The sequence below is a fragment of the Hyla sarda genome, chromosome 9 (genome assembly GCF_029499605.1).
Source record: "Hyla sarda isolate aHylSar1 chromosome 9, aHylSar1.hap1, whole genome shotgun sequence".
In the NCBI taxonomy this organism is placed as follows: domain Eukaryota; kingdom Metazoa; phylum Chordata; class Amphibia; order Anura; family Hylidae; genus Hyla; species Hyla sarda.
Window position 1 is genome coordinate 165,128,867 of NC_079197.1, and position 72,089 is coordinate 165,200,955.

The 72,089-nt window shown below is 42.7% G+C and overlaps 3 protein-coding genes across 3 annotated transcripts; all 3 read left to right on the forward strand.

Annotated features, from left to right (window-relative positions):
- Positions 1 to 3,182: 3,182 nt before the first annotated feature.
- LOC130291990 (mucin-19-like) lies at positions 3,183 to 24,590 on the forward strand. The gene is made up of 6 exons (XM_056541421.1): positions 3,183 to 3,211; positions 4,852 to 4,858; positions 6,235 to 6,293; positions 8,926 to 9,014; positions 10,178 to 24,499; positions 24,583 to 24,590. Exons 1-6 carry the CDS (start codon positions 3,183 to 3,185, stop codon positions 24,588 to 24,590), a joined length of 14,514 nt encoding a protein of 4,837 aa, XP_056397396.1.
- A 6-nt stretch (positions 24,591 to 24,596) lies between these two features.
- LOC130291118 (mucin-2-like) lies at positions 24,597 to 41,856 on the forward strand. The gene is made up of 6 exons (XM_056539556.1): positions 24,597 to 27,901; positions 27,996 to 28,027; positions 29,175 to 29,199; positions 31,556 to 37,297; positions 39,877 to 39,974; positions 40,487 to 41,856. Exons 1-6 carry the CDS (start codon positions 24,652 to 24,654, stop codon positions 40,544 to 40,546), a joined length of 9,207 nt encoding a protein of 3,068 aa, XP_056395531.1. The 5' UTR covers positions 24,597 to 24,651; the 3' UTR covers positions 40,547 to 41,856.
- Positions 41,857 to 54,078: 12,222 nt separating this feature from the next.
- On the forward strand, positions 54,079 to 63,321 carry LOC130291991 (serine-rich adhesin for platelets-like). Its single transcript, XM_056541422.1, has 3 exons — positions 54,079 to 55,993; positions 60,696 to 60,796; positions 63,209 to 63,321. Exons 1-3 carry the CDS (start codon positions 54,079 to 54,081, stop codon positions 63,269 to 63,271), a joined length of 2,079 nt encoding a protein of 692 aa, XP_056397397.1. The 3' UTR covers positions 63,272 to 63,321.
- The last annotated feature ends 8,768 nt before the right edge of the window (positions 63,322 to 72,089 follow it).

Sequence of the window (72,089 nt, forward strand, 5' to 3'; positions counted from 1 at the left end):
CATGGCAAAACCAGGCCTTTTTTTTATTTTTTTATTTTGTGTTAATGCTTCATTGAAAAAAATGGGCATTTTTTAAATAAATATTTTTTGATAAACCTTTCATTTTTATCATGTATTTTATACCTGTTATACTATACTGCAGTACAATCTATTAGGCTAGGATTCCATTAAGGTTTTTGTTTTTTTTAGGCTTAAAAATGCCAGAAAAACTGCCATTGTTTTATCTTTTTTTTCTGGCGTTTTTTCAAGTATTTTTGCCTTTGAGTGGAAATTGAATTTTTGGCCCCTTTGGCATTTTTTTCTAAATTTGTTGGGTAACAAAAAAGAAAAAAGAAAGATGCAGTAGGGATTGAAAAAAATATATTTAATAGAATTTTTATTTTTTATAACAAAATTTTTATTAATTTTTAAACAGGGACCAATTTATGTGGGTGGGCAGGGACTTAAAAATGTAGCCGACAATAATAAAAATGTAGAAAGGGGCCATTTAAATGTAAAATAATATATTTTTTAATTCTTTTTTGTAGTTTTTATTAGTAATGTATTTTAATAATGTGTTTAATAAAGTGTGTATTTCACTTATATTTCTCAATTTTTTTAAAACATTTTTCAGATAGTACTACTAATCCCAGCATGGAACAGACTAATAAGCATTTCACCACGGGTGTCACTCCTGACACCCGATGCAATCGTCCTATCCATTGCAGAGATGCGGAGAGGCTCTATACAGCGCTCACATCTCTGCACTATACTCCGGCCAGTGGTATGAATAGAACATCACTCATTCATATTTTCCGCCCAGAGTGGGGATTGGCCGGATGGTTGCAGCCAATCACAGCTCTCAGAGGAAAATATGAATGAATGATTTCTATTCATATCACTGGCCACTTTCTACATTTTTATTATTCTCTGCGACATTTTTAGGTCCCTGCCCGCCCACATAAATTGATCCCTGTTTAAAAATTTATGAAAATGTAATTATAAAAAAAGATGCATTTTGTTAAATACAATTTTTATTGTAATTTTTAACCCCTTAAGGACCCGGGGTTTTTCCGCTTTAGCATTTTTGTTTTTTCCTCCTTATCTTAAAAAAAATCATAACTCTTTAAATTTTGCTCCTAAAAATCCATATGATTGCTTTTTTTTTGCGCCACCAATTCTACTTTGCAGTGACATCAGTAATTTTACCCAAAAATCTACGGCGAAACAGAAACAAAATTCAATGTGAGACAAAATTGAAAAAGAAAAACGCAATTTTGTAAATTTTGGGGGCTTCCGTTTCTACACAGTACGTTTTTCAGTAAAAATGACACCTTATCTTTATTCTGTAGGTCCATATGGTTAAAATGATCCCCTACTTAAATAGGTTTGATTTTGTCGCACTTCTGGAAAAAATCATAACTACATGCAGGAAAATGTATATGTTTAAAATTGTCATCTTCTGACCCCTATAACTTTTTTATTTTTCCGTGTATGGGGCGGTATGAGGGCTCATTTTTTGTGCCGTGATCTGAAGTTTATAGCGGTACAATTTTTGATCGCTTTTTATTCATTTTTTCATGATATAAAAAGTGACCAAAAATGCACTACTTTGGACTTTGGAATTTTTTTTGCGCATACGCCATTGACCGTGCAGTTTAATTAATGATATATTTTTATAATTTGGACATTTCCACACGCGGCGATACCACATATGTTTATTTTTATTTATACTGGGTTTTTTTATATGGGAAAAGGGGGGAAACTATGCTACGCTACCTAATGTGGGGAAACTATGCTACCTAATGTGGGGGAACTGCTGCCTACCTAATGCAGATTAATTTGAGTTGCAGTGCAATTTTATGTCATAGAACGTTTTTTTGGGGAGGGCACAGGCACATTCTTTGCACAGGGGCCCTCTGCTGTCTGTGTCCGCCCCTGGCGCCAGGCATAGGGGGTGCACCTCCATATGGGGTGCAGCTCCATCCCCTGAAAGAAATCTCTCCCCCTGCCAGGCTGATTTATCACCCCCCCATCCTTTTGCCCGCTCGCCGCTTCAAAAAGAAAAAAATGAAAGAGCGCAGTTCACACGGCGCTTCCTTCAGCACTGCTCCTGCCCGGCAGCACTGTGTGCGCCTTTATGATGCACACAGCATTCAATATGTGCCGGTGGCTGGATTGACAGGAAGGAGCCAGCAGCTTCACCCTGTCACTCCAGCCTGGGCTTCCTGTGTGGCAGCGGCTTAGCAAGAGGAAACAGGAAGCAGAGAGAAGAGGAGCGACAGCAGCTACAGGGGAACGAAGGAGAGGTGAGCAATATGAGGGGAAAACTATACAATGGGGGCAATATGAGGGGGATAATATACGATGGGGGCAATATGAGAGGGATAATATATAAAGGGGAGCAATATGATAATATACATTGAGGGCAAAATATGAGGGGGAGAAGGGGGGCCAAGACTAAAAGCTGCGTAAGGGGCCCCAAAATTTCTGATGGCAGCCCTGCCGGTATACAGTATACAGCAAAGGCTGTATATTGTATACAGACCCCCCCCCCCCAGTGCTAGCAGTGCTAACTAACTCTTTCCTTGCTGAGCTGGCGATCTCTCTGCTGGCCAGGGTGCTGAGCACAATGCTATCCACTTCCCCGGCCTGTTATTAATGATCGCAGTGGGTTTCAGATGTGAGATCAGCTGCGATCCTTGAGCTGTGCTCATAGCTGTCTAGCTGCAGGCACAGCTCAGACCCTACATTTCCAGGAGAGTTGAGTGAGCTTGCATAAATTTCAAACATTGACAGGTTCAGCTCGGCAAACAACAACTGCATGATATAAGATAAATAAAATACTGTGTTTCACACTACTAGGTATGATCTATACTATATAAAAATGATTCCCTCACTAGTCTAGAAAATTCAGTCAATCAATCTAAATATGTAACATAACATACATTTATAACACATGAAGAAGATGCACAAAAGAGCTTGTTATAAGGCAGATGCAGCTCCCCACTATAGAAAAGTAAAATAAATACAAATAGGTAAAAAGTGGTAAATAAAAATATATACAATAAGATAACATCTGCAAATGTAATGTAAACATGATGAAGCATATATAAGCTTCACACTTATCTCACTGGGTACTACCAATATGCAATCCCATACAGGTAAAGAGCTTGTAAAATATGGTGCTGAGCGGCAGCTAAATGGAGCAGTCAAGTCAAAATAAGTCAAAGTAAGTCATTACGGTGGAGGAGCGCTGTATCTGGCAAACAACATATCCTGTTACATGAGCAGATAATTTATCCTGTTAGTTAAATATGGCAGAATGCTCCTGATTTTTCCTGTGGAATAAGATGAATACATACATTGGCACTATGTGTCGTTCAATGATCCTCTATGGAGATGTATGTCAGTGACTGTGGAATGAAAACACACTGCAGCGTTTTCCCTATGTGCCGTTCAATGGTCATCTATGATGATATATGCCAGTTCCTAGCTCCTTCTATGAAGATATATGCCAGTTCCTAGTTCCTTCTATGAAGAAATGTGCCATTTTCCTTTTTCTGGGTGTCCCGCGGGGCTCTCGCAATTATCCTGTTAGCTCGAGCAGAAACATCAATCCACTATGGAGTTAGCGGGTTGCTAACGTCTGTGAGCGCAGGGAGGGAGAGTTGTAGAACTGATGTGATGCCGGCAGCATTCTCCTCATAGCCCATTACTTCCAAGACTAGTATGTCTTCGAAAGTGGCGCCTAAAGCACTCAGGTGTAAGGGATGAATCCCCCTGAGTGCTTTAGGCCCTAGTGCTCAGATCCACCCCCACCCCCTTCCCATCAGACACACATCTCTTATCTTGCGGATAGGGGATACATTTTTCTTAATTGAAGTCCCCCTTTTAAAGCTAAACAATTAAAGGAGATATATCATGGGGAAAAATGTATCCCCTATCCATTGGATAGGGGATAAGTTTTAGATCGGCAGTCGACACGCCCTCTCGGCTATCTTTGGCTCTCCCATAGAGATATACGGAGGGGACGTGACGGCCTGCGGGGGCTGTCATGGGCCACTCCTGTATAGGAGATTGGGCCCCGTATAGGAGATTGCGGGGGGTCCCTGTGGTCAGACCCTCCCGCGATCTAAAACTTATCCCCTATCCTTTGGATAGGGGATAATTTTTTTTCTCATGAAACTTCTCCTTTACTGGAGATTACCCCCTTCTACCATTTTTTCTGCGCACAGTCATAATATTTATGGAAGGTTCACCTGCCGTCCTAAAAACACACCTGAAAAACCCCACACATGCTGAATGACACCTCTGTATGATGGATACGCATACTAGTATGACATCTCCCTTCCTGCAGGCTATGGGCTTCACTCTGGACTTTATGAACTCTATCTGTCTTTGCTGCCCTGTTGTTATAGGATATCATATAGTTTAGTTATTGGTTATCCATCATACAGGGTAACATTAGTGAATATACAGATAGTAATCACTGTTTGCATCGTTTACAGTCAATAAAATCTAAGTAAAAGTATAACTGATACTTAACATTTTCTTATGTTTCAACTTGTCCCAGTGAATCTATAGATACTTGTATGTTGGCCTCAGGCAGTCTCTTCATTCCATACGTTATATGGCACAATGTAACGTGACATATTGTACTACAAATATATAGCACTGGGGATGTAGAGATATGGACACTTACCCTCATGTAACTCTAGAGGAGGTTCTGCACTGCTCAGCAAGAAGGATTTATATCCCGACGTCTCCACTATGGGATTCTGTAATGGTGTCTGTACCCAGGCCCTCAATGACGTCCATTTTAATTACCCTTTATGGAAATGTACTGTTATTCTCCTGCTTTACCTACAGTATTCAGGTAAGAATGTAATGTGTGTCTGTAATTTCATAGATTTCCTCTTGAACAGATAATGGACTCCGCCGCAGCCATTGCAGTAATTGTGACCTCAGTGTTCCCCCTATATGCATTTGACTTGTGACAATTTAACCAATACTAAAGTCAGCTTTGGTAGCAATGACTGCTTTACCTGTTGGGACCTTGCAGTTTTCTTCCATTTATTTTATGCAAACTGTTTAAGATCTGTGAGTAGCATAGGTGCTGAGAATGAGCAGTGAAGTTCCTGTATAACCACAAATTCTCAGTTGAGGTGAGGACTTGACCACCTCAGCTTATTATGAGAGAACTTTTCAAAGGATTGTTTCTGCCGGTTTGCTTAACTTTGGCAAAAAAGTTCTGGTTCCGTCCAAACTAGTTCTCTCTGAACCTGTAATTGCTTAGAGGGGTACTCCTCCCCAAGACATCTTATCCCCTATCCAAAGGATAGGGGATAAGATGGCTGATCGCGGGGGTCCCATCCCTGCTGCACCCGGCAAGTGCAGCGCCGGAGGCTCGTAAAGTCATGTCCATGCTTCTCTCGGAACGTCACTGCCACACCCCCACCCTTAGACTTGCATTGAGGGGGCCTGGCCATGACATCACGAGCAGGGCATCGAGTGCAGCACCGGAGGCTTGTGACGTCACACCCACGCCCCGCTCATGACATCATGGCCACGCCCCCTCAATGCAAGTCTACATTTTGGGGAGTAGCAACAGGATTCGCCTCCTAGAAAGTGCACAAAAGTGACATAAAACCCTCTGTTACATTTAACGTCCAATAAAAACAGATTTTGCACTGACAGAACAGATGCAGAACTGTCGCTGCTGCTTTACAACACTTTTTATTTATGTGGCTCCTATCTATGTTGGTCAATGCTTAATGTCCCTCACAGAGATCTTCACCTAATATCTGCTGTCTCTAAAATGGCTGCTAAAGCTATGTGCATAGGTTTTTTTTTTAGTGGCTTTGACATCTCCCCTATACTGCCTCCTGATTGGCTAGGAGAGCTGTTTGAACAGGATTATGGGATTTCCTGAGGTCATGTGATTCTTCCTCCTACTACTTTCTCTTTTGCCATGTGACTGATTTTATATTAGCAGGTTTTGCTGAACTGAATTGCCAAAAGTTCAAGTTCTAGCTGAACCGGACTTTAAGCCATGTTCTGACTGAACTCTAGTTTTACAGGTTCAGTTCGCTCATCTCTATTTAAGTTCTGTCAAGTAGCATAAGTGCTGAGAATGAGCAGTGAAGTTCAACCACAAATTCTCAGTTGAGGTGTAGACTTGACAACCCACGTTCATTACCATCACTTCATGTTTGGAAATTTCTGTGCTTTTTTCGGTTTTTATATTTGTAGGTATCGTTGTGCTGTCAGGTTTCAGTTCTTTTGCAAACTGAAGAATATTTTCCTCTAAGGTATCTTTATTATCTTTTTTATGAGAACAGCCTAGATATGTGTTGGGATGACGGCATAATCCAATTCCTTGAAATTATGCTGCTTTAATAAAAGCATGGTGGCTCAGTGGTTAGCACCGTTGCTTTATAGTGTTAGGGTCCTAGTGTTTGTGTGGGTTTGCTTCAGGTGCTTCCGTTTCTCCCACCCTCCAAAACATATTGATTGTGAGCCCCAATGGGGTTGAGGACTAATGTGAGTAATGGCTATCTGTGTACAGCCTTGCAGAATATATAGGTGCTATAAAAATAAAGAAAAAGACAGAAAAACTGCAACCTTCTTGCTTTTTTAAGCAGAGTCCCTTTGGTTGGACTGTCCCCCGAATCATATGCAGCTGACCTATATACTGTACCACCAATGCTTATGTCAGCTTCAATAGTTCAGCTTTTCAAGGTGCAGGCTATAAGGATTCCACACAAACCATCTAACAACATTTTGTGAAACGTGATACAGACTCAACTTCTTTATACACCAATGATAATTGTCCCGTTTTTAGTTCAGTAGTGACACTTAGTGGTTACTTATGTTACTACCTCAGGGTGAAGGTTTTAAAGAGTAGAAGTCTCTTTACAGCCTTTTCATATATAAAAAAAATCTTAATTCTTCCAGTACTTATCAGCTGATATATGCTCCAGAGGAAGTTGTGTAGTTCTTTCTAGTCTGGTCACAGTGCTCTCTGCTGACACCACTGTCCATCTCAGTCCAGAGCAGGAGAGGTTTGCTGTGGGTATATGCCTCTGCTCTGGACAGTTCCTGACATGGACAGATGTGTCAGCAGAGAGCACTGTGGTCAGAGAGAAAAGAACTACACAACTTCCTCCAGAGCATACAGCAGCTGATATATATTGGAAGGGTTAAGATTTTTTTAATAGAAGTAATTTACAAATCTGTATAACTTCTGGCACTAGTTTATAAAAAAAAAAAAAAAGTACATCTTTAATGCCCTACTGGGAACTCAAAAAAAAGCATGTGCAAAGCAGCTCTCTCCTGCCACATTTTCCAATTTTCCAGGTAGTTTTCCCTTAAAGGGGTACTCCGGTGGAAAACTTAAATCAAGTTAAAAAGATTTGCTAATTACTTCTATTAAAAAATCTGAATCCTTCCTGTACTTATTAGTGGCTGTCTACTACAGAGGAAGTTCTTTTCTTTTGGGATTTATTTTCTGTCATGACCACAGTGCTCTTTGCTGACACCTCTGTCCATTTTAGGAACTGTCCAGAGCAGCATATGTTTGCTATGGGGATTTTCTCCTACTCTGGACAGTTCCTGACATGGACAGAAGTGTCAGCAGAGAAATCCAAAAAGAAAAGAATTTCCTCTGTAGTATACAGCTGCTAATAACTACTGGAAGGATTAAGATTTTTTTTAATAGAAGTCATTTACAAATATGTTTGACTTTCTGGCATCAGTTGATTTAAAAAGAAAAAAAAGTTTTCTACTGGAGTACCCCTTTAAAGTCAATGTTTCACTCTAACCAAGAGTCCTAAAAACTGACTGGGAATGTATGCCAAGCCAGAGATCTCTCCAGAAGGAAAATATCCATTTGCATAAAGCTGTTTTAGGGTTATATTCCAAAAGAAAAAGAGCTGAAAGATTCCTTGACTTGAAAAGTTAAAAACACATGAATTTATTATAAACCATTATTTATTATAAACCAGTGGAAAAAAGCAGACTGCAAGCATAGAAGAAGGGCAAAGTGCCAGGCTGAAACTCTTATATAATCACCTACTATGGCTGCGCAGATCATAGACATATCATAATGATACAGGTAAAGAAAAAAGCGTAGTGGCACTCACCAATTTGGTTACTTCATAGATTGCTTTATTCCATAAGAAGGTGCATTCACAAGGGCGGCATCAGATCCAGCCGGACCGGGACGCCAGTGCGTTCGCTTGCTGGGTTACAATTGTTTCACGCTTGCGCGCTTCAACGGGTCCGTTGAAGCGCGCAAGCGTGAAACAATTGTAACCCAGCAAGCGAACGCACTGGCGTCCCGGTCCGGCTGGATCTGATGCCGCCCTTGTGAATGCACCTTCTTATGGAATAAAGCAATCTATGAAGTAACCAAATTGGTGAGTGCCACTACGCTTTTTTCTTTACCTGTATCATTTTGGACAGTCTGCATCTTCAAGTAGTTGAGCACCTCCACACGCAGTCCCCCTTGCGAATCACTTCCGACTCATACAGAGAGAGATAGAGCAGTGCCGGTCAGCCGTTTCTACCTACCAGGACATAGACATATCATACATACACATATCATTTGCACAATCCATATCACATACATTTTGGGTCAAAAAAGAACTTACCTGAATCCATGCACAAATGAAAAAGATACAATAATCTCTATTAATACTGCTTTAAATATCTCTTGCCGCTCCAGCAGTTAGACCATAGTTTACTAAGTTGAAGTCTCACCCATATTGGAAATATAAGGGTGATTGAAGCGGAAAAGAGGTCTAGGAGGCGCTGCTAAAGCAGCGCCTCCTAGACCTCTTTTCCGCTTCAATCACCCTTATATTGCCTATCCGCTCCTTCTGGGTGTAGGGTCAGGTCGGAGTGAAACAGTTTAGTCCATACCATCATTTGCCTCACTAGCCGACCATTTGCCGACTCGTTTGCCGACTCATTTGCCGACCACAAGCACAACTCCATAAGGTCAGTATATCATGGTGGTGCGGTGGAGGGTTAGTTAACGACTGATATACTACACAAGGGAGTACCCCCTGTTTTCCTTTTCTCTCCAATTATCACCCGTATTGGAAAGATCATTCCGCACTGCCTCCACCCCCTATGCCACTTCAGAACCTCTATTCCTTTCTCAAGGGGGCTGCATAGATTCAGAGATTGTGTAATATGGATTGTGCAATGATATGTGTATGTATGATATGTATATGATCTGGGCAGTCATAATATGTGATTATATGATATAGGAGTTTCAGCCCTGAAGGTTGCTGCCTTAGGGTGTTGCCCCATGTCACAGATCACTTGTCAAAAGTCTTGACCGGTCTGGGTCTCGGTGCCGAAACCCCCACTGATCAGGAGAATGATCCCAGAGAAGTGCAGGGCTAGACTTAGACTTATAACGGAGCAGCAAGACAGAGAGCGCTATGAGTGGCGGAGTGAACAGCAATGTCGCGCACTTCTCTTGACTTGTACTCCAGAATGGTGGTGTGAGATGCCCACTAATCAAAGTTTTGACAGTTTCCTCTTAGGAATTCTCATTATTTTGAGAAAAAAAGTTAATAAATATGTGTCAATTTAAAAATATACCCTTTTGGTGGGGATTCTGGTGGATTTGTCCGGATGTTTGGGGTTTTCTGGTGCACCAAGGAGCACAATGTTGCATAAAGGTTACAATAATGTAGCAATAATTTGTGCACCATAAAATCCCATGAAAATAGGTCACATTCAGTTTAGTAAATGAGGCCCTCTGTTTTAGGCTACTTTCACACTGCCGTTAGCCCACGGCAGTGTGACGGGCATCAGGGGAGCCAGGGAGAATAGCGGGAGAAAAATTACTGCAAGAGCCGTCTTTTTCTCCCGCTATTCATGTCAAATAAAAACGGGTCCCGGCGGCCCCAATAATAGTAAATGGGAGCTGCCGGGACCCGTTGTTGACCATTGCTCCACATCACAAGAACTGCTGATAAAGTGACAAAAAAAAAGATTTTAACGGGCATTCTCAACGGGGAGCAACGACAGTGTGAAAGGGGCCATAGATTGTTGTTTTCTAATGCTATCAACTTATATCACTATCATGTCCTTGATTTTTCCACTTCCAAGTTTCCTTTTCTTTGTCAGTAAATGTATTTCTAATTTTTTCAACAATATTTACATTATTTTACAGAAAGTATAACAACAGCACCAACTAAGTCAAGTTTTACAACACAATTTACATCTACAAACCCTGATAAAAGTATTTCAGAAATAAGAGGAACGGGCCATTCGGCGTCCCATAGGCCTACTTGGATTTCTACTCTAGGAGACTCCAGCACAAGTGCTCTATACATCATTGAAGGAACACCAAGAAAGACTGATGCAGAGGACACATCAATGATAACTGCAAAAGGTGAATCACCAGCACTCTTAGCATCAACTACAGAGATGACCGGTGGAATAACATCCCCAAGTGTGAAAACTACAGCCATATCACTCACAACAATAGAAGGTTTAACAACACTGGCCACGACACTATCAACTATAGGACCATCAATAGGTGGCACTAAGAATAACGCACCTATGTCAGCAGAACATTCTACAGTATCAGCCATTCAAAGCTCAACAATTGTATCTGCACAAGTCACCACATCTTCAACTACAACAACTGCAGAGGTCGCACCAGATGGAACACCAAAAATAACTACAAAATCTCCATCAACCCTAGAAAGTACAATGGCAACAAGCCAGACATTTAGTATAGCATCAACAACTACAACTGGAAGTGACACAGCTACAACTACACAAGGTACAACTGAGTTTATCAACAGAGGGACAACTATCTTCACAACTGAAGCTCCAAATGAAGTGACTTCAAAAAGACCAGCAGAAGAAATTATGACACATGCAACAGGAACAAGTTCAAATTCCTCACCAACAAAGACCACCTTAATATTTACAGAACAGACTACTGATGCACCATCAACAGGAACTACCTCCAAAGGTACAGAAGTGGAGACTACAAAAGTTATGACATCAGTGTTGCCCTCTGAGAGCACCACATTCACAACAGAAGGGACAACATTATTAGTGGCTTATTCCAAGGGTACAGATACAACAATCCAAGCCAAGACCAAAAGTGAAACAGTATCCACTACAGATGGTACAACTTTTATACCAATGACTTCAAGAACTACAAGAGCAGGCACAACTGAAATTAAAACTCTAATAAGTACACTATCAGGAACCACAATCTCATCCATAGAAGATACAACACCAGTTATTGCAGAAGGATCCACAACAAGAACAAAAGAAGGTATAACCACATCTACTGCAGTTACAAAGAGTGTATCATTGAGCACATCTGTAGAAGAAACAACAGCAACAGCTTCACAAGACAGAACACAGACAACTGTTAAAGGTACAACAGAACCAGATTCACAAGAAACAATACAGGCAACTGTAGATAGAAAAACATCACCAGCTACACAAGACACAACACGGACAAATATTGAAGGTACAACAACACAAGCTGTACAAGACATAAAACAGACAACTGTAGAAGGAACAACAACACCAGATTCACAAGACACAACAAAGAAAACTGTAAAAGGAACAACAACACAAATTACACCAGACACAACACCTACAATTGTAGAAGGAAAAATAACACCAGCGTTACAAGATACATCACAGACAAATGTAGAAGGAACAATAACACCAGCTTCACAAGATACAACACAGACAATTGTAGAAGGAAGAATAACTCCAGCTTCACAAGATACAGAGCAGACAAATGTAGAAGGTACAACAGCACCAGCATCAAAATACACAGCACAGACAACTCTAGGTGGTAAAACAGCACAAGCTTCACAAGACAAAACACAGACAACTGTAAAAGGAACAACGACTTCAAAAGACACCACACATACAACTATAGAAGGAACAACAACACCAGCTTCACAAGACACAACACAGACAACTGTAGAAGGTACAACAGCACCAGCATCAAAAGACAAAACACAGACAACTACAGAAGGAACAACAGCACCAGCTTCACAAGATACAACACGTACAACTGTAGAAGGAAAAACAACACCAGCTTCACAAGACACAGCGCAGACAACTGGAGAAGGTACATCAGCACAAACTTCACAAGACACAACAAAGACAACTGTAGAAGGTACAACAGTACCAATTTCACAAGACACAACACCTACAGCTGTTGAAGGAACAACAACACCAGCTTCACAAGATTCAACACAGACAACTGTAGAAGGTACAACAGCACAAGCTTCACAAGACACAACACAGACAACTGTAGAAGATACAACAGCATTAGCTTCACAAAACACAGCAAAGACAAATGTTGGTGGTACAACAGCACAATCTTCACAAGACACAACACAGACAACTGTAGAAGGATCAACAGCACCAACTTCACAAGACACAACACGTACAACTGTAGAAGGGACAACTACACCTACATCAAAAGACACAACACATACAACTGTAGAAGTTACAACAGCACCTGCTTCACAAGACACAACAAGGACAACTGTAGAAGGTACAACAGCACCAGCTTCACAAGACACAACACAGACGACTGTAGGAGAAACAACAACACTAACTTCACAAGACACAACACCTACAACAGTAGAAGGAACAATAAGAACAGCTTCACAAGACACAGCACTGATAACTGTTGAAGGAACAAAAGCACCAGCTTCAAAAGACACAAAACAGACAACTGTAGAAGGAAAAACAAAACCAACTTCACAAGACACAACTCACACAAGTGTAGAAGGCACAACATTGCCAGCTTCAACAGACACAACATCTACAACTGTAGAAGGAACAATAACACCAGCTTCACAAGATACAACACAAACAACTGTAGAGGGAACAGCAACACCAGCTTCACAAGTCACAGCGCAGACAACTGTAGAAGGAATAATGACACCAACGTTATCAGATGCAACACCTACAACTGTAGAAGTAACAATAACACCAGCTTCACAAGATACAACAGAGAAAACTGTAGAAGGAACAAAAACACGAGCTTCACAAAACACAACACAGACAACTGTAGAAGTTACAACAGCACAAGCTTTACAAGACACAACAAAGACAACTGTAGAAGCTACAATAACACAAGATTTACAAGACACAACAAAGACAACCGTAGAAGATACAACAGCACAAGCTTTACAAGACACAACAAAGACAACTGTAGAAGGTACAAAAGCACCAGCTTCACAAGACATAACACAGACGACTGTAGAAGGAAAAACAACATCAACTTCACAAGACACCACACGTACAACTGTAGAAGAAACAACAACACCAGCTTCACAAGACACAACACAGACAACTGTAGAAGGAAGAACAACACCAGCTTCACAAGACACAACACAGACAACTGTAGAAGGTACAACAGCACCAGCTTCACAAGACATAACACAGACGACTGTAGAAGGTACAACAGCACCAGCTTCACAAAACTCAACGCAGAAAACTGTAGAAGGAAGAACAACACAAGCTTCACAAGATACAACACAGACAACTGTAGAACTGGCAACAGCACAAGCTTCACAATACATAACAAGGACAACTGTAGAACTTACTACAGCACAAGCTTCACAAGATACAACAAGGGCAACTGTAAAAGATACAACAGCACCAGCTTCACAAGACACAACACAGACGACTGTAGAAGAAACAACAGCACCAGCTTCACAAGAAACAGCGCAGGCAACTGTAGAAGTTACAACAACACTAACTTCACAATACACAACACAGTCAACTGTAGAAGGAACAACACCATCTTCACAAGACACCACAAGTACAACTGTAGAAGGAACAACAACATCAGCATCACAAGACATAACACATACAATTGTGGAAGGTACAACAGCACAAGCTTCACTAGACACAGCGCAGACAACTGTAGAAGTTACAACAGCACAAACTTCACAAGACACAACAAAGATAATGGTAGAAGGTACAACAGCACAAGCTTCACATGACATAACACAGACGATTATAGAAGGAACAACCACACTTACTTCACAAGACTCAATGCAGACAACTGTAGAAGGAAGGACAACACTAGCTTCACAAGACACAACACATACAACTGTAAAAGGTACAACAGCACAGGCTTCACAAGACACGATACAGACAACTGTAGAATTTACAACAGCACAAGCTTCAAAATACACAACAAGGACAACTGTTGAACTTACTACAGCACAAGCTTCACAAGATACAACAAGGACAACTGTAGAAGATACAGCAGCACCAGCTTCCCAAGACACAACACAGACGACTGTAGAAGAATCAACAGTACCAGCTTCACAATCTACAGCGCAGACAACTGTAGAAGTTACAAGAACACTAGCTTCACAATACACAACACAGTCAACTGTAGAAGGAACAACACCATCTTCACAAGACACCACAAGTACAACTGTAGAAGGAACAACAACACCAGCTTCACAAGACACAACACACACAATTGTAGAAGGTACAACAGCACCAGCTTCACAAGAAACAGTGCAGACAACTGTAGAAGTTACAAGAACACTTGCTTCACAATACACAACACAGTCAACTGTAGAAGGAACAACAACACCGTCTTCACAAGACACCAAAAGTACGACTGTAGAAGGAACAACAACACCAGCTTCACAAGACACAACACGTACAACTGTAGAAGGTACAACAGCACAAGCTTCACAAGACACAACAAAGACAATGGTAGAAGTTACGACAGCACCAGCTTCCCATGACATAACACAGATGATTATAAAAGGAACAACCACACTAACTTCACAAGACTCAATGCAGACAACTGTAGAAGGAAGGACATCACTAGCTTCACAAGACACAACACGTACAACTGTAAAAGGTACAACAGCACAAGCTTCACTGGACACAGTGAAGACAACTGTAGAAGTTACAACAGAACAAACTTTACAAGACACAACAAAGACAAAGGTAGAAGGTACAGCTTCACAAGACATAACACAGACGATTATAGAAGGAACAACCACACTAACTTCACAAGATACCACACGTACAACTGTAAAAGGTACAACAGCACAAGCTTCAGAAGACACAACAAAGTCAACTGTAGGTGGTACAACTGCAGGAGCTTCACAAGACACAATACAGACAACTGTAGAACTTTCAACAGCACCAGCTTCACAAGACACAACACATACGACTGTAGAAGAAACAACGCCAACTTCACAAGACACAACACCTACAAATGTAGAAGGAACAATAAGAACAGCTTCACAAGACACAACACAGATAATTGTAGAAGGAACAAAAGCACCCGCTTCAAAAGACACAACACAGGCAACTGTAGAAGGAACAACAACACCAACTTCACAAGACAAAACTCGTACAAGCGTAGAAGGAACAATAACACCAGCTTCACAAGACACAATACAGACAACTGTAGAGGGAACAACAACACCAACCTTACCAAACACAACACCTACAACTGTAGAAGTAACAATAACACCAGCTACAAAAGATACAACAGAGACAAATGAAGATGGAACAAAAACACCAGCTTCACAAGACACAAAACAGACAACTGTAGAAGTTACAACAGAACAAGCTTTACAAGACCCAACAAAGACAACTGTAGAAGGTACAACAGCACCAGCTTCACAAGACATAACACAGACGACTGTAGAAGGAATAACAACATCAACTTCACAAGACACCACACGTACAACTGTAGAAGAAACAACAACACCAGCTTCACAAGACATAACGCAGACAACTGTAGAAGGAAGAACAACACCAGCTTTACAAGACACAACACATACAACGGTAGAAGGTACAACAGCACAAGCTTCACTAGACACAGCGCAGACAACTGTAGAAGTTACAACAGCACAAGGTTTACAAGACACAACAAAGACAACGGTAGAAGGTACAACAGTACCAGCTTCACAAGACATAACACAGACGACTGTGGAAGGAACAACACCAACTTTACAAGACACCACACGTACAAATGTGGAAAAAACAACACCTACTTCACAAGACTCAACGCAGACAACTTTAGAAGGAATAACAACACCAACTTCACAAGACACAACACGTACAACTGTAGAAGGTACAACAGCGCAAGCTTCTCAAGACACAACACGTACAACTGTAGTAGGAACAACAGCACTAGCTTCACAAGACACAGCGGAGACAACTGTAGAAGTTACAACAGCACCAGCTTCACAATACACAACACAGACAACTGTAGAAGGAACAACTACACCAACTTCACAAGACACCACAAGTACAACTGTAGAGGGAACAACACCAGCTTCACAAAATACAATGAAGACAACTGTAAAAGGAAGAACAAAATCAGCTTCTCAAGACACAACACGTACAACTGTAGAAGGTACAACAGCACAAGCTTCACAAGACACAACACAGACAACTGTAGAACTTACAACAGCACAAGCTTCACAAAACACAAAAAGGACAACTGTAGAAGGTACAACAGCACCAGCTTCACAATACATAGCACAGACGACTGTAGAAGGAACAACAACTCCAACTTTACAAGACACCACACGTACAACCGGGGAAAAAACAACAACACCAACTTCACAAGATTCAACGCAGACAACTGTAGAAGGAAGAACAACACCAGCTTTACAAGACACAACACGTACAACTGTAAAAGGTACAACAGCACAAGCTTCACAAGACACAACACGTACAACTGTAGAAGGTACAACAGCCCAAGCTTTACAAGACACAACACAGACAACTGTAGAACTTACAACAGCACAAGCTTCACAAGATACAACAAGGACAACTGTAGAAGATACAACAGCACCAGCTTCACAAGACACATCACAGATGATTGTAGAAGAAACAACAACAACTTCACAAGACGCAACACCTACAACAGTAGAAGGAACAATAACAAGAGCTTCACAAGACACAACTCAGATAACTGTAGAAGGAACAAAAGCACCAGCTTCAAAATACACAACACACACAACTGTAGAAGGAACAACAACACCAACTTCACAAGACACAACTCGTACAAGTGTAGAAGGCACAACAATGCAAACCTCCCCAGACACAGCACCCACAACTGTAGAAGGAACAATAACAAGAGCTTCACAAGATGCAATACAGACAGCAGGGGAGAGAACAACAACACAAGCTTCACAAAACACAGCGCTGACTACTGTAGAAGTTACAACAGCACAAGCTTTACAAGACACAACAAAGACAACGGTAGAAGGTACAACAGCGCCAGCTTCTCAAGACACAACACGTACAACTGTAGTAGGAACAACAGCACCTGCTTCACAAGACACAGCGGAGACAACTGTAGAAGGAATAACAACACCAACTTCACAAGACACAACACGTACAACTGTAGAAGGTACAACAGCGCAAGCTTCTCAAGACACAACACGTACAACTGTAGTAGGAACAACAGCACTAGCTTCACAAGACACAGCGGAGACAACTGTAGAAGTTACAACAGCACCAGCTTCACAATACACAACACAGACAACTGTAGAAGGAACAACTACACCAACTTCACAAGACACCACAAGTACAACTGTAGAGGGAACAACACCAGCTTCACAAAATACAATGAAGACAACTGTAAAAGGAAGAACAAAATCAGCTTCTCAAGACACAACACGTACAACTGTAGAAGGTACAACAGCACAAGCTTCACAAGACACAACACGTACAACTGTAGAAGGTACAACAGCCCAAGCTTTACAAGACACAACACAGACAACTGTAGAACTTACAACAGCACAAGCTTCACAAGATACAACAAGGACAACTGTAGAAGATACAACAGCACCAGCTTCACAAGACACATCACAGATGATTGTAGAAGAAACAACAACAACAACTTCACAAGACGCAACACCTACAACAGTAGAAGGAACAATAAGAAGAGCTTCACAAGACACAACTCAGATAACTGTAGAAGGAACAAAAGCACCAGCTTCAAAATACACAACACACACAACTGTAGAAGGAACAACAACACCAACTTCACAAGACACAACTCGTACAAGTGTAGAAGGCACAACAATGCAAACCTCCCCAGACACAGCACCCACAACTGTAGAAGGAACAATAACAAGAGCTTCACAAGATGCAATACAGACAGCAGGGGAGAGAACAACAACACAAGCTTCACAAAACACAGCGCTGACTACTGTAGAAGTTACAACAGCACAAGCTTTACAAGACACAACAAAGACAACGGTAGAAGGTACAACAGCGCCAGCTTCACAAGACATAACACAGATGACTGTAGAAGGAACAACACCAACTTCACAAGAAACCACACGTACAAATAAGGAAAAAACAACAACACCAACTTCACAAGACTCAACGCAGGCAACTTTAGAAGGAAGAACAACCTCAACTTCACAAGACACATCACGTAAAACTTTAGAAGGTACAACAGCACAAGCTTCACAAGACACAACACGTACAACTGTAGTAGGAGCAACAGCACTAGCTTCACAAGACACAGCGGAGACAACTGTAGAAGTTACAACAGAACCAGCTTCCCAATACATAACACAGACAACTGTAGAAGGAACAACTACATCAAATTCACAAGACACCACAAGTACAACTGTAGAGGGAACAACACCAGCTTTACAAGACACAATGAAGACAACTGTAGAAGGAAGAACAAAATCAGCTTCACAAGACACAACACGTACAACTGTAGAAGGTACAACAGCACGAGCTTCACAAGACACAACACAGACAACTGTAGAACTTACATCAGCACAAGCTTCACAAAACACAAAAAGGACAACTGTAGAAGGTACAACAGCACCAGCTTCCCAAGACATAGCACAGACGACTGTAGAAGGAACAACAACTCCAACTTTACAAGACACCACACGTACAACCGGGGAAAAAACAACAACACCAACTTCACAAGACTCAACGCAGACAACTGTAGAAGGAAGAACAACACCAGCTTCACAAGACACAACATGTACAACTGTAAAAGGTACAACAGCACAATCTTCACAAGACACAATACCTACAACTGTAGAAGGTACAACAGCCCAAGCTTTACAAGACACAACACAGACAACTGTAGAACTTACAACAGCACAAGCTTCACAAGATACAACAAGGACAACTGTAGAAGATACAACAGCACCAGCTTCACAAGACACAACACAGATGATTGTAGAAGAAACAACAACAACTTCACAAGACACAACACCTACAACAGTAGAAGGAACAATAACAAGAGCTTCACAAGACACAACTCAGATAACTGTAGAAGGAACAAAAGCACCAGCTTCAAAATACACAACACAGACAACTGTAGAAGGAACAACAACACCAACTTCCCAAGACACAACTCGTACAAGTGTAGAAGGCACAACAATGCAAACCTCACCAGACACAGCACCTACAACTGTAGAAGGAACAATAACAAGAGCTTCACAAGATACAATACAGACAGCTGTGGAGGGAACAACAACACAAGCTCCACAAAACACAGCGCTGACAACTGTAGAAGTTACAACAGCACAAGCTTTACAAGACACAACAAAGACAACGGTAGAAGGTACAACAGCACCAGCTTCACAAGACATAACACAGATGACTGTAGAAGGAACAACACCAACTTTACAAGACACCACACGTACATATAAGGAAAAAACAACAACACCAACTTCACAAGACTCAACGCAGGCAACTTTAGAAGGAAGAACAACCTCAACTTCACAAGACACATCACGTAAAACTTTAGAAGGTACAACAGCACAAGCTTCACAAGACACAACACGTACAACTGTAGTAGGAGCAACAGCACTAGCTTCACAAGACACAGCGGAGACAACTGTAGAAGTTACAACAGAACCAGCTTCCCAATACATAACCCAGACAACTGTAGAAGGAACAACTACATCAAATTCACAAGACACCACAAGTACAACTGTAGAGGGAACAACACCAGCTTTACAAGACACAATGAAGACAACTGTAGAAGGAAGAACAAAATCAGCTTCACAAGACACAACACATACAACTGTAGAAGGTACAACAGCACGAGCTTCACAAGACACAACACAGACAACTGTAGAACTTACAACAGCACAAGCTTCACAAAACACAACGAGGACAAATGTAGAAGAAACAACAACACCAACTTCACAAGACACAACACCTACAACAGTAGAAGGAACAATAACAACAGCTTCACAAGACACAACCCAGATAACTGTAGAAGGAACAAAAGCACCAGCTTCAAAATACACAACACAGACAACGTTAGAAGGAACAACAACACCAACTTCACAAGACACAACTCGTACAAGTGTAGAAGGCACAATAATGCCAACCTCACAAGACACAGCACCTACAATTCTAGAAGGAACAATAACAAGAGCTTCACAAGATACAATACAGACAACTGTAGAGGGAACAACAACACAAGCTTCACAAGACACAGCGCAGACAACCATAGAAGGTAAAACAGCACAAGCTTCACACGACACAACACAAACAACTGTAGAAGGAACAACAACACCAGCTTCACAAGATACAACAACACCAGCTTCGCAAGACACATCGCAGATAACTGTAGAAGGAAGAACAACACCAGCTTCACAATACACAACAAAGACAACTGTAGGTGGTACAACAGCAGGAGCTACACAAGACACAACACAGATAAGCATAGAACTTACAACAGCACAAGCTTCACAAGACACAACAAAGATAACTGTAGAAGGTACAACAGCACCAGCTTCACAAGACACAACACGGACGACTGTAGAAGAAACAACACCAACTTCACAAGACACAACACCTACAACAGTAGAAGGAACAATAACAACAGCTTCACAAGACACAACACAGATAACTGGAGAAGGAACAAAAGCACCAGCTTCAAAAGACGCAACACAGACAACTGTAAAAGGAACGACAACACCAGCTTTACAAGACACAACTCATACAAGTGTAGAAGGTACAACAATGCCAACTTCACCAGACAAAACAACTAAAACTGTAGAAGGAACAATAACACCAGCTTCGCAAGATACAACACAGAAAACAATAGAGGGAACAACAATACCAGCTTCACAAGACACAGCACAGACAACTGTAGAAGGAACAACAGCGCCAACCTTACCAGACACAACACCTACAACTGTAGTAGTAACAATAATTTCAACGTCACAAGATACAACAGAGATAACTGCAGAAGGAACAACAACACCAGATTCACAAGACACAACGCAGACAACTGTAGAAGTTACAACAGCACAAGCTTTACAAGACACAACAAAGACAACTGTAGAAGGAACAACAAAACCAACTTCACAAGACACAACACGTACAATGGTAGAAGAAACAACAGCACCAGCTTCACAAGAAACAACGCAGACAACTGTAGAAGGAAGAACAACACCAGCTTCACAAGACACAACACCTACAACAGTAGAAGGAACAATAACAACAGCTTCACAAGACACAACTCAGATAATTGTTGAAGGAACAAAAGCACCAGCTTCAAAATACACAACACCTACAACAGTAGAAGGAGCAACAATGCCAACTTCACAGGACACAACTCGTACAAGTGTAGAAGGCACAACAATGCAAACCTCACCAGACACAGCACCTACAACTCTAGAAGGAACAATAACAAGAGCTTCACAAGATACAATACAGACAACTGTAGAGGGAACAACAACACAAGCTTCACAAGACACAGCGGAGACAATCATAGAAGGTAAAACAGCACAAGCTTCACGCGACACAACACAAACAACTGTAGAAGGAAAAACAACACCAGTTTCAGAAGACACAACACAAATAACTGTACAAGAAACACCAGCTTCACAAAATACAACGACACCAGCTTCACAAGACACAACACAGACAACTGTAGAAGTTACAACAGCACAAGCTTTACAAGACACAACAAAGACAACTGTAGAAGGAACAACAAAACCAACTTCACAAGACACAAAACGTACAATGGTAGAAAAAACAACAGCACCAGCTTCACAAGAAACAACGCAGACAACTGTAGAAGGAAGAACAATACCAGCTTCACAAGACTCAACACAGACAACTGTAGAAGAAACAACAACACAAGCTTCACAAGACACAGCGCAGACAACCATAGAAGGTAAAACAGCACAAGCTTCACACGACACAACACAAACAACTGTAGAAGGAAAAACAACACCAGTTTCACAAGACACAACACAAATAACTGTACAAGAAACAACAACACCAGCTTCACAAGATACAACAACACCAGCTTCACAAGACACAACGCAGATAACTGTAGAAGGAAGAACAACACCAGCTTCACAAGACACAACAAAGACAACTGTAGGTGGTACAACAGCAGGAGCTACACAAGACACAACACAGACAAGCATAGAACTTACAACAGCACAAGCTTCACAAGACACAACAAAGATAACTGTAGAAGGTACAACAGCACCAGCTTCACAAGACACAACACAGACGACTTTAGAAGAAACAACACCAACTTCACAAGACACAACACCTACAACAGTAGAAGGAACAATAACAATAGCTTCACAAGACACAACACAGATAACTGGAGAAGGAACGAAAGCACCAGCTTCAAAAGACACAACACAGACAACTGTAAAAGGAACGACAACACCAACTTTACAAGACACAACACCTACAACTGTAGAAGGAACAATAACACCAGCTTCACAAGATACAACACAGAAAACAATAGAGGGAACAACAATGCCAGCTTCACAAGACACAGCACAGACAACTGTAGAAGGAACAACAGCGCCAACCTTACCAGACACAACACCTACAACTGTAGTAGTGACAATAACTTCAACGTCACAAGATACAACAGAGATAACTGCAGAAGGAACAACAACACTAGATTCACAAGACACAGCACAGACAACTGTAGAAGTTACAACAGCACAGGCTTTACAAGACGCAACAAAGACAACTGTAGAAGGAACAAAAAAACCAACTTCACAAGACACAACACGTGCAATTGTAGAAGAAACAACAGCACCAGCTTCACAAGAAACAACGCACACAACTGTAGAAGGAAGAACAACACCAGCTTCACAAGACACAACATGTACAACTGTGGAAGGTACAACAGCACAAGCTTCACTAGACACAGCACAGATAAATGTAGAACTTACAACAGCACAAGCTTCACAAGATACAAAAAGGACAACTGTAGAAGGTACAACAGCACAAGTTTCACAAGACATAACACAGACAACTGTAGAAGAAACAACAACACCAACTTCACAGGACACAACAACTACAACTGTAGAAGGAACAATAACAACAGCTTTACAAGATACAACACAGACAACTGTAGAAGGAACAACAGCACCATCTTCACAAGACACAGCGCAGACAACTGTAGAAGTTACAGCAGCACTAGATTCACAATACACAACACAGACAACTGTAGAAGGAACGATAACACCAACTTCACAAGACTCCACAAGTACAACTTTAGAAGGAACAACAACACCAGCTTCACAAGACACAATGCAGACAACTGTAGAAGGAAGAACAACACCAGCTTCACAAGACACAACAAAGACAACTGTAGAAGGAACAACATCACCAGTTTCACAAATCACAACACAGATAACTGTAGAAGGAACAACATCACCAGCATCAAAAGACACAACATCTACAACCGTGGAAGAAACAACACCAGCTTCACAAGATACAACACAGAAAACTGTAGAAGGAACAACCACACTAACTTCACAAGACACAAGACATACAACTGTAGAAGGAACAACAGCACCAGCTTTACAAGACACAGCGCAGACAACTGTGGAAGTTACAATAGCAATAGCTTCACAATACACAACACAGACAACTGTAGAAGGAACAACACCAGCTTCACAAGATACAACACAGACAACTGTAGAAGGAAGAACAACACCAGCTTCACAAGACACAACAAGGATAACTGTAGGTGGGACAACAGCAGGAGCTTCACAAGACACAACACAGACAACTTTAGAATTAACAACAGCACAAGCTTCACAAGACACAACAAGGACAACTGTAGAAGGTACAACAGCACCAGCTTCACAAGACACATCACAGACAACTGTAACAATAACACCAGATTCACAAGACACAACAAAGACAACCATACGTGGTACAACAGCAGGAGCATCACGAGACACAACACAGACAACTGTAGAATTTACAACAGCACAAGCTTCACAAGACACAACACATACGACTGTAGAAGGTGCAACAGCACCAGCTTCACAAGACATACCACAGACAACTGTAACAATAACACCAGCTTCACAAGACACAACAAAGACAACTGTACGTGGTAAAACGTCAGGAGCTTCACGAGACACAACACAGACAACTGTAGAATTTACAACAGCACAAGCTTCACAAGACACAACACAGACGACTGTAGACGGTACAACAGCACCTGCTTCACAAGACATAGCACAGACGACTGTAGAAGGAACAAAAGCACCAGTTTCAAAATACACAACACAGACAACTGAAGAAGGAACAACAACTCCAACTTCACAAGACACAACTCATACAAGTGTAGAAGGCACAACAATGCCAACTTCCCCAGACACAACACCTACAACTGTAGAAGGAACAATAACACCAGCTTCACAAGATACAACACAGAAAACTGTAGAGGGAACAACAACACAAGCTTCACAAGACACAGCGCAGGCAACTGTAGAAGGAACAACAAGACCAACTTCACAAGACACAACTCATACAAGTGTAGAAGGCACAACAATGCCAACTTCACCAGACACAACACCTACAACTGTAGAAGGAACAATAACACCAGCTTTACAAGATACAACAGAGACAACTGTAGAAGGAACAACAACACCAACCTTACCAGACACAAGTACAAGTGTAGAAGGTACAACAACACAAGCTTCACTAGACACATCACAGACAACTGTAGAAGATACAACAGCACAAGCTTCACAAGATACAACAAGGACAGCTGTAGGAGGTACAACAGCACAAGCTTCACAAGACACAACACAGACAACTGTAGAAGTTACAACAGCACAAGCTTCACAAGACACAACACAGACGATTGTAGAAGAAACAACAACACCAACTTCCCAAGACACAACACATACAACAGTAGAAGGAACAATAACAACAGTTTTACAAGACACAACACAGACAACTGTAGAAGGAACAACAACACCAACTTCACAAGACACAACTCGTACAAGTATAGAAGGCAGAACAATGTCAACTTCACCAGACACAACAGCTACAACTGTAGAAGGATCAATAACACCAGCTTCACAATATACAATACAGACAAATGTAGAGGGAGCAACAACACAAGCTGCACAAGACACAGCGCTGACAACTATAGAAGGTAAAACAGCACAAGCTTCACAAGACACAAGGCAAACAACTGTAGAAGGAACAACAGCACCAGTTTCACAAGACACAACACGGATAACTGTAGAAGGAACAACAACACCAACTTCACAAGACACAACTCGTACAAGTATAGAAGGCACAACAATGTCAACTTCACCAGACACAACACCTACAACCGTAGAAGAAGCAACAACACCAGCTTCACAAGATACAACACAGACAACTGTAGAGGGAACAACAACACCAGCTTCACAAGACACAACGCAGACAACCTTTAAAGGAACAACAACACCAGCTTCACAAGACACAACACGTACAACTGTAGAAGGTACAACAGCACGAGCTTCACAAGATACAATACAGACAACTGTAGAACTCACAACAGCACAAGCTTCACAATACACAACAAGGACAACTGTAGAAGGTACAAAAGCCCCAGCTTCACAAGACACAACACAGACGACTGTAGAAGAAACAACAGCACCAGCTTCACAAGACACAACACAGATGACTGTAGAAGAAACAATACAAACTTTACAAGACACAACACCTACAACAGTAGAAGGAACAATAAGAACAGCGTCACAAGACACAACACAGATAACTTTAGAAGGAACAAAAGCACTAGCTTCAAAAGACACAACACAGACAACTGTAGAAGGAACAACAACACCAACTTCACAAGACACAACTCGTACAAGTATAGAAGGCACAACAATGTCAACTTCACCAGACACAACAGCTACAACTGTGGAAGGATCAATAACACCAGCTTCACAATATACAATACAGACAACTGTAAAGGGAGCAACAACAAAAGCTGCACAAGACACATCGCAGACAACTATAGAAGGTAAAACAGCACAAGCTTCACAAGACACAAGGCAAACAACTGTGGAAGGCACAACAATGTCAACTTCACCAGACACAACACCTACAACTGTAGAAGGAACAATAACACCAGCTTCACAAGATACAACACAGACAACTGTAGAGGGAACAACAACACAAGCTTCACGAGACACAGTGCAGACAACTGCAAAAGTTACTACAGCACCAGCTTTGCAAGACACAACACAAACATCTGCAGTAGGAACAACAGCACCTGCTTCATCAAACACAACACAGATAACTGTAGAAGAAACAACAGCACCAGCTTTGCAAGACAGAACACAAACAATTTTGGAAGGAATAACAGCACCAGCTTTAAAAGACACAACACAGCCAACTGTAAAGGGTACAACAGCACGTTTACAAGACACAACACAGACAATTGTAGAAGTTTCAACAGCACCAGATACACAATACACAACATCAGTAACTGCAGGCATCACAGCAATGACAACTAAAGTTGTTTCCAATTTTACAACAGCTGCTGAAAATACTGAAGAATCAACATCAGGTGGCACTTCATCTCAAGTTACAGAAGCCACCACTAACATAATTACAGATAAAGTAGAAGCAACAACGGAGGGCACTACAGCAGGAACAACAGCCTTAAGTCCACCAGTATTGACCTTACATAACACAACAGCATTATCTATAGAAGGAACAACAACAACAAAAATAGAAAGTGTAACAAGTCAAAGTGCAAAAGTGTCAACAAAAGATGCAACAACCTCATCTACACAAGATGCAACATCTATATCGACAGTGATGACAGGAATGACAACAAACATAGCTTCAGATACAAGAACAGCTACAGAAAATATAAAAGGATCAACTCAAGGTGGCGCTACATCTCCAGTTCCAGAAGCTAGTACCACAAATAATATGAATGATATGAAAACATCAAGTTATAAAAATACTGAAAGTACAGAAGTGTCAACAAGAGATTCGGCAACCTCATCTACACAAGATACAACATCAGTTACTACAGGTATTGCATCAATGACGACAAAAGTGGCTTTAGCTATTACAACAGCTACAGAAAACATAATAGTATCAACAATAGGAGGCACTATATATCCAATAGAATCTCCAGTGGCTACAACGGGAACAACTGACAGCCAAGGAACATCTTCAGGTGATAGAACTGACAAGACTTCTGAAGGTCCTAAGTCAACAGTTATAGCAATAGATACAACGGTAACACAAAAAGATGATAGTTTACCATTTACAATTGTGCCTTCAAGTCCAGTTACATTAGGTCAATCAGAATCGGTAATTACAAGAAAAATAAACACCGAATCTATGGTAACAACATCAGGGGAAGTTTTTACAAGAGGAGTAACTACTATGGTCGTGTCAACCCCTGAGGCCCAAGATAAAGATACAACACCTACAACAAAATCACCAACATCTACAACAATAGAGGCTTCATTATCTCCATACGTAACAACTACATTCACATTCACAGACCTTGGACCAGTAAGCAAAACCTCAAAAACTGAATTAACAAGATCTACTACATCAACAACCAAAGCAATTACAAAAGGTACATTCACAACTTATTTACCTTGGTTTTCTTGTGTCGCACCCTCAATTTTTTTCAGAATAACACATGTATTTTTTTCTTTTACCTTTTGCAGATATTGACTTAGGACGAGTGGAAGGTGTACAGGTAACAGTCCTTCAGGGCATGTTTCTCATCTTATACAGTGGTCCCTCAAGTTACAATATTAATTGGTTCAAAGATGACCATTGTATGTTGAAACCATTGTATGTTGAGACCATAACTCTACGGAAACCTGGTATTTGGTTCTGAAGCCCCAAAATGTCATCCAAAAATAGGAAAAAGTGAGGATGAAAGAAAAATAAGTAGATAACTAATACAGAGAAAGCAAGTCCTTATATATATATATATATATATATATATATATATATATATATATATAAATATATATATAAAAGTAATAAAGATCTGCTGGAGCTGTAATCACTGTCTATGTAGAGGACAGGAGCTTCTTCAGGGTCCTGTACAGTACACACAATGTCCTAAAAAAAAGTTAAAAGGAGCCGCCCTCACCTGGTGTCAAAAGGAGCAGCTAACCCTGGTACAGGTAAAGAGTAATACAGAACATGTAATACCTCCCTGTACTGTAGGGGGCGCTACCAGACAGGATTTCAGTTCATTTGCTTCAGTAATACAGGGGTTTTACCAGTGAATGCCCATTCTGATTGGTCGGTTCTTCCAGCCATTGACATGTATCACAGATCTGGACTGTCTGTACATTGTATGTTGAGTCTGGTTTCAAGTTACAATGGTCCAGATTACATGTTATATAGGCGACAGGATATTATTACATGTCACATAGGAGACAGGCTATAAATCTTAGACGGGATCTCTTCAAAGATTTCTTGAAATGTTACATCTATTTAGCTATCGGAGACTTAAACGGATACTCTACTGCCCCAGGGTTAGGAACATTTTGTTCCAAATGCTGAGTGCCGGCTGTGGGGGTCGTGACTTCACGGCCATGCCCCTCGTGACATCACACCATGCCCACCACAATGCAAGTCTATGGGAGGGGGCGTGGCACATTCCACACCCCCTCCCATAGACTTGCATTGAGGGGGCATGGTGTGATGCCACAATGGGGCGTGGCTATGACGTCACGACCCCCGCACCCAGCGTTCGGAACAAAATGTTCCGAACACTGGGGCAGCAGAGTATCCCTTTATGGTGCACGTTCACAATAAGGACTGAACTTACAACTCTTTTTTGTTAGTGTCTATCTATGTTTTAACTTTTCTTTCTTTATTTATAGGGAGAAATTCTCACCAAACACATAGGTAAGAGTATATTACGGCATGTATGAGAAAGGTAACAAAGGGTGACAACATAGGTTAACAAAGGGTGACAGTTGAATTCACGAGAAGCTCTTTCTACGTCTATGACTCTTAAATGTCCACAATGTAACAAGAGATTAGACTTCCAAGGTTGTATTGATCAGATAGGGAGCATATCAATGGTATAGTACAGTTCACAACGAATGGCTGCCAGTCACATAGATGGTTCATTAAAATCTATTCGTATAACTGACCAAGACATCGCCAACTATGAATCGAGCCATGAGAATCCCATTATGGTATTGATATCGGTTTTTATAAATGGCATCAGATTTAATCACATTTTTATTCCATCCTCCAATCCAATCTATTCTGTTTTTTTTTATAGATTTGATTTTATATATTGGTTTGTAACCCTGATCCGGATGGTAACACAGTATTTAATGGGACTTTCAATCAAAGCCCTTTAACACTTTCCACTACCCCCCTCACTTGGTCCAGAGAATCACTTGATCATGGCCCCTATTTTTTTTTTTTATAATATAGACTAGTGTGGTCACTTTCTGCTGAAACGAACGTAAAATGGACACAGCTAAATGTTTTCAGTATTGATCAGAGTCTAACCATTCACACATTAAAGGTGTTATCCAATTGTCAAAAACATATGCCCTGTCTACAGGATAGAGGATGAGTGTCTGATCATGGGGGGGTTCTACCTCTGGGACCTCCAGCGATCTCCAGAAGGGGGCCTGATTCTTTCGACTAAGCGCTACAGCCCCCCACCCTCTGACACAAACTGGTCTTGTCAACGTCAGGGCCATATTAGTGTCAACCACTGGCCACATGAGTGTCCCACCACAACTGGTGATTGGCTGAGGGGTTCAGTACATCTCGGAAGGTGGGGGGAGGGTGCACAGCAGAGAAATACAGGCCCCCATTCCGGAGGTTGCGGAGGGGTCCCAGGGGTCAGATCCACAGTGATCAGAGACTTCCCCTAATCCTATTTCTAGGGGGTGTTTATGAAAAATGGATGACCCCAATTTAGCTGGCCATACATTTTAGACAACTGTTGACTGAACCCTCATTCAGCTGTCAGCTATCTCTCCCAGCCCCATGACATGCATGCATGCTAGAGTGCACATAGTCTGAATGGAGAGAAACATAGAATGTGTTGGCAGATAACAACCATTTGGCCCATCTAGTCTGCCCATTAATCTGAATCCTACCAATAGTCCCTGGCCCTATTTTAAATGAAGGATAGCCTTATGCTTATCCCTATCTTATTTGAAGTATGCCTATCCCATGCATGTTTAAACTCCTTCAATGTATTTGCAGCGACCACTTCTGCAGGAAGGTTATTCCATGCATCCACTACTCTCTCAGTAAAGTAATACTTCCTGATATTACAGCAGAAACCTTTCCCCTCTAATTTAAAACTATGTCCTCTTGTGGTAGTTTTTCTTCTTTTAAATATGCTCTCCTCCTTTACCGTGTTGATTCCCTTTATGAGAGAGGGGAGAAAGCTGCTGCCAGACAAATCTTATCCCCATAAACAAAAAGTTCAGGTAACTTTAAATTTATGTCTACTCTGAGATTGCTGCCAGGGAAGAATTGGGAGGCTTCCATATACATTAGATGGTTGGTCAATTACTTAAAAATTGACAGATTCTGCTAACTTGAATTTAGTGTGTAGGGCCAGATCTCGGGTTAGGCTATGCCTCAAATTTTTATCGCTCAGTGATATCACCACCCATAAGAATGCATTAAATGGCATGAAAATCTCTTCAAAATTGCTCCAGTAAAGCGAGTTGATACCAGTTTTTCATCATTATTTGCTCAAATTTCGAAGCAATTTTCAAAAGTTTGTGGCCGTAAAAATTTATTGGAAATGTCTTGTAAACCAGTCATCAAGGTTATGATTAGTGCATTGAAAAAAGTCTTAGTACAAAAAGACTAGGTATAGCCCTAAACTTCAACATTCCGTAAAATGTGGAAAACATACTTAAAGGGGTACTCTGCTGCCCAGTGTTTGGAACAAACTGATCTGAATGGTGGAGCCGGCGCCGGGAGCTTGTGATGTCATAGCCCCGCCCCCTTATGTCATCATGCCACCACCCCTCAATGCAAGTCTATGGGAGGGGGCGTGACAGCCGTCACGCCCCCTCCCATAGACTTGCATTGAGGGGGCGGGGTGTGATGTCATGAGGGGGCGGGGCTATATCATCACGAGCTCCCGGTGCTGTCTCCAGCGTCCGGAACAGTTTTTTCCAAACGCTGAGCAAAGGAGTACCCCTTTAAACCATTTTAAAAAAATGTTTACATTTATTTAATTATTTATTTATTATTTTTTTCGGACAAGTATCAACAACACCGTTTACAATGGAGAAAACAGAGGTAACTGCTGCAGATGGCGAGACAATATGGACAGGAAGCATAAAAGAAGGGGGGACTCAAACCTCTGAAAATCCTACAACACCAAGTACACAACCAGAGGGTACAACCACAATACCACAAAAAACAGTATCTATTTCTGTAACAGTAGATGAATCAGGAGCAAAAACCACTTCAGAAATGAGTACTAGGAGTTTAGCAACAAGTGTAGAAACAGCAGTAACATCTGCAAAAAGTCTATCAACTTCCATTGAGAGTACAACACAACCTACAACAGGTTCAGGTATATCCAGTGTTACAGATCCGGTAATAACTGCAACAACAACGGGAACAGATGCAGATGGGACAAACACATCTATAAATCCTACAATATTCGCTACAACTGGATCAAGTGCAGAAAGTTTCCCCACCTCCATTAAAGCTACATCACTTCCTGTAACAAATTCTGTAACAGTCACAACTGCAAATCCAATAATACCTACAACTATAACTGTAACAGATACAAAAGGCACAGAAACATTTATAGGTTCGACAGTAGACGTAACAATCGGAAAATCTACAGAAACTCCACCAAATTCCATGGATACCAAACGACCTACAACAGCTTCTACCTCAGTCGTAGCTGCAGATACAGAAACACCTTCAACAAAAACAGCAGAAACAGATGTAGAAAGGACAACATCCATCAATCCTACAATAGTCTCAACAATTGGACTAACTGCAGAAAGTAAAACGCAACCTATAATAGGTTCAGGTATATCCACTGTTACAGATCCAGTAATAACTGCAACAAGAACGGGAAGAGAAGGGACAAACACATCCATAAATCCTACAACATTCTCAACTACTGGATCAAGTGCAGAAAGTTCTCCTATGTCCATCGAGGCTACATCACTTCCTATAACAGGTTCTGTAACAGTTACTACTGCAAATACAATAACAACTACTACTAAACCTGTAACAGATACAGAAGGCACAGCGACATCTATAGGTTCTATAGTAGACTCAACAACCGGGAAACCTACACAAACTCCACCAAATTCCATGGATACCACACTACCTACAACAGTTTCTGCCAATTCTACTATTACCGATTCTGTCGTATCTGCATCAAAAACATCTATAGGTTCTACAATATTCTCAACAACTGGAACAAGTGCAGAAAGTTCCCCTACTTCCATTGGAGCTACATCACTTCCTATAACAAGTTCTGTTGCAGTCACTACTTCAAATACAATAATACCTTCAACTATAACCGTAACAGATACAGAAGGAACAGTAACATCTATAGTTTCTACAGTGGACTTAACAATCAGGAAATCTACAAAAACTCCACCTACTATTATTGAAGCTACAACCCTACCTGCAACAGCGTCTACATTAGTCATAGCTGCAGGTTCAGAAATACCTACAACAAAAACAATAGGAACAGAAGTAGAAAGGACAACATCCATCAATCTTACAATAGTCTCAACAATCGGATCAACTGCAGGAAGTCCACCAACATTCATCGATCCTACAATAGTCTCAACAATTGTGTCAACTGCAGCAAGTCTACCAACATCCATTGGGACTACAACAATTTCTGCAACAGGTTCTGGTATTCCTACAGTTACAGGTTCCGGATTATCTACACCAAAAACATCTATAGATTCTACAAAATTCTCAACAACTGAAATAACTGCAAAAAATACAACTTCTACTGAGGTTACAGCCCTACCTACAACAGGGGCCGCAAGAGTCACCGCTACAGATTTAGTAAAATCTACAACAGGTATAAAAGGTCTTACAACATCTGCAGTTCCAACAACTGGTACAGCGATTACAGTTACAGATTCATTAATAACTGTAACAACAAAAGGAACAGATGTAGAAGGGACAAACACATCTTTAAATCCTACAATATCCCCAACAACTGTAACAGAAACTTCTCCTACTTCCCTACTGGCTACATCCCTTCCTATGACAGGTTCTGCCACAGTCACGACTGCAAATACAATAATATCTACAGCTATAACTGGAACAAGTGCAGAAGGCACAGCAACATCTGTAGGCTCTACAGTAGACTCAACAACTGGGATATCTACACAAACTCCAACAATGTCCATTGATGTTACAACACAACCTACAACAGTTACTGTCATAGTTTCAGCTGTAGATTCTGAAACACCTAGAATAAAAACCACAGGAGCAGATGCGGAAAAGACCACACCGTCCATTGAACCAACGGTTTCAACAATTGTATCTACTGCGGAAAGTTCACCAACTTTCATTGTTATCACAACACTTCCTAAAACCGGTTCCTCTATAGCTACAGGTACAGGTTCAAAAATACCCACAACAAAAGTAATGGGGACGGACGAAGAACAGACAACAAGATCCATATCTCCTACAATAATCTCAACAACTGGGACAAACGCAGAAAAGCCATCAATTTCCATAGAGACTACTGCATCGATAACAACAGGTTCTGCCAAAACAACCAGAACAGATGTAAAAAATACAATGTCTAAAGATTCTACAATATTCTCAACGATTGTAACAACTGCAAAAAGTCCACCATCACCCTCTGTGGTTACAAAACAACCTACAACAGGTTCTAATATAGCTACAGACTCTGTAATAACTATAACAAAAATACAACAGGAAGAGATAACAACATCTGTAAATCCCACAACATTCTCAACAACTGATGTAACCACAACAACATATGTACCAACAATCCCCAAGGAGACATCAGGGCATGTTATAGAAGGAACCCAATCACATACTGAACTGATCACATCACCGATCATAATGACCTCAACAGGTTTAAAAACTATGACAACATCAGAAAAAAAAACAGAAAAAAGTTCACAATGGACTAAAGCAGTGTCAGAAGCTTCAACAATAGGAAAGGGTACTACAGGAGGGATAGCAAAATCCATTTTAACAACAGCTGTACCATCTTCTATTGAGGCCAAAACATCAACGGCTGAGCAGAGTACTTCAAAAGATGTTACCAGATCACTCTCGGAACCCTCAACACATACAACAAATATTGTAAGTGAACTAACCAGCTCCTTAGAAGGTGCAGGATCAACATTAAAATATTTCACAAAAGGTTCCTCTACTGTGGCTACCAATGAAACAACTATAACAACAACAGATGGACCATCTTCAGAAGATACACTAAGAACGGTGACAGCAGAAGCAGCAACACAACATACAACTTTTAAAAGCTCAATAGGTGTAGATATAATCTCATCCGTGGTTACAACAACACCAGCCTCAACATCACACTTAGATGTGACAAGCACAAAAACAGTGGCTCCAGCACTGACCCCTACAAAGTCCATAAAAGACACCACCAGAGCTGCAATAGATCAAACTATTACCCCTAGAATTGATATTAGTACAAAAACTGCAACTAGTGCTAACACTGTAGGTGAAAGTACTAAAGAAATTACAACAGAAACCACAACTATTGTGACAAGCACAAGGTTAGAATCAACTACAGAATCAAACAAGCCATACTCAAACCTTACAGAAGACACAACAACATCTACTGTAGCAATGAGCACAATGACTCCTTCAGTATCTACACTACCTCTGACTACACAACCAGTAACAAAAGACATTACTGGAACTACACACAAACAAACTACACAAGTGACAACAATACATACAGAAAAAACAGATACAGTTACAGTAAATCTATCTGGAGAAACAACAGAGGGTGTTATAGAAGTAGCTACAACTATGGGTATTTCTAGACCTACATCAGCACCAACCATTTCACCTGTAAGTGATTCTGAAAATACAACTTTATTGACCCCAGAAGTAAGTGTTACCACTGGGCATACATTAGAGACCCCCAAAGATTCAACTGTGCAAGTCACTACTTTAACTACAAAGTATACAACACTATTAGGCACAATGGCCATCACAGACCATACACCAGTAATTGGAGACCCGACTGGAACAACTGTACTTACAGCATCAACTGGACCATCTGCTGTGACACAAACAAAAGCTGAGGGGGAGGTCAGTACTTTATCATCTGCTACTGTATCTACAACAGTCAAAACACCAGCAGAATATTCAAGTGGAATAACAACTAAATACATTGATAAAACCACTCTAGGTGATGTAACAACAACCAAAAAATCTACACTACAATCTACAATTAGCAAAACAAAAAGCGATAAACTTGTACCCACAACGATTAAAACAACCACCCTGGCAGACAAGATGTCCCCTGAAGGTAGTACAATTGTGTCTGAGAAGACATCATCTTTGGCAACCATCAAAGGAACAACATCAGAAGGTATGACAACTACTACAGTAAAAGATACAACTGTACAGTCAGCCACTTTAGAGAGTGAAACAGTAAAAGCAACAACAATAGAAAGTTATGTACCTACAATAGGTAATGCAACAGTGAGTGCTGGAGCTCTCCAGCCTGGAACAAGTACAGTCAGTGACGATACAAGTACATTAAGTAAAGAAAGCAAACACAGTACAGTGACTACTGCTAGTACAGGTATGGTCACAGCTCCCCCTGGACTGTCTACGACTATTTCTAAACTTACATCCACACTCTCTAAAATTACATCTTATATTATAGGCACTACAGTGTCTTCAGATGGTGACACACATGGTACAAGTGCCAGTCATGAAACACCAATATTAACAAGTGGGAAAGCAACTTCTACCAATGTAATACATGATGCCACCACTGGGCTTGGGATTGAGATACTCAGTAAGTCAACAGGTTACCCTTCAACAACAGTCATAACAAAAGACATACCAAAAAGTATACCCACTACAACTGGACAGGTCATAGAAGCTGGAAGAACAACAACTGTAGAAGCTACAATGGGTTATGATAAAAGCCAAACAAGTGGAAAATATGACACATCAATGACTAAAACAGTAACAACTGAGAGTATAGAGAAAACAGGGTCAGATGGAACAACAATAGGTATTTTGAGACCTAAAGACACAACAGTAATAAGCAGAGGGCTGACTGGGACAGCGTTGACCAGTCCTGTGTCTAGGAGGACAATGACAACTCCAATATCTCCTGTAGGGTCAACTACAAAGACAGCAGATGCATCAACTAAAGAACACACCTCACAATCGGCCATTGAAACATCTAAAGCAGTGTTAACGAAGGCCACACTTGCCCTAACACAACCTACTGATGGAAGCGCGATAACAGCAACAGCTACACAAACTGACAAGCACAAAGTCACAAGTTCAGAAGATTCTTCAGTAACAAGGGATATCTCAGATCATTCTTCTCCATCTACGGGGGCTGCTCCACTGTCCGTGGAGACTACCACATCTACCTATAAACAAACAACTCTGATCGAGACTATACGAGCATCAAGTAGTATAGGACATACAAAGATGATGACATCTCCAGAAACTAAGCCTAAAAAAGAGACAACTATAAGTGTCACAACGACTAACAGAACTGTAGAACAATCTGTCCATGTGACTGTGGGACCTAAAGCTACCACACCTTCCATGCACATAACCGGAGGTTCACAAACTTCTCAAGTTACTGATAGGAGCAGATATGTAACTCCAAATGACAAGGGACCTGGAACTGTCACAAGTAAGAATGTCACAATTCCTAGGACAACGTCTTTCAGCAAAGCGAATGTCACAACCACCACGACTCCATTTGGCAAAACGTTAAATGCAACAAAACCTGCAGGTAAACAATAAATTCATCAAAATAAATGTGAAAATTTAATTTCTTACCATCTTTATATATTTTAGGTCCCTTTCACACTACCGTTGTCACACCTTAGTATAACGGCTGTCAGGGCTGCTGGGGAGCATATCAGGAGGAAAAATACATCATGCACTGTTTTTTCCTCCCACTACTACCGCTGAAAAACAGCGGCACCCAACGGACCCCATTGATTGCAATGTTGCCCTTTGCACCTGTCAAAATGACGGTCGTCAAACAAAGTGAGTTTGACGGCCGTCCTTGATGGGACGCAACGGCAGTGTGAAAGAAGCATAACATTGTAGGAGGTATGGAGATAGAGACAAGAAACTAGTCCTTGTTCAATGGGAGACCATTAGCCTTCAATAATACATGAGAAGATTGTTGGTCATGGACTGTACAGTGACCCCTCGACTTATGATGGCCCCGACATATGATCATTTCAACATATGATGGCCTCTTAGAGCCCATCGTATGTGTGTCGGGGCCATTGTACAAACAGCTATCTGACAGCGCTGACAACTTCAGCAACTGACAGATAGTTGTTTAATGTGCCCTGTGTGCCCCGTTCTGCCTCCTGTTACTCACATGCTGTCCTGCTAACTCATGCAGGCTTTCACTGTGAGCTTTGTGTAAGCCCCGCCCCCCCAGTGCCGCCATAGCCAATAGCCTGCAGCATCTTGCTGCAGGCATCCAATGAGCTGCTGGCTGCCCTCCCCTTCCTTTCCTATAGAGCTGTTGTCGGCAGGATCGTAATGGAGGACATTCTGTCCCCCCTGAAGGTATTTAAAGAACTATACAGTACTGTATGCGATGTCACACATCACATACAATACATATACACACTATACACCCCATACATCAATGTTTCCCTATCAGTGTGCCTCCAGCTGTTGCAAAACTATAACTCCCAGCATGCCCAGACAGTCAGTGGCTGTACATGCATGCTGGGAGTTGTAGTTGTGCAACAGCTGGAGGCACCCTGGTTTGTTAAACACTCCCCATACACTCCACATAAAATGGTCATCCCAGAACCAATTAGCAGTTTCCCATAGAGATATGTATTCAACATACAATGGTTCCAAGGCCCCAGAACCAATTACCATTTTTACATAGACATATGTACTCGACATATGATGGTTTCAACATATGATGGTTCTCCTGGAACCAATTAATATCATATGTTGAGGGACCACTGTATCTTCTCAATTCAAGGTACAAGAAAGATGTATATTTAACCCCTTAAAGGGGTATTCCGGGCAAAAACATTTTATCCCCTATCCAAAGGATAGGGGATAAGATGTCTGATCACGGGGGTCCCGCTGTCGAGACCCCCCGCGATCTCCCTGCAGCACCCGCATTCTCAGCAGCGGGCCCCCCGCGATCAGACACCTTATCCCTTATCCTTTGGATAGGGGATAAAATATTTTGGCCCGGAATACCCCTTTAAGGACCAAGTGTTTTTCCGTTTTTGCACTTTCGTTTTTTCCTCCTAACCTTTTAAAAATCATAACCCTTTGAATTTTGCACCTAAAAATTCAAAAGATGGCATTTTTTTCGCGCTAAAAATGTTACTTTGTAATGACATCAGTCATTTTACCCAAAAATCTACGGCGAAACAGAAATAAAAAATTATTGTGCGACAAAATTGATGAAATAACACAATTTTGTAACTTTTGGGGGCTTCCGTTTCTACGCAGTACACCTTCTCTTTATTCTGTAGGTCCATACAATTAAAATGATACCCTACTTATATAGGTTGGATTTTGTCGTACTTCTGGAGAAAATCATAACTACATGCAGGAAAATTTAGACGTTTAAAAATGTCCTTTTCTGACCCCCTATAACTTTTTTATTTTTTCGCGTATGAGATGGTTTGAGGGCTTTTTTCTTATTGCTTTTTATAGATTTTTGCATTTGGATTTTTTTTGCGTGTATGCCATTGACCATGCGGTTTAATCAACGATATAGGGGTGATTCAGACTTTTATTAAGGAAGGGGTTAAATCACATTTATTAACTCTAGGGGGCTATAACACGCATTACACTGCATTACACTGATTGCCAGCACTGTTCAATGGTATTCCATAGCATAGCATTGATCAGTGTTATCTGCGCTTGATTAGTCAAGCCTGGATCTCAGCGTGGATAGTGTGGAGCCAGGTATGGAGCTTCCTGCTGTTCTCTCAGCTGTTCAGGATGTTGCGATTTCACCGCTGCAGTCCAGAACAGCTCCACTGAGCTAACCGGCAGCATATTCTCTCATTTTAGATGCCGCGATCAACTTTGATTGTGGCGTCTAAAAGGTTAATACCGCCCATCAGTCCTGGGACCATGCAGATACGAAGCGCAGATCGGGAGCCAGCCACGGACATAAATATATGTCCGTGGTTGTTAAGAGGTTAAGTTCCTGGGGGGCAGCGGGCAGTGAGTTTGACGGCCATCCTTGACTACACAGTTTCCCATGAAGGTTTGAGTAGAATGGAAATTGTTTTTTACTTTATTTAATTTTTTTTATATTTTTGATGTTTTAAAAAAAAAAAAAAATTCTATGTGTTGCAGAGATGAGTGAATATAGTGATTTACCCACTTCAAGCATCCTCCTTACCGGCCTGGGAGTCGCCACTGGGACAGTTTTGTCTACGTTTGTAGGTTTTAAGGTACGTTTTGAGGCCAATGCTCTCATAATGAACGATAAAAACTTACTAGTCACCGGTCTATACTGTGACTGCTTTAAACTAATGTATGATGTATCGGGTGTCATTTATATTTTGTTTTCTGTACAAGAAGTTTCTTTTTCCATGATAAAGGCAATTGTGTGGGTAGACGACATCCAGTACAGACCACTGCTGGCTACAATATGATGCACTAAGTAATTGGGTGCTTGGCGCTATATCGCATGTAGAACTGAACCTCTGTGTGAGCCCTTATACTGTAATGACAGGGCCTTGGGTCTCAATAAACTTTATTGTTAACATTGATATTTCCCATAATCTGGAATCAAATAAAAATCTAATGTCAAATATCAGACCATCAGACTATCCATCATCCAATGGCCAACCTGTTCAGGGTCAGAGCATAGGGGACCTAGGGGCTTGTAGGTGCATCAGGTTAGCAAGTCCTTATGCATGTGTTTGTCTTAGTTGCATTTTCACTGCATTCTCTTTTTCAGATGCTCGCCCTAAGGAAAAAAGCTCAGAGAGGGCACGTATATGTAGTGAACGAGCCGTGATCCGCCAAATAATAGACTCATTGGGAAAGTTAAGACTCAAGGTCCTACGTGAACATGCAGGAGAAATGATTATTGTCTATGGAAACGAAGTCCAAGGGACATCTACGATGGACAGAAGTGACAACTGTGATGTAACATGGCATTCAAAACATGACTTTTTGAGGAATGATGTCCAACCAGAGGACATTCCAAAGAAAAGATAAATTATTAACAATGTTGGCCTCATAAGCAGATCCTCCAGGTTGGATGCTTACAGGGGCAAACATTGATGATGTGGGAACTATAGCTTGGCCTTCAGCAGCAAGAGTGTTCTGGTCAAAAGGAAGCTTCTAATGATATGTGGCATGTAGTCGCCTGTCCTCTTGTGTCACAAACGCAAGGTTACATGCAATGAAGACAACGCAGTGATGGGGAGGGAGATCAAGATTTTGCTGAAAAGTAGTGAGTGCAGGTTCTCCAAGGTCTATCGAAGAACAGAGCCTGTCAAGAAATGAATGTGCTGATCTTGAGCTACTAACTAGTTCCCTTATGGAACAACAAGAGGTTAATAATTTTTAGACCTTTCTTCTGATTCCTTATCAAGACGAATGTAGAACACTGAAAAGTGCAAATGTCTTAAAGGGGTTCTCTGTTGTGAAGAATCTCTACTTGTTAGAAAAGTCTACTTACAATACGAAGGTCACAAAGTGTCTTCCTGGCTGAATCCTCAGTGATCTGTGGAGAAACCTGACAGTAAGTGTTTAATTTCTCAACAGCGCCGCCACTGGTGAAATAAAGCATGATACAGTGTTCATTCACATCATTGGGCTGCCTGTGCAGTACAGCACAGGTCCCCCAGAATGAGAGACACTCTTTGTAACTACTCTGAACTCTGGCCAAGTGATAAGGATCCTGAGGACCAGAGGAGCCCGTCTATGAACTCGGAATTCCCTAAAATGGTCTATGAAAGTGTTACCATGTTACCATTCATTCAGTTTTCCATAATAAATAAAAATTAAATCCATATAAATAAATAACTGCAAAAATATGCAGCCCTGGATATATTTAGGTTGATCAAACAATAAAAAAAAAAATACAACAAAAAAGGCAAACAAATGTCTTACGAGAACTTAATTTTCTTTTTAAAGATTGTGTAAAAATTTTTAAGACATTCATTCTACTTGTAAAATTATTTCCCTATTTATTAAATTCTCCATTGACACAAAGGTTCATTTTTAATGTATATAATAGTTGTTCAAACATGTAGAAACGGCTGTACATTTTCTGTTGTTTATTTTGCTGAACAAAAAGGTTTACAAATTGAAAAAAATAAAAAAATAAATTGTCCCGTAAAAATAAAATATTTTTTTGTTGGTAATTCTTTTTTTTCAATATATATTAAAAGGTGCCCATAAGCTATATACTGCAGTCCGGCAAAACCACTACCTTCGCGTGGTTCAGTGAACTGTGTAAATTCAGTGGACTGTGTAAGGTGTATGGCCGCCTTCCGACTGTCTATCAACAGGAGATGTTTGTGTTGGATTTTCATTTCCAGACCCTATTGTTCTGGCAGTCATTCGTATGACTGGAGAGACTGAAGAGAAAATGAATGTCTGGCCAACAGCTTTTGAAAATTGAATGCTATACTACTACAAATGTCACATTTACTCATCTCCTAAAGGAGTTCTCCAGGATTTGAAAACTTATTCCCTATCCTAAGGATAGGGGAATAAGTGTCAGATCGCGCGGGGGGGCTTGTCCAACTACTGGGAACCCCCCCCCCGCCGCCGCGATCTCCCATACAGGGCCATGGTGGCCCGCAGAAAGGGGGAATGTTGACCACCACACTCAGCAGTGCTATGGCATAGCCAGAAATTACCAAATTCAGCTCTCCGACTCTACCATAGAGTTGTGTTGAGGGCGCATACCAGCCGCTGCTTTGTGCAGAGGCCGACACGCCTCCTTTCTGTGGACTGCCGGGGCCCTATATTGGAGATTGCAAGGAGTCCCAGCGGTCGGCCCCCCCACGATCTGACACTTAGGATAGGGACTAAGTTTTCAGATCCTTTGAGTTCTCGGAGGTTTCGGTTCCTGCTTCGGAATTAGAAGAGCCCCCAGGCCAAGTATATACACTGAGGATACAGTACACTGAGCAGCAGTACATATTTGTCGGGCCAGGTTCAGAGTGCCCAGTCCAGTACCTGTGTTCTGGCTGCAAGACATGTGGCTGTGAGAAATCTTTCTGAAAACATCATACATGTGTTTGGGGTACTATGATTTTACCAGCAAAACCATTGTTGTACTACATTGAGAGCATTTACTAAAGTAAAACTGAGTGTAAGGTTAAAATCTGCATAAACTGTTGTATTAGATAAATGATGCTTTGGTCACATTATGCTTCCTGGTCTATGGCTAGTCCCTAATCCAGTCTCCTCTACCCGGAGAAAGTTGGACCCAAACTTATTAGTTCCAGTCTGGCATAGTCTAGTAAAGTCTACACACTACCTGGACCAAAGTGTTACTTCTAGATGAAATCCTGTTTAATATGGAACCTGCAAGGGACTGTCATGTTTCTGTCCATGCTGCATTTTTTTAAATGCCTTTGAAAAATTAAATTAGAGATCACACTGTACAGTGTACGCTGAGGACAAGCAGGGCTCTGTATACTGAGGACAAGCAGGGCTCTGTACACTGAGGACCAGCATGGCTCTGTACACTGAGGACAAGCAGGGCTCTGTACACTGAGGACAAGCAGGGCTCTGTACACTGAGGTCAAGCAGGGCTCTGTACACTGAGGACAAGCAGGGCTCTGTGCACTGAGGACAAGCGGGGCTCTGTACACTGAGGACAAGCAGGGCTCTGTACACTGAGGACAAGCAGTGCTCTGTGCACTGAGGACAAACAGGGCTCTGTGCACTGAGGACAAGCAGGGCTCTGTGCACTGAGGACAAGCAGGGCTCTGTACACTGAGGGCAAGCAGGGCTCTGTAGACTGAGGACAAGCAGGGCTCTGTACACTGAGGACAAGCAGGGCTGTGTACACTTAGGACAAGCAGTACTCTGTATAATGAGGACAAGCAGGGCTCTGTATACTGAGGACAAGCAGTACTCTGTATAATGAGGACAAGCAGGGCTCTGTACACTGAGGACAAGCAGTACTTTGTACAATGAGGACAAGCAGTGCACTTTATACTGCGGACAAACAGGACTGTGTAGAGTGAAGACAAGCAGGGTTGTGTACACTGAGGACAAGCAGGGCTCTGCACACTGAGGACAAGCAAGGCTCTGTACACTGAGGACAAGCAGGGCTCTGTACACTGAGGACAAGCAGGGCTCTGTACACTGAGGACAAGCAGGGCTCTGTACACTGAGGACAAGCGGGGCTCTGTACACTGAGGACAAGCAGGGCTCTGTACACTGAGGACAAGCAGGGCTCTGTACACTGAGGACAAGCAGGGCTCTGCACACTGAGGACAAGCAGGACTATGTGAACTGAAGACAAGCTGGGCTCTGTACACTGAGGACAAGCAGGACTCTGTACACTGAAACAAGCAGGGCTCTATACACTGAGGACAAGCAGAGCTCTGTACACTGAGGACAAGCAGGGCTCTGTACACTGAGGACAAGCAGGGCTCTGTGCACTAAGGACAAGCAGGGCTCTGTACACTGAAGACAAACAGGGCTCTAAACACTGAGGACAAGCAGAGCTCTGTATACTAAGGACAAGCAGGGCTGTGTACACCGAGAACAAGCAGGGGTCTGTACACTGAGAACAAGCAGGACTCTGTACACTGAGGACAAGCAGGGCTCTGTACACTGAGGACAAGCAGGGCTCTGTACACTGAGGACAAGCAGGGCTCTGTACACTGAGGACAAGTAGGGCTCTATATGCTGAGGACAAGCAGTGCTCTGTGCACGGAGGACAAGCAGGACTCTGTACACTGGGGACAAGCGGGGCTCTGTAGACTGAAGAAAAGCAGAGCTCTGTACAGTGAGGACAAGCAGGGCTCTGTAGACAGAGGACAAGCAGTACTCTGTATAATGAGGACAAGCAGGGCTCTGTAAACTGAGGACAAGCAGTACTTTGTACAATGAGGACAAGCAGGGCACTTTATACTGCGGACAAACAGGACTGTGTAGAGTGAAGACAAGCAGGGTTGTGTACACTGAGGACAAGCAGGGCTCTGTACACTGAGGACAAGCAAGGCTCTGTACACTGAGGACAAGCAGGGCTCTGTACACTGAGGAGAAGCAGGGCTCTGTACACTGAGGACAAGCAGGGCTCTGTACACTGAGGACAAGCGGGGCTCTGTACACTGAGGACAAGCAGGGCTCTGTACACTGAGGACAAGCAGGGCTCTGTTCACTGAGGACAAGCAGGGCTCTGCACACTGAGGACAAGCAGGACTCAGTGCACTGAAGACAAGCTGGCCTCTGTACACTGAGGACAAGCAGGACTCTGTACACTGAAACAAGCAGGGCTCTATACACTGAGGACAAGCAGGGCTCTGTACACTGAGGACAAGCAGGGCTCTGTGCACTAAGGACAAGCAGGGCTCTGTACACTGAAGACAAACAGGGCTCTATACACTGAGAACAAGCAGGACTCTGTACACTGAGGACAAGCAGGGCTCTGTACACTGAGAACAAGCAGGACTCTGTACACTGAGGACAAGCAGGGCTCTGTACACTGAGGACAAATAGGGCTCTGTACACTGAGGACAAGCATGGCTCTGTACACTGAGGACAAGTAGGGCTCTGTATGCTGAGGACAAGCAGTGCTCTGTGCACTGAGGACAAGCAGGACTCTGTACACTGGGGATAAGCAGGGCTCTGTACACTGAGGACAAGGAGCGCTCTGTATGCTGAGGACAAGCAGTGCTCTGTGCACTGAGGACAAGCAAGGCTCTGTACACTGGGGACAAGCAGGGCTCTGTAGACTGAGGACAAGCAGAGCTCTGTACTAACTGAGGCTCTATGACACATTCCCAGGTCACAAAGCGGGCTGACTGACAAGCCAGAAGCCTGCACAGAGCGCTGCTTGTCCTGCCCTTACTTGTTGTATTTTGTCCCAACTGAGACACACAGGCATTAGCTACAGGGACAAAACAGTATTGTGAAAATGGAAGTACCCCTAATTTATTACATACATACATACTGTATAATGTTATCATCTACATTATATATGTTTTTTTTTTTTTTTGCAGATGACAAGTTCACTTTTAAGTCTTTAGCCCTAAGAAGTAGCTTTCTATTAGTCAGAGGAGAATAATTCTGTACAAGGATTCCTCTGTATACTTTAATCTCTTCAATAACCTATGATCGGAGTTACTGTTCCGAAGTTATGATGTCATCAAAAGTTTCCTGTGCACGTCCCTCTGGTCATTGTGCCCCAACTAGTTGTTTTTACAAAATTCTGGTGTCCAGAGATCTCATTCTTGCGCATTGTACTATGGGAACAATTCATTTGACCTAAAGGAACTTAGACTGACAGGGAAGATCAGGTCAGCTACATTAATCTGCTATGTGAGGGACTACTACTCCCAGCTGACCTGCATTACTATCCACACATGTTACAAACATAGTAAAAGCTGCAATACACAGCATCGTCATTTACCTCTGGGCCACTGAGGAGCAGGAACAAAATAAATCAGAAAGAAATCACAAAAAAGGGATTCTAACAAATCCAAATATTTCATGTGAAATTTGTTCAGACTTCCGTTTATGCCGAATTGTTTTACTGATTTTTACTTATCATATATAGTAACAGTCAGGAGAATAACCCAACATTTCTATAAAGTAGGAGTCTATTGTGGCTCTCCAGCTGTTGTGACACTACAACTCCCAGCAGGCTGCTGCGTATGCTTGCAGTAGTAGTCTCACAACAGTTAGATGAAGACCACAGCTATAAAAACCATCATATAAACTGGAAACAATTTCATATGAGCAGTTAAGCTGTCAGGCGGAATCAGACAGAGCGTGAATGCTGCCCCCAGGGGGGAGTGCTCCTTTTTTTAACTCTTTCTTTCCTGTAACCATCCAGTGATTGATACAGACAAATATCATTCTGAATGGACTGGTTATTTAAAACTTTTCTCTGCAACCTTAAAGGGGTACTCCGGAGGGTAAAAATGTTTCATCTGAACTGGCACCAGAAAATTATACAGATTTATAAATCTTAATCCTTCCAGTAGTAATCAGCTGCTGTATGGTCCAGAGGAAGTTGTGTAGTTCTTTCCAGTCTGATCAAAGTGCTTTCTGCTGCCTCCTCTGTCCATGTCAGGAACTGTCCAGAGCAGGAACAAATCCCTATAGCAAACCTTTCCTGCTCTGGACAGTTCCTGACATGGACAGAGGTGGCAGCAGAGAGAGCACTGTGGTAAGACTGAAAAGAACTACACAACTTCCTCTGGACCATACAGCAGCTGATAAGTACTGGAAGGATGAGGATTTTTTATTAGAAGTCATTTACCAATCTGAATAACTTTCTGGCACCAGTTGATTTGTAAAAAAAAATTTCCTCCATACTACCCCACAGAATAGGGAAGAGGACACCACACTCCAGCTAGCACATCCATGTGCTTGTCCTGTTACTGTACCTTGTCCCATTCAAGGGCCTTTGGGGACAAAGAATTAGAATGAGAGCCTGACAGTCAGACCCCCACTGATCAAGCATTCATGGGCTATAGTAAAGGTGGCCATAGATATTAGATTAGTGTTGGCCAAACCCACTAATTCCAGGACCATCTAATGTGTATGGGAATCCCATTACTTTCCCCAGATATTTTAACACACCCCATCCTTTAGTTCTGAGAATCAGTTGGTTGCCACCAAAGGTGTTAGCCAATAGCTATAGGTGCCCACACACCTTGAATAGCTGTCGGTCAAGTGCTTTTTTGGTCAACAGCTATCTCTCCTGATCCCTCCATACACATGAACATTTGGCTTGGCCAAATGTTCATGTCTTCTGAATGAGGAGAGGGAAGGTAAGCCATTGCCAGATAGCCCTGGTAGTGAGCTATCACTCAAAAAAAGTATTTCTATGTTCCCTGACATCATCTGCCAGTGAAGAGAAGGTCTCCATACATATTAGAGGGTAAGCAGGTCTGGGTTTGGCTGACTTTTCACCAGTTGTGGTGGTGGGAGGTTATTGGTGTGTGGTGGGATGAGTTGTGTACCTCCTTGTGGTGGTGGGAGGTTATTGGTGTGTGGTGGGAGGGGTTGTGTCCCTCCTTGTGGTGCTGGGAGGTGATTGGTGGGTCTGCTCATGCAGCCTTGTCCATGAGTCACTTCTTGTCTATGACTCATGGACAAGCTGATACCGTTTTCTTTATTAAATGTTAAACACTATTTAAACAACCATATTACAAAAGGTTTTTCATTTTAATCAGTAACAACATATGAAACATTTTTGGATCTGACGGTGCCCATTTCAACTAAAATCAACTCATGATGAGTTATGCGAAGTGACAATCTGAACTCTTCACCCTCGGTGTGATGGATATAATAATTTTACACCTCCGCTCCTGGAGGCTATGGGCTTCACGCTATTCGTCTTTGCTGCCCTGTTGTTTTAGTGTTTCATATAGTTTCGTTATTGGTTATATCCATCCTATGGGGTATTTATATTAGATAAACAGAAACAACCTCTGTATCATTAGAGTCAATAAAATCCAAACTTCCAAAGTAAAACTGATACTTAACATTTTCTTATGTTTGAACTTGTCCCAGTGAATCTATAGATACTTGTATGTCGGCCTCAGGCAGTCTCTTCATTCCATATTTTATATGGGACAACGTAACGTCACATACTGTACTGGAAATATATAGCACTGGGGATCTAGAGATATGGATTTTTATTAATTGACATTGGTCCTCATGTAAGTCTAGAGGAGGTTTTGCCCTGCACAGGAAGAAGAACGTATACCCTGATATCTCCACTATGGGATTCTGTAATGGTGTCTGTATCCAGGCCCTAAATGCCGTCCAGTCCAGTTGGACTCTATGGAAAATTACTATTATTCTCCTGCTTTACCTACAGTATTCAGGTAAGTCAGAGGGTGGTTATTTAATGGGAAATATTCCAAATGGGTCACAGTTATGAGTGGGGACGACAAGGGCAGCACTGGGTTCACTTATTTTCAATATATTTATTAATAACCTTGTAGAGGGATTTGTGAGGAGAATTGTTATATGTGCGGATGGCACTAAACTGGATAAAGTAATGACCATAGAGGAGGATAATATAATATTACAGAGGGATCTGGGGAAGCTGGAGGTGCGGGGGCACAGATATGGAAAATTATGGATGTGGATAAATGTAAGATTATGCACTTGGGCTGTAAGAACAAAATGTACAATTATGTGCTAAATTATAAGACATTAGGCAAAACTACAACTGAAAAAGATTTGGGGTACTTGTGGACAGTAAACTCTACTTTAGTGACCAGTGCCAGGCAGCTGCTACCAAGGCTAACAAAGTAATGGGATGTATCAAGAGAGGCATAGAGGCCCACCGGCATACCACCCACCAATAACTGGGGTGTTATACTTGTTTATGATGTGGGGTACACACCCTGGTAGCATATGTGGGATTTTGTCTATTATTGGCTTTCTTATGCACTTGTACTTTATATCTAGGGTACAGCTGCCACTAGAAAGTATTGTGCTACTAACTTTACTGTTATTTCATCTATTTACATTCTATTATTAATTATGTACATGGTGTGTTGTTCCGCTCCAGTAACTATTCTTTTTAGTTTATTCTTGCTGTGTATTTATATACTTTTTAGGGTGCATGCACACTACGTTTCTTAAGATACGGTAGGGCGGAGAGTCGGGGGCGGGGCAACCGCATGCTGCCATATGCGGTCCCGTATCTAATGTATTTCAATGAGCGACCGGAGTGAAACGCTGCCTCCAGTCGGCTCCGTTGTGCTCCGTATACGGTTTCCCGACCAGACCGAAAAATGCTGTTGACTACGTTTGTAGGTCTGGTCGGGAAACCATATACGGGGCAAAACGGAGCCGACCGGAGGCAGCGTTTCACTCCGGTCGCTCATTGAAATAAATTAGATACGGGACCGCATATGGCAGTGTGCGGTTGCCCCGCCCCTGACTCTCCTCCCCCCTCTCCCCAGCCGTATACGGTCCCGTATCTTAAGAAACGTAGTGTGCATGCACCCTTAATGTGATTTTATCATGTCTGTCATCTATACTATCCAACAAAGATGATGATATTCTTTGTATATTTACCCGTTGTATTTTTGGTATCCACTTGCTGCATTATACATTTTGGAGTCCATTGCAGGGAGATGGGTGGTTGGGTGTCTACATTAGAATGCGGTCATGATCCTCCTTAGTTTCTCCACCTTCTAGAGTCTGAGGGGATCAGTAATCTAGTCTCATCTAATACTAAAGATGTTAGTTTTTCCTTCTTCCATTATTTCTGAACATTCATCTGTTAATAATTCAGAATTTTAGATAATATAAATGCATAATATGTAGTAACTTAGTTCCACATTTGTATATGGCTTAAAGGGGTACTCCAGTGCAAAAAAACATTTTTTTTTTAATTATCTGATGTCAAAAAGTTAAACAGATTTGTTTACCAGCTGCTGTATGTTCCAGAGGAAATTCTGTAGTTCATAGTTCTTTCCAGTTGGACCACCGTGCTCTCTGCTGACACCTCTGTTCATGCCAGGGACTGTCCAGAGCAGGAGCAAATCCCCATAGCAAACCTCTCATGCTCTGGACAGTTCATGATATGGACAGAGATGTCAGCAGAGAGCACTATGGTCAGGCAGAAAAGAACATCTCAACTTCCTGTAGCACATACAGCAGCTGATAAGTACTGGAAGGGTTAAGATTTTTAAACAGAAGTAATTTACAAATCTGCTTAACAGTATGGAAGTATTCGGCAATATGTTGCCATATGTGCCATGTACCCTGTTTCCCCGATAATAAGACAGTCTTATATCAATTTTTGATGCCAAAGATGCGCTAGGTCTTATTTTCAGGGGATCTCTTATTTTTCCATGATGAAGAATCCCACATAACTTCTGTACGGCTCAAGATATTTCAATACCTGGTACACATATTACACGTCGGGATATGAGGACGGGATGGGAGGTTGGGATATGACGTCAGGATAGGAGGACAGGATGATGAGTATAGAAGGTTGTGATAGGAGGTCGGGATAGGAGGTCAAGATAAGAGGTCGAGATAGGAAGTGGAGTTAGGAGGATGGGATATGAGGTCTAGATAGGAGGTCGGGATAGGAGTTAGAGATAGGAGGATGGGATAGGAGGTCGGGATAGAAGGTCGGGATAGGAGGTCGGGATTGGAGGTCGAGATAGGAGGATGGGATAGTCGGGATAGGAGCTCGAGATATGTCGAGATAGGAGGACGGGATAGGAGGACGTGATAGGAGGTCGGGATAGGAGGTGGGGATAGGAGGTCGGAATAGGAGGTTGAGATAGGAGGATGGGATAGTCGGGATAGGAGGTCAAGATAGGTCGAGATAGGAGGACGGGATAAGAGGTCGGGATAGAAGGTCGGGATAGCAGGTCGGGATAGGAGGTCAGTATAGGAGGTTGAGATAGGAGGATGGGATAGTCGGGATAGGAGGTCGAGATAGGTCGAGATAGGAGGACGGGATAGGAGGACGGGATAGGAGGTCGGGATAGGAGGTCGGAATAGGAGGACGGGATAGGAGGTCGGGAAAGGAGATCGGGATACCAGGTCAGGTTAGGAGGTCGGGTTAGGAGGTCAAGATAGGAGGTCGAGATAGAAGGACGGGATAGGAGGACGGGATATGAGGACGGGATAGGAGGTCGGAATAGGAGGTCGGGATAGGAGGACAGGATAGGAGGTCGAGATAGGAAGTCGAGATAGGAGGACGGGATAGGAGATTGGGATAGGAGGACGGGATAGGAGGACGGGATAGGAGGATGGGATAGGAGGTAGGAATAGGAGGTCGGGATAGGAGGTCAGGAAGGTCGGGATAGGAGGTCAAGATAGGTCGGGATAGGAGGACGGGATAGGAGGTCAGGATAGGAGGTCGGGATAGGAGGTCGGGATAGGAGGTCGAGATAGGAGGTCGAGATAGGAGGACGGGATAGGAGGTCGGGATAAGAGGTCGGGACAGGAGGACGATATAGGAGGTCGGGATAGGAGGTCGGGATAGGAGGTAAAGATAGGAGGTCGAGATAGGAGGAAGGGATGGTAGGACGGAATAGGAGGTCGAGATAGGAGGTCGACATAGGAGGACGGGATAGGAGGTTCAGAGAAAAAAAAGGAAAAAGGACAGGAGGACAGTGCCTAGTGTAATTCTGTGTGGAAATGTACCAAGGTTCCCCAGTATAGGTGTTGTGCTCACCTGGCAGGATACTTGGGTTCATGCACGGAACCACTCCGAATGAGGTACAGATGTATGGAGCGCGAGCTGCAGCCTGCAACCTGTAGGACCTATCACCTTCCAAAAAAACTTTTGTTGCCCTGGCGCTGCTTTCATGCGATCCGCTTCAGACTCCGTATCCCAGGATGAAGTATAAAAGTTTTTATTGTTCCATAAAAACAATTAAAACATATGATATATTGCAAAATGCGTTTCGGTTATATAATTTCCCTCTTTCAATTGCTTAAAAGTGGGCTGTCAAGGGATAGGAGGTTGGGATAGGAGGTCGAGATAGGAGGTTGAGATAGGAGGACGGGATAGGAGGACGGGATATGAGGATGGGATATGAGGACTGTTGGCAGTATCTAAGCAGCGGGAGAAGGCGGGTTCCCCTGCGCGCAGACTCGGTAAAAGTCCTCAAAGGATGTCGATCTTCAATTCGATGAAACAGCAGATGTAATGTTTCGGGATGTTTGGATGCCCGCAGACTTTACCCAGAGCGGCCTCATTACTATTGGATCGTAAAAAGTAAATCTATGTTACCCCAAATTTAACGCAAGCGAAGCCGCGGGCAACAGCTAGTAAGTAAATATTTTGAAATCAGTTTTTAATGTATTAAGCAATATGTATAATATTTTACAGAAAATGTAACAATGGCCCAGATAAATTCCAGACCTACAACAGTATTTACATCTACAAAGCCTGGAAAAAGCACTTTGTCAACTGTAAAAGGACCATCAACTCCAAATGCAATAGGTGAAATATTAAAAACCACTAACACAGCTCTATTTGTAGAAAGTTCTGTAGTAGCAACAATAACTACAAAATCTCCATCGACCATAGAAGGTACAAAGGCAGCAACGCAAACATTTAGCACATTCTTGACCTCTAAAGGTCCACATGAAGTGACTACAGAAGTTCCAACAGCAGAAACAACTAAACACACAACTGGGACAAGTTTGAGTTCTTCAACAGCAATGACCACCATAATATCTACAGGGCACAGCACTAATATAGCATCCAAAGGAACAGAAGCAGAGACTACGAGAGGTATGATGGCGGTGTCTCCCACTGAGAGCACCACATTCACAAAAGTATCAGCTACAGAAAGTGCAAAGGTAGAAGCTACAAAGGGTGCAACAGAAAGTACAGCACCAGGAACTACAGGAGGCGCCACAGTCAGACCCGCTGTAAACTCAGCAGCATCAGCCACGGACAGAACAACTTCATTGCCAGTAACTATAGAAGGTATAACCAAATTAAAAACAGACCCTACATCGTCTACGAAGGTATCTACAACAATGACTAATTCTGATGTAAAATCTTCAGCAACTAGTACAGTATTAACACCTGAGGGAACTACTACAGTGCACATCCCATCAGATAAATCAGTAAGTGAAGGCACAACAAAACCAATTTCAGAAGACACAGCCCAGGCAACTATAAAAGTTTCGACTAAGTCATCTATAGAAAGTACACTGGTGCCATCCACATTGGCTACTGCAGCAGTAACGGAGGGCAATACATTAATATCCACGGAAGGTCCAACAACAGCTACAACTCCTTTAAGATCTACACAAGATCCAACAACAGCTACTAAAGCTACGACTGCAATATCAACTGGAGACACTACAAAACTACAAGAAGATACAACAGTCTTCCCATCAATATCTACAGTAGGTATAACAGAACAATCCAAAACTGGAACAATAGCAACAGATACAGGTGGTGTAACAACAACTGCAGGCATAGCATCCACATCAGTTACAAAGGGATCTTCAGCCGTAACAATGGAAAGTATAACAGTATCTAGGATAGGTGTGACAGGTACCACCTTAGTGTCAACAGTTCCACAGGAAGCATCAACAGTACCTACAGAGAGAACATCTGAAGGAACAACAGTGAGAAGCGCAAAGGAAACATCCACGGTGTTGACTTCAGATGGCACAACAGCATTATCAATAGAAGGTACAACAACTAAGAGTTCAGAAGTGTCAATAAAAGATACAACAACCTCATCTACACAAGATGCAACTTCACCAGTTACAGGTATCACTTCAATGACAAAAGTAACTACAGATATCACAACAGCTATGGAAAACATAATAGAATCAACAACAAGCGTAGCATCAGGTGTTACAACAGCTACAGAAAACATGAATGAGTCAACAACAGGTGGCGCCACTACCACAATAAATATGGACAATCCAAGAACATTAACTTATATAAGTACCGTAGCAGTCACATCTGAAAGTGCACAAGTAGCTACAGGTGCAACAGAAAAATCAACTTCTACAGGATATATAGAAACAACAGCAACAGCTACTGACAATACAGCAGGGACAATGGTCTCAAGTCAACCAGGATTGACCTCACAAGGTACAACAGCATTGTCTATAGAAGGAATAACCACAGCTAAAACAGAAAGTGCAACAACTAAAAGTACAGAAGTGTCAACAAAAGACAGATACACTTCCTCTACACAAGATGCAACATCGGTGACCACAGGTATCACAGGAATGACAACAAATGTAGCTTCAGATATAACAACAGCTACAGAAATCATAAAAGACTCAACTGGAGGCACTATATCTACGATTACAGGAGCCACAACCAATACAGGTACAAGTTCTACAGGAGATGTAGGAACTACTGCAGACAATACAGCAGGGACAATGGTCTCAAATCCACCAGTATTGACCTTACATAGCACAACAGCATTATCTATAGAAGGAACAACCACAACAAACATAGAAAGTGCCACTAAAAGTACAGAAGTGTCACCAAAAGACACAAGAACCTTATCTACACAAGATACAACATCAGAAACTACAGGCATCACAGCAATGATGACAAAAGTAGCTTCTGATTTGACAGAAAGCATTAAGGGATCCACAACAGGAGGCGCTATATCTCCAATTACAGAAGTTATTACCCAAATAAATATGGATGACACAAAAACATTAACTTTTACAAGTAGTGGAGCAGTCACATCTGAAAGTTCACCGGTAGCTGCAGGCACAAGGGAAACGTCTCATAAAGATACTACAAGTTCTCCAGCTAAGGCAAATAATACAGCAGAGACAACGACTAATATGGATAGAACAGAAAGTAACAAATCTAATACAAAAACAGCAACAACCACAAATGGTAGGGCATCAACAATGGATAGCTCCCCATCATCCCCAAATGTGAATGGTATTACATCATCTGATAGCACCACCGGAGCATTGTCTACAAAGGACTCTACTGTATCATCTAGTGTAGGAGTAAGTGCACCAACAACATTATCTGGACAGTCAGTCAGTCCACCAACAACATTATCTGGACAGTCAGTCAGTCCACCAACAACATTATCTGGACAGTCAGTCAGTCCACCAACAACATTATCTGGACAGTCAGTCAGTCCACCAACAACATTATCTGGACAGTCAGTCAGTCCACCAACAACATTATCTGGACAGTCAGTCAGTCCACCAACAACATTATATGGACAGTCAGTCAGTCCACCAACAACATTATCTGGACAGTCAGTCAGTCCACCAACAACATTATATGGACAGTCAGTCAGTCCACCAACAACATTATCTGGTCAGGGCACAACGGCAGCAAATATCACAAGTTCCCCCTTAGTTATTCGAGAAGATCCATCAATAGCTAAAACTATAAAATCAAGTAACAAAAGAATAAAAGAAACAAATCCAGCCCCAACAACCACAAAAAGTGCAACAGATTCAACCAGCGAAGGTCATACTGTACCAAGTACCACAACAACCCTTTTTGAAGCTATATCAGCATCAACCTCACAGGGTGGGACAAAAAATACAACACTAACAGCTACGATGGAAATTACATCAACAACTGAAAAAAAGACAACAACCACAGAGGTTGCAACAGTATTTGTGAGTAATGGAACAGCACAACCAGCATTCTCAGCAGTTACAAGCTCCTTAGTTCCTTCTCCTGCTACTACCCCATTCAATGAAGATTGTATAGGCGTCAGTGCTTGTATCATCCCTTTGAACGAAACACCATTGAAGTCCTCAAAAGTTATTCCAGCAAACGAAGCAGGTACAGTAAAACTAGTCCTCTTCAAATAGTTGTTTCAGGAGTATACTGTAAAAAAAACAACAAAAATAGGAAGTGCCTTAAAGGGGTACTCTGCCAATAGACATCTTATCCGCTATCCTATCCCCACTGGGGACCCCCGCAATCTCCCTGCTGCACCCAACGTTTATTTAGAGCATTGGTTGCTGCGCCGGAGGATCGTGATGTCACTGCCATGCCCCCTCAATGCAAGTCTATGGGAGGGGGCATGATGGCGATCACGCCCCTCCCATAGACTTGCATTAAGGGGGCGTGACCGTGACATCATGAGCCTCTGCCCCACATCAGCAGTCATCCTGCACGGAGCAAACTTCACTCCGTGCACCGGATGTCTGGGGTGCCGCAGCCGAGATCGCAGGGGTCCCCAGTGGCGGGACCCTTGCGATCAGACATTTTATCCCCTATCCTTTGGATAGGGGATAATATGTCTAGAGATGGAGTATTCCTTTAAAGCTACAATTTTATTAATTATTATTCGTTAGAATCCATCAGTTAGAGAAAAAGTGATTCCCGAAATAGAGAGGGAGTCAGAAGCTCCGACTAGAATCTAAAAACATAGGGGTGCACTGCTCATTTTGCCTTGTGGGCCACCTATGGTTCATAGTGCATAACCAAATCCCATGGGTCACCGTATATTATATCTAGATAGAGGCAGACAATAGGGACCGTTCATGTCGTATCCAGCAGTGCCCCCAATAGGAAAACAAATGCAGATAGAGTTAACAATAAGGTGCAAAATAGAAATATTTTACAAGGGTCTCTTGTCTTTTCTGCTTGTCTATAAGGACAGCGTCCTCAGGGGAGACTCATCACACCAATTAAACCTTGAGGATTCTAAAATGGAAGCCCAATATCACTTAGTTACAGTGTCATACAGGGGTTACAATAGGTTAGGGTAAAATAGAAGCATCAAAAAGCAGTGACGCAAGTGTGGTGTATTTTAACCCCTACAGTATATGACACTGTAACTAAGTGATATTGGGCTTGCATTTTGGAATTCTCATGGTTTAATTGGTGTGATGAGTCTTCCCCTGAGGACACTGTCATTATAGATAAGCAGAAACGCGTTGGAAGAAAAAAGACCTTTGTAACTTATTTGTATTTTGTGGCTTAATTCATTGTGAACTTTATCTGCACTTGTTTTCCCATTGGGGGCACGGCTGGATAACATACGGTGACCCATGGGATTTGGTTATGCACTGTGAACCATAGGTGGCCCACAAGGGTAAATGAGCAGTGCATTTCTTTGTTTTTAGATTCTGTGTTTTAGATTCTCTGCTCTCTATTTTGGGAAGCACTTTTCCTCTAACTGGTGGATTTTTGGGAATAATTAATAATACAATTGTGGTTTTAAAGGAAATCTGTCACTACATTCACCCACACTAATCAGCAGTAACACTGAATAAAACAATACCTTTTGTGTCTGGATCCGTCGCTGCGTTCTGGAGATATCTTTATTTTAGTGAATATGTAAATGAGCAGTTTAGGGCATGGGAGGAGTCAGCCCAGCATATTAATATTCACTTTGTTCTCTGCTCTGTCTTAGTGCCACTGCCTACTGCACAATGGAAAACCACAACTCCCAGCATGCCCAGACAGCTAGGCGCTGACATCACTGTGCCCGAGTCTGGGATTGTAGCTCCGCCCATGCCCAAAACTGCTCATTTGCATATTTACTAAAATAAAGATATCTCCGGAACGCAGCGACGGATCCAGACACATAAGGTATTGTTTTAATCAGGGTCCCCCTCACTACCAGTCAGTACTGCTGGTTAGTGTGGGTGAATATAGGGACAGATTTCCATTAAGGCACTGCTTATTTTTGTTGTTTTTGTGTATTATGCTAAAAAGTATTATTATCTAAGAGTGGAATAAGCTGTACTGTAACATGTTACTTTTCTTTAGCAGTATACTGTAAGGTTGGTTTATATGGCCGTACCCATGACAAATTGTAACGTCCATTTAATGTAATACTCCAACCTCCTATGTTTCCTCTGACATAAGGATTCTACAGTGATCCGATTTGGTTGAGAAGAACCATGGAGGTATGGAATCACAGTTGTAATATGAGATGAAATATACCTTAAACTAGCTTCAGGCTCTTGTGTTAGTTTTTCTAAGATAAATAGAACTTTGGACTGTTCTATACATGCATGATGGAAAGTTGGAGAATTAAAGCGGTATTCCAGGAAAAACCTTCTCTTCATATCAACTGGCTCCAGAAAGTTAAACAGATTTGTAAATTACTTCTATTGAAAAATCTTAATCCTTCCAATAATTATCAGCTGCTGAAGTTGAGTTGTTTTTTTCTGTCTAAGTGCTCTCTGCTGACATCTCTGCTTGTCTCAGGAACTGCACAGAGTAGGAGAGGTTTGCTATGAAGATTTATTCTACTCTGGACAGTTCCTGAGACATGTGTCATCAGAGAGCACTTAGACAGAAAAGAACAACTCAAATTCAGCAGCTCATAAGTACTGAAAGGATTAAGATTTTTAATAGAAGTATTTTACAAATCTGTTTAACTTTCCGGAGCCAGTTGATATGTATATTTTATATATATATATATATATATATATATATATATATATATATATATATATATATAAAAGTTTTTTCCTGGATAACCCCTTTAAGCCTCAGGCAATGCATGTGAAGAAAGGATTCTGATGGATCTGCCCAATAGATCAATGGATAACAGAACAGAGATTGAAAGCAATGCTAACCCCAATAGGTGGAAGTGAGGAGCAAGTTTTTCCTGTTTGGAAGAGAGCTATTTTGCACCACTTTTTTAGTATTGCATGGCTTATAAGATCTCCTACCCTGGTGGGGCAGTCTCCTCAAGGGGACACACTATCACCCCACATCGAAGCCCTCTTACCCAACCAGCCAGCATCAGGCTCTGTACTGACGAGAGGCAAGAACCCTAGAACAGCTGTCTTCAGATGGGTAACTTACAATGCCGGGAAATATTCTGGCTTTGCATATAATCCCATATAATCACATAATCAGTTATGTTACAAGGCTCTGTATAGGTTAAACATTGATTTAGCATGAGGCTAGTACCTTCAGTAGGTGGAAGTGGGGAGCAAGTATATTCCCATTAGGAGGAGAGCTACTGTGCATACTTCTTCCCATGGAAGATTGTATGACTTACAAGGCTTCATCCACCAGTTTGGTAATCTCCTCAAGGAGAAATACAGTACTACCCCTTCAGTCCCTTATAAATAGTTGGGCAAAGTTTAAATATAAAAATATGTTGTCAGGCTGTGTAGTTGTCAGTCGTAACAAGGAAATAAGGAAATAAGCAGCACGTAAAAGTCTAGTTGGGATGTAAGACGTTTCCATTATTCCAGGGCCTCCACTGAGCCCAACATACCTACTGGATAAAGTAACTAGATAACTACTCATCCAAACATCCACAGTGGGATATCGGCATTCATCTTCTTGTTGGCAGCCATGGCTAAAAAGCCTGGTATACCTATGTGTTACCAGCACTTCACTCCATTGTGGCATTGCCAGATCTCCTAAATAGTGTTGCTCACGAATATTCGCAATGCAAATTTTATTCGCGAATATCGCATATTCGCGAATTCGCGAATATTCGCGAATATAGCACTACATATTCGCAATTATTAATTTTTTTTTCACAGTACACATCACAGTGATCACCCCTCTCTGCTTCCAGCTTGTGTGGTGTAAAGAAGGCTCTAATACTACTGTGTGAGTCTGGCGTACGAATGTTCGCATATGCAAAAATTTGCATATGCTAATTTTCGCATACGCTAATTTTCGCATATGCGAAAACAAAACGTGAATCTTACGAATATGCAAATTTAGTGAATATATGATGAATATTCGTCCATATATTCGCGAAATATTGCAAATTCGAATATGGCCTATGCCGCTCAACACTACTCCTAAAGAACATGAACATGGAGATCCAGTGTTTTCACCGACAGGCCATGGCTCATATTTTTCCCAAACACTGACTGAATGTTCAAAAACACTAGGCGCAGAGGTTGTAGCAGACAGCACTACTGCTAAACATCCTTAGCACTAAAAAATAGATCTGTGGATGCTGGAAGAAGAAACCTTGTGAAGCATGTCGGACAGGGGTGCTCAAGGTAGCGAAAACAGCAGCTCAATAACGCCAATATAATAGTAGAAAAATTGTCATTGGCACTCATAAAACGTATCTTTAGGTAGGTTAAAAATGCCCATCAGCAGAGGAGAACAGACAAACTTCTGCCAGGGCTGAAGACAGGAATGGCGGCAACAGCCTGTTTTGTGGACTCTCGATTCCTCTGGCCTCCAGGGAGGCCAGAGGAAGCAGGAGTCCACGAAACAGGCTGTTGCCGCCATTGCTGTCGTTGCGGACTCCCACTGTTGCCATTGCTGCTCTGAAGGCTGTTGCTGCCGCCGCATCGGTTAAAGTTTGCCCGTTCTACTTGTTAAATGGAAAAATTTTTAATCTACTTCAATAAAAGCTACGTTTTATAATGGGCGAGTGCCAATGACAGTTTTTGTTCTATTATGACTCACTGAATGCTGCTTGAAAAACAAAGAATTATTTATAGCTTAACAAATAATCGTAATAATTTCACCCGAAATTTCCAATAATCATGACCAGCATATGCATCATTGATATCTTTGTAATTCTTTTTAGGGGAAACACAACCACATAAAGATCTCACTCCTTGGGGTATTCTCCTTACTGCATTGGCATCGGCCTGCGGAACAGTATTGGCCTGCATTGGCTGCTTTGGGGTAGGTATTCACTAAAGACTGGATACATGGTGGTGTAGGTGCAGTACTCTTTTAGGAAGGGTATTCGAGGTGAACAAACGAAAATCAATTGTGAAAACAGAAGTCTTCGACAATTGTGAAGAATCAAAGCACTAAGTTTATGAGAAAGTTTGAGAACGTCTAAAGGGGTACTCCAGTGAATTTTTTTTTTTTTTTTTTAAATGAACTGGTGTCAGAAAGTTAAACAGATTTGTAAATTACTTCTGTTAAAAAATCTTTACCCTTCCAGTACTTTTTTGCTGCTGAATTCTACAAAGGAAATTATTTTCTTTTTTGAATTTCTTTTTTGTCTTGTCCACAGTGCTCTCTGCTGACACCTGATGCCCGTATCAGGAACTGTCCAGAGCAGCATAGGTTTGCTATGGGGATTTTCTCCTGCTCTGGACAGATCCTGATACGGGCATCAGGTTTCAGCAGAGAGCACTGTGGACAAGACAAAAAAAGAAATTCAAAAAGAAAATAATTTCCTTTGTAGCATACAGCTGCTAAAAAGTACTGGAAGAGTAAAGATTTTTTTAATAGAAGTCATTTACAAATCTGTTTAACTTTCTGGCACCAGTTGATTTAAATTTTTTTTTTTTTTTTCACCAGAGTACCCCTTTAATTGTACAGTGTCTCTTTCACTATAGAGCTATGTAAAAAAATCTTGATCTGTTGGGGTCTCAGTGCTGAGAACCAAAGGACTGGAGTTAACCATGGGGTAGCCCTATTTACTCCCGACCATCAGTGATCTTTGTCTTCCTTCCATATAGACTTATAGTAAAGTATATAGGAAGTAAAGTATACAGGAAGTAAAGCGAATTACCGCAACTTATCTACGCTTGTTTTTGAAGTTGAGCAAGCTTTGTGGAAGTTCGGCTCGCCAGTTTGCCAAACTCTTGGAACTCTTAACTCCTTTGTCACAGTAAACCAGCAAATCCGCAATTTACTGTAACATCTTGTTGGGCTGAGCACTATGCACCAGCCCAGAAAGTTAGAAGTTAATTAGCACTGATGAGCAGTGCTAATTAACTCATTGGTGGGCAAGTGTATACATTATACAGCCATCTATTTGGCTGTATAATGTATACAGTAAAGAGAGAGCAATACTTATCATCTTGTCATTGGTCCGAGCCTCTTCTGGTGTAGCCTGGCCTCTAGCAATGATGTCACGAGGGGGGCAGAGCTACACAAGAAGAGGTCCGGACCAGCGACGAGATGGTATCACTCTCTTCTCTGCATTAATTATACCACCATATAGACGGCTGTATAATGTATACACCCCCTTCCCCAAAGGAGTTAACTAGTGCTGGTCAGCAGCACTAGTTAACTCATTCATTGCTGAGCTGACCTGAACCCATGGCTGTCAGCTGCGAGCACAGCTCAGCCCCGACATTGCCAGGTTTTTGTGAACCGGACCTGGCATTGTTCGAAAGTTTGGCCAGCCGCGAACCTCCCGGATCGAATCCGGGTTCAGGGGGCTCGGCTCGTTCAACTATACTTGTTTTGCTGATCAGTGGGGGTCTCAACACTTAGATCCCAACATCTAAGTTACTCGTTACTTGTTCTCATTTCACATTTTTCTTTTTACTTGTTCTTATTTGAGATGGGGGGCCCTTCTGCTTTGAATCACTCTGATTGAAGCTTACCTGATTATGATCCAAATGACAACAATCATTTATAACTGTGCTATAAATATTTTTCTTAAATGTTCTAAAACAATAAAACAATCCATACTTACCTGCCCAGTCCAGCACTGATACCCTGTGCAACTCCAGGAGGCTTTTTTTTTAACAAGCAGACAACACATGACTACTGCAGCCAATCAGTGGCCTCAGTGGTGATCTGTCCTACACCTGGCCTAACCGGTCAGTGATGAGCACCATGATGTAACACCAAGCAGCTGACTCGTGCTTGTACATGAGATCAGTGATGGATCTGCAGGTGAGTATGGATTGTTTTTTTTCGTATCTTTGGAGCAATTAAGAAAAAAATAATAATAATTATTCGTATTATTATATATTTTTTTAAATGGCCCCAAAGACACTAAAACAATTTAACAATTTACTACATACTACACCTGCCCAATATAGCGCTGATCCCTTATACAACAGCGGACAACACGTGACAGCCATGTGCCATACTCCTGGCATAATGGTGCCCATCACTGAGCTGTGATGCCAGGTGTATGACACTGAGGCCACTGATTGGTCGCCTGATTCTCAAAAAAGCCGAATGGAGCTTGTACAGGGGATCAAGATGGGGTCAGGCAGGTGAGTATAGATTGTTTTATTGTTTTAGTATCTTTAAAAAAAAAATAAATAAATAACATATATATTATAACCCCATTTTTATTTCCTTTACTGATCATTTATTTCCTTTTTCCTCTTCCAGTATTTCTACTATAAAAAGGCAAATGGTGATGGGACGACGATGTACATTGTGCGTGAGCCGTGAGCAATGCATCTCAGGAGGACTACAAGGGAATGTCTGAATGATGGATAAACTTGTCATGAAAAATAAATATTTGGTTTCTGATTGTTTTTTATTTTTATTTATAACCTATGATATGGTCCCCAAACGTAGCTGAGCAGATTTTGTCCCCTTTATCCAGACACAAGATCCTCTTCCCCACATCAGTATATGTACATTCTCCTTATAGTGGATGATATAGTGAAATCATTCGCTGTGAGTCTGTTATTATTTATACCGTATTTTTCGCCGTATAAGACGCACTTTTTCGTCCCCAAACCTGGGGGGGAAAAGTCGGTGCGTCTTATACGGCGAATACACCCCTTATCGCAGTGGTCCCTGCGGCCATCAACGGCCAGGACCCGCGGCTAATACAGGACATCACCGATCGCGGTGATGCCCTGTATTAACCCTTCAGACGCGGCGATCAAAGCTGACCGCCACATCTGAAGGAAAAGTGACACTAACCCGGCTGTTCAGTCGGGCTGTTCGGGACCGCCGCGATTTCACCGCGGCGGTCCCGAACAGCCTGACTGAATAGCCGGGTTAGTGCTTACAGGACACCGGGAGGGACCTTACCTGCCTCCTCGGTGTCTTCTCCGTTCAGGGATCCCCTGTATGGCCGGCGCTCTCCTTCCTCGTCATCACGACGTGATGGCGGCGACGGAGAGCGAGGATACCCGGCAGCAGAGACGTTCCAGAGCGACGGGGACACGGCGACAGCGATGGAGCGACATCCAGGGCAGCGGTGACAGGTCCGGAGCGGCGGGGACACGTGAGTATTACCTCCTATGCAGTGGTCTTCAATCTGCGGACCTCCAGATGTTGCAAAACTACAACTCCCAGCATGCCCGGACAGCCAATGCCTGTCCGGGCATGCTGGGAGTTGTAGTTTTGCAACATCTGGAGGTCCGCAGGTTGAAGACCACTATTGAGTTCAAAATCTTTATTTTTTTAGATTTTGCACCTATAAATTGGGTGCGTCTTATACGCCGGTGCGTCCTATAGGACGAAAAATACGGTAATTATGGAGTCATTAGAAAAATTGTATCAAATAAGAAGAAATTACACACACTCCCATATTATATATCATAAGACAAATGAAAAGTTATCTAGAATTTGGTGACCTAAATGTTGGTGGAATATACAGTCTTAGAATTTGTATAATCATCCGAGACTTTCTAGATAAAGGGGTACTCCGGTGGAAAAAAAAATTCTAATCAACTGGTGCCAGAAAGTTAAACAGATTTGTAAATTACTTCTATTTAAAGGGGTATTCCGGGCTTAACTAACTTTTAACTATCCTGCCCATTATGGAGAATTATGCTAGTCCTACATTTATTTGCTATATGGCTCTGCCGTGGATCGTCTACTTTTTCTTCTTTATATGGTCCCCCCCAGGTTTAGCGTTTCCGTTCAGGTCTTGATGATCTTCGTCTCAAGCCTATTTCCCAATCCTTTGCGGCTCGAGGCGGCAGATGGTATCAGGGGGCTTGGCTATATCTTGTATGTTCTCATAAGTCAGCCCCCTGATGATGTTTGCGGTCCATCTCTACGTCCTGACGTGCCGGCATCCCGTGATCTCGGCAATCTGCAGGATGCGGGAACGCAGGGAACGCTGGAACAACGGGACGTACAGATGGACCGCAAACGTCATCAGGGGGCTGGCTTGTGAGGAAATATAAGAAATAGCCAAGCCCCCTGACACCATCTGCCGCCTCGAGCCGCAAAGGATTGGGAAATAGGCTTGAGACGAAAGTCATCAAAACCTGAACGGAAACGCTAAACCTGGGGGGGACCATATAAAGAAGAAAAAGTAGATGATCCACGGCAGAGCCGTATAGCAAATAAATGTAGGACTAGTATAATTCTTCATAATGGGCAGGATAGTTAAAAGTTAGTTAAGCCCGGAATACCCGGAAAAATGTTATTGCAGCCATATTTTTTCCACCCAGCTTTCCTAGACTTCAAAACAGCCAAGTTTGCCTACATATGTGGTAACACCTAAAATATAATTGCACAAATATAACAGCAGCCATAGGAAAGTTGAGTGAAAAATATTATTGCAGCCATATTTTTTCCACCCAGCTTTCCTAGACTTCAAAACAGCAAACTTTGCCTAAATATATATTACCACATATTTAGGCAAACTTTGCTGTTCTGAGGACAGTCTAGGAAAACTGGGTGAAAAAATATGGCTGCAATGATATATTTCTCACAGGAATCATCATTCACTCAGCTTTCCTAGTAGAAATTATTCCCACAAAATACCCGACACATGTTATGGTGAAAATGGGCCAGTCAGGTCCGTTTATTAACAGTATTTACATAAATGTAATAATTTACATAACCATACATTTTCTTTAACTTAGGCACTAACTATTTTACCCCGGCCACATTCACCTGACCCAGGGGCACCCACAATCGTTAGTGCCTGCTCCCAACAACTCCTGGAGCCCCGACACACCACCAGGAGGCCCATCCAGCTGTGTCCCCACCAGCTGTCAACACCTTTCCTTTAACCAACACTGTAATTGACCTCCATTAATCCCAACAAAGATTCCTTTTTTCTGCCACAGAATGGAATTGTGACACCTCATCGACTTCCATACCTCCACACCAGAATAGCCTTCTCCACTCCCTCCTGCAAAGCCAAGGCCCACAGGTCAACACCCACGATATTCAGATGTATTCCATCCCTGCAGAGGTACTGCCCCGGCTCCCCCTCCAACTCACGGTGCCTAACAACAATCCCCCCATTACGGCGCACAAAACGGCCCACTTCTTTGTTCGCCTTTACCCCTGCTTTATTAATTCGAGGCACCAACCTCGCACAATGCCAAACCCTCCGAGCCACCATGTCTGACCAGACTAATACAATCCCCGGGAAAGTACACCAAAGGCACAGGAAGTCTAATTTAACATCCCTAATCAGTGCCCTAGAAGGACGGACCCCCAAACCGTTGCCCCCCAGTTGTACCACCAGTACATCTGGCGGACGATCTAAAGCGGCGTGATTTTGTACCTCCGGCAATAGGCCACTCCACATCATCCCGCTAACTCCAATCAGCCACACCACCACACGAGACCTGCTGAACCCCAACTGCCGACCATCACGCCGAACATCGGCCCGAATGGAGCCCCACTGGTCATACGAATGGCCCACTATGCACAATAAACCGGGGGTCCAACCTGAAAAACACAAGAAAAGAAAAAGCACACCATAAATGAACAGACCCAAAGGAACGCCCAAACAGGCCCCTCCCCCATATTATAGCAGATGAGGGCGAACATACAATCGATACCCGTTGGACTCTCACCGACCAATACGTTTCAACTGATCTTCCCCCACCCCCCAACGGGCCGCCTCCGTAGCGGCCCCAATTTGGGAAGAATGTGATTTGTACAGACCTGGAACCAACCCATTCACCACCAAACACCTCCTAAAAACAGAGACAAACTGAAAATGGGACAGTGCCGTATACCAACAGCGGCACTGGACCAGATGGGCGGAACACCAAAAATTCCCTTGAACAGCGAATCGGACACACTAAGGACCCATCTAAGGCGCCCAACACAACCCAAGAAGCCCTACCTACCTGGTCCGTCTTAGACCGGCTCAACCTGCATCTGACCATCCCCACCTCCAAGGACACATCCGTAAATGGCAATCCGTCCCCTACGGACCGCGACCGAGACACCAACTCTGATATCCTAAAAGCCCCAAAAAAGGCCAGCGAAAACACTAAATGAAACAACCTGACCTCATAGTTGTCCCGGCACTCAACCCCCACCTGCTCAGCCAAATACACCAACAACTCAAACGAAACCGGACGGCGATAATCAGTCCGAGAGCCCATGCCCCGCCTATAGCCCCTCAAGGCCCTTCAGACTAAATTGTGTTTAGTGGCAGCCGCCAACCCCCACAACTCAAACCAAAAACCCAACGCCACCATGTGGCAGGAAACCCCAGAAACCGACACCCCTTGCTCATACAACCTCCCCACAAAGTAGGGATCGACCGATTATCGGTATGGCCGATATTATCGGCCGATAATCACAATTTTGGGCATTATCGGTATCGGCAATTACCTTGCCGATAAGCCGATAATGCCCCGCCCCCCGCACCGCCCCCACGGCACCGCGACCGCCCCCCCCCCAACCCACCGCACCGCGTCGCACCCCCCACCGTAGTGCTGGGCGGTATACCGGTATGAACCTGGATACCGTTTTTTTTCTTCTCCCACGGTATGGATTTTTGCCCATACCGCTATACCAGTCGGGCCCTTCCCCCACCCTCCGAGTCAATAAAAAAAATTAAACTTACCCGTAATGGGGGTGGTCCGGGCCATTCATCCTTCCTGTAGTGTCCGGCGGCATTCCGGGTGGAGGGTGAACCGGTCCGGGCTGTCCTTCTCCGGGGGTCATCTTCTCCACTCCGGGCAGGCTCCGGCCTAGTACGCTGCATAGACGCCGCTATGCCGTGACGTCAGGTGCGTTGCTGCGCACGGGCGTCACTGCGCAGAGGCATCTATGCTGCGTTACTAGGCCGGAGCCTGTCCGGAGTGGAGAAGATGACCCCCGGAGAAGAAGAACAGCCCGGACCGGTTCACCCTCCACCCGGAATGCCGCCGGACACTACAGGAAGGAAGGATGGCCCGGACCACCCTGACAGGTAGGGGGAGAGAAGCGGGTGGTGGCGGCGGCGGCCTATGGCACCGCAAAAGCCACTGCAGTGCATTGATTTAAAGCGCCCGCTTTAAATCAATGATTTGCAGCGGTGTCGCGGGGGGGATAAATAGCCGATAACTTATACCGGAATATCGGTATAAGTTATCGGCTATCGGCCCTAACCTCCACCGATTATTGGTATTGGTATCGGCCCTAAAAAAACAATATCGGTCGATCCCTACCACAAAGTATAACACAACAGTCACCCAATCGTCCACCTCCCCGTCCCCCTGCACAGCCAACAACACATCCTCCCATTCACACCAAACCATAACATAAGACTGCCAAGCAGTGACATGGACAGAACGCCGGATCAACTCCGGCGCCAATCCCAGACCACGCTCCACAGCTCCAAGGCGCAAGGAATCCCGCCTCACTCCGCCTCCTGTGCCAACGCGTGAAACCTGTCCCACTGCAAGCGAGAAAGAGAATCAGCAATGGAGTTTAACACCCCGGGTACATGCACAGCGACAAAATGAGAATTAAGAACAAGACCCCGCAACACCAACCAGAGAGATGCACGACCACCCCCATCTTGTCACAATGTAATCTGACTCTCCTATCACGCAACCTGTCCTCCCCAAATCTCCGTGGCTAAGACAATCAGAAACAGCTCCAGAAAAACCAAATTGGACAGCAACCCAGCAGCACGCCAGGACTCAGACCACTCCCCTGCACACCACTGCCCCTGAAAGTAGGCCCCATAACCCACAGAACCCGAGGCATCGGTGAACAATTACAGCTCCCTATCCTCCAGCCAAGGTGACAACCACAGCGACCTCCCATTATACAAAGCCAGAAACAACTCCCAAACCTCCAAGTCGTCCCGCACTTCAGAATTCATGCACACATAGTGATGGAGGAACTAACACCCCTGCCGTGGCCAACCCCAACCGCCTGAAAAAAAAACTCCCCATAGGCATAATGCGACAGGGAAAGTACAATTTACCCAACAACGACTGCACTTCCTGCAACTTTGCCTTCCTAACCCGGCAAAATTTCGCCACACTCTCCATCAAATCCGACAGCTTATCCACCGGAAGACAACACTCCATCCTATCAGAATTAATAACAATACCCAAAAATGTGACTACAGTCGCCGGACCCTGGGTCTTGTCAGGCGCCAAAGGCACCCCAAAACATTGAGCCACCGCTTCCATAGTATGCAAAAGGACCGAACACACCGGCGATCCCGGCGGACCAACAAACAAGAAATCATCGAATGCAGCACAGAGGACCAACCTGCCCCCTGCTTCACCACCCATTCCACAAAACAACTGAATGCCTCAAAATATGCACAGGAAATCGAACAACCCATAGGCAGACAACAGTCCACATAATACGAACCCTGTCAACAAATCCCCAACAACCGATGACCCAGCAACAGCCGAAAGGTGGACTACACACCAGTTTTAGCCATTAAAGCACCCTGGCCAAACTTCTGCACCCAATTGACGGCAGTGTCAAAAGACGTATAAGTCACAGAGCACGCCCCTTCAGCAATGCCATGATTCACTGACGATCCCGCAGGATGTGAGAGATGATGGATGAGCTTAAATTTCCCCGGTTCCTTCTTCGAAACCACCCCCAACGGGGAGACCACTAGATCCAACAATAACGGGTCCCAAAATGGACCGCCATATGTCCCAACTTAACCCCCTTTGCCAACTTGTTCAACACAACCTGAGGAAACCTATAAGCAGACAACAAATTCCGAACCTGTAACCCAGATGCAACTGCAGAACTAGAAATCTGAAAACCTTCTGAAAAACCTGCCAACAAAAACTCAGCTCCCACCCTGTTTGGGTACTGGCCGAGAAACCACTGCATCTCGTCCACCTTCACCGGAGTCACTCCGGGACTGCGTAGCCTCAGCAGTGCCTCCTTTGCCCTGCTTAAAGCACTTGGAAAACTGTCCTAGTGATCTCCTGCTTTGCGTGATGCGCTGTAGGAGTTCGACGGCGGGACCCAGCTGTCAATCACAGCCAAGGTCCCACCGCAGACCTTGCTGAGACCGGGATCACACCAACCTCAGCAGCATTAACCCCATAGATGCCGTCACGGAATCTATGGGGTTGACAGGAGGAAGGGGCTCATCCTGTCCACCAACGGTGATCCTGCAATGCGATCGCGGGACCCCGTTGGTTGCCATGGCAACAGGAGGCCAGCTGATGGCCTCTTGCCTGCCTAGTACGGCAGCCTGCGAGGTGTAGCCATAGGCTGGATCGCACAGGCTGCTAGTCAGTGTACTCTGACAGTTATACTGTGCTGCAGTAAAGATGTACTGCAGCATAGTATAACAGGTAAAGAGCGAAAAGTAAAAAAAAATGTAAAGGTTTTAAATAAATTAATAAATTGTAAAAAAAAAAAAAAAAAAAATTAAAAATGCCCCTTTTCCAATAAAACCATATATTGTCACCCTAAAAAAATAAAAAAAAACTCTCAAACCTATGCATAAAAGGTATTGCCATGTCTGTAATGACTTGTACAATAAATTGATAATTGTATTTATCCCGTAAAAAAAGAGTAAAAAAAAAGGCAAAAAGGTCAAAAGGTAGCATGAATCACAAAAAAATTGTATCAATAAAAAGTGCAGCTTGTCTTGCAAAAAATAAGCCCCCACAAAATGGCATTGGCCGAAAAATTAAAAAAGTTATGGCTGTCAGAACATGAAAACACAAAAAAAGGGAAAAAAAGGATTTTGTTGAGAAAAGAGAAAAAGAACATAAAAAAGCTATATAAATTGGGTATTGCTATAACCGTACCGACCCAAAGAATTAAAATAACATAATTTTTACCATACAGGGAAAAGTTTTTTAAAAATTTAAAGAAATGCCAGAACTTTTTCACATTTTTCACAATATTTTGGAGTTTTTCATTAAAAAATGCTGCATAAATCAACAAAGATTTACCACTAATATAAAGTACAATATATCATGAAAAAACTGTCTCCTAATCGCGTTCCTAAGTAAAAGCATGTCAGAGACAGATTAGGGGTTAAAAGATGTCACTGTTTTTTGACAAAAGGAGTATGCACCATTCATCGTATGGGATCATAGACATAGGGGGAGATTTATCAAAACCTGTCCAGAGGGAAATTCAATCTGATTGGTTGCCCATAGCAACCAATCAGATCGCTTCTTTCATTTTTCAGAAGCGATCTGATTGGTTGCTATGGGCAACTCAGCAACTTTTCCTCTAGACAGGTTTTGATAAATCTCCCCCATTATGTTTAAATAGTATGGACATTTCTGTACAGGACAATATTAAATACCGTATTTTTCGCCCTATAGGACGCACCGGCGTATAAGACGCACCCAATTTTTAGGGGCAAAATCTAAAAAAATGAAGATTTTGAACCCAATAGTGGTCTTCAACCTGCGGACCTCCAGATGTTGCAAAACTACAACTCCCAGCATGCCCGGACAGCCTTTGGCTCTCCGGGCATGCTGGGAGTTGTAGTTTTGCAACATCTGGAGGTCCGCAGATTGAAGACCACTGCATAGCAGGTAATACTCACGTGTCCCCGCCGCTCCGGACCCGTCACCGCTGCCCTGGATGTCGCTCCATCGCTGTCGCCGTGTCCCCGTCGCTCTGGAACGTCTCTGCTGCCGGCCGGGTATCCTCGTTCTCCATCGCCGCCATCACGTCGTTACGCACTCCGACGCACGTACGCGACGACGTGATGACGAGGAAGGAGAGCGCCGGCCATACAGGGGATCCCTGAACGGAGAAGACACCGAGGAGGCAGGTAAGGTCCCTCCCGGTGTCCTGTAAGCACTAACCCGGCTATTCAGTCGGGCTGTTCGGGACCGTCGCGGTGAAATCGCGGCGGTCCCGAACAGCCTGACTGAACAACCGGGTCAGTGTCCCTTTCCCTTCAGATGTGGCGGTCAGTTTTGATCGCCGCGTCTGAAGGGTTAATACAGGGCATCACCGCGATCGGTGATGTCCTGTATTAGCCGCGGGTCCCGGCCGTTGATGGCCGCAGGGACTGCCGCGATAGGGGTGTATTCGCCGTATAAGATTCACCGACTTTTCCCCCCCAGTTTTGGGGAAGAAAAAGTGCGTC

Excerpts from the sequence above, each read along its gene's own strand:
- LOC130291990 (XM_056541421.1), top strand. The coding sequence starts at position 3,183 with ATGGAGCAGTCAAGTCAAAATAAGTCAAA. Across the intron at positions 6,294-8,925 it reads GAAGAATATTTTCCTCTAAG|CCGACCATTTGCCGACTCGT; the intron begins GTATCTTTATTA and ends TTGCCTCACTAG. Across the intron at positions 9,015-10,177 it reads TCATGGTGGTGCGGTGGAGG|AAAGTATAACAACAGCACCA; the intron begins GTTAGTTAACGA and ends ATTATTTTACAG.
- LOC130291118 (XM_056539556.1), top strand. The coding sequence starts at position 24,652 with ATGCCAACTTCCCCAGACACAACACCTACAACTGTAGAAGGAACAATA. Across the intron at positions 37,298-39,876 it reads AAATGCAACAAAACCTGCAG|AGATGAGTGAATATAGTGAT; the intron begins GTAAACAATAAA and ends TATGTGTTGCAG. Across the intron at positions 39,975-40,486 it reads CTACGTTTGTAGGTTTTAAG|ATGCTCGCCCTAAGGAAAAA; the intron begins GTACGTTTTGAG and ends TCTCTTTTTCAG.
- LOC130291991 (XM_056541422.1), top strand. The coding sequence starts at position 54,079 with ATGAATGAGTCAACAACAGGTGGCGCCACTACCACAATAAATATGGAC. Across the intron at positions 55,994-60,695 it reads TATTCCAGCAAACGAAGCAG|GGGAAACACAACCACATAAA; the intron begins GTACAGTAAAAC and ends AATTCTTTTTAG. Across the intron at positions 60,797-63,208 it reads CCTGCATTGGCTGCTTTGGG|TATTTCTACTATAAAAAGGC; the intron begins GTAGGTATTCAC and ends TTCCTCTTCCAG.